This window comes from Euprymna scolopes, chromosome 21 (assembly GCF_053919585.1).
Source record: "Euprymna scolopes isolate OS-2025 chromosome 21, ASM5391958v1, whole genome shotgun sequence".
NCBI classification, from domain to species: Eukaryota; Metazoa; Mollusca; class Cephalopoda; order Sepiida; family Sepiolidae; genus Euprymna; species Euprymna scolopes.
This window is the reverse complement of record NC_136502.1, coordinates 27,850,416-27,922,504: the sequence shown is the minus strand read 5'-3', so window position 1 is coordinate 27,922,504 and position 72,089 is coordinate 27,850,416. Positions and strand designations below refer to the sequence as shown.

The following is a 72,089-nucleotide window of genomic DNA, read 5'->3' as shown; positions in this document are numbered from 1 at the left end:
GCTTAATACAAATTTCTTACAGAATAATGGCATATGAAAAAAATTAGAGTTTTTTTCTTAAGAGCATGAGAAAATCATTGATTTTTACATTTCGGCTTTAATGCAAGACAGAAATAACTTTCTAATTGATAGTACTATAATTTTAACAGTTCATTTCAAATAATAAAGTCAGACGATAGCAAACACAAGTCAGCCATATTTATTAAGCATCGTCATTCGAAAAGAAGAATCCAAAATGTCTAACCTGTGTTTAGTTACAATCACGTTTACCTGGATCAAAAATTTAAAGATTGAAATTTCCTTCTTTTTTTTTTATTTAATTATAATTCATTCCAAACAAAGCACATTGATATCTGAGACATAATTGTTGGGTTATTCGGGTGTATTTACGTCGAGAAGACACCAGAACAGCAGGTTTGTTGAAGCACATTTCATTTAATTACTTGTAAAACTAGCAGGACCCGTAAACCGGCGTTGCCTGATGGAAGCCTCTCCTCCTCGCAAAAACGTAAAGTATGGTTGTTAATAACCTGCAGATACTGTTTGAATCTGAAAAAGCAAATAAGGGGATGTGTACATTCGTATGCAATAATAAAATTGGTAAATATGGTCCATTAGAATAAGAATAGAAAGTCTAATAAATAAGAATCATGTGATCTTGGCCCGGAATGAATCTCCCCAAACTTTCAATCTTTTAAATTAACTGATAATTTGCTAAGAATTTTAAAGCCATGACTTTTTATTTGACAGTTTAAAGGCCTTGCCTATTTCGTTTATTTATTCATTCATTTATTTATTTTGTAAACAATGTAATTTTAATCGTTTGTTATTAGTTACACCGTGACTTCTCAGAGGATTTTAAATTGCCGAATAGAAAGTCCTGGCTTTTAAAATTCTTAGCAAATTGTCATAATAAAAATAAAGTTTTTTTTTTTTTTTTCGAATTTCCGATTCGATGTTTAAGTATTATGGACGCGGATAGTGACAGAAGTGTAGATAATCGATGTAGGAAAATCGGACTGTATTTATGCAAGTTTTTACTTGTGAATGTCTGAGGCGTTATAGCAATATGTAAATGTCTGTTTCTGAATGAGTAATAATCGGTAAATGTTGGTCGTTTTAACGTTAGTGTATCCTGTGGCGGGTGACGCCATTTTTGTTAAATTTTAGAAGTGTTCGTTTATGTAGGAATTCGTTTTATTATGAAATATGATAATGTCCGGTTTCAGACAATCGTAAAAGCCGGAACATTGTCGGGAAGAAGTTAGTAATTTTAATGCGGGAATTGGAAAGAATATGGTATTCTATGTATGTAATCTTGCAGTTACGAAGGGTGTAATCGCACTCTAATAGAAAAATGCAGAATCGTACCCGGTGATTTTGGTAGCAGTGATAAGACTAAATATATAGACAGAAAAGTAGGGACTTTTTCCTCTTATAATGTTGCGATTGTGATGGTGGTTCTCCGCGGATAGAATGTAGTATTTTACTATCACGATTGAATGTATATGTAACGACGTGCAAAAGTTACATAAAATGGTGGGTAAAAGTTTAGATATAATAAATTTGTATGTGACATTTGTTATTGCAAATTGACGTCCAGAGGGAAATTTCTGCAAGCGAAATATTATGTACAGGATAAGCACAGGAATTGGGGTGATGTGACAGAAGCTGGAGAGTGTTAGACAATGTAGAAACTATTAGATTAGAGACTCATTTTTTGTATTCTGTTTTTCGCTATTCAACAAGAAACGTAGAAGAAACATACATTAAAAAAGTAGAAATTTATGAGTGTAAATTATCTACCTATTTCGACTTTGGAATGATAACACACACACACACACACACACACACACACATATATATATATATCACACACACACACACACACATATATATATATATATATATATATATATATATATATATATATATATATTAGTGATGTGACGATTCGAATATTTTTCCCAATTCACATACAATTACCAATTCTGTTCTAAATTACTGATTCCGATACAATTACTAATTCCAGTTCTTTAAAATTTTTAAATATAGAATTTCTTTTTGTTTTTTGTTTTTTGTTTTTAGGTAGGGAGGGGGTTAATTATTACTTTCTGTATTCTGCGTTATGAATTTTTCTAATCCTTCTTTTGTGTCATTCATAGAGTCCTCTATACTAACTAGTTCTTTCCCCTCGTCTTTCCTTTTCAGGTACAGTACCATTCTTTGGGTGTATTTATATATGTTGTTTTTTTATATAAAAACTGTGTTTTTAAGAATGAAAAATATTGATATTTTGTTTTAATTCTATTTGTGATGTTATTGAATCGGTGCTGAAGAAGAGAAGAGACATTTTAGAATTAATAAAAATATTATTTTGTCTTAGATACGATCGGACAACAAAAGCATTCATTAAACTAATATAAATAATATGTTATAAATTTATTTATTTCAATTTACTCTGCCTGTCTGTCTGTCCTCTCTTTCTCTCTTTCTCTCTCTCTCTTTCTCTCTCTCTCTCTCTCTCTCTCTCTCTCTATATATATATATATATATATATATATATATATGTATATCTGTATAGATATATATATATGTGTGTGAGTATTATCTCAACACACACACACACATATATATATATATATATATATATATATATATATATATTACTGCACTATTGTACTAAAGCGGAGTTAATCAACTTTTGTTTCTTTTAGTTTTTTTCTATCTATTTTACAAAATGCATGTTAAAGTATTCCTTGGTTTCAGGATTGAGTTATGTTTGCAAACATTTAGATTTATTGTTCTAATTAGCCGTGATTTGCAATTTACTCACTTGTATTAGGTTTATGTATATTACTCTCATCCACTCTCATTGCATGTTGTTAGCGGCAGAAGAAGAGAAAGATATATATATATATATAGTTTTGAAAATAATAAGCGGAAGTTTCTCGAGAGCTCTTTCGGCTATCATCTCATCAGGAGAAAATCGATAGCGTACAAAATAATGTTGTGTCGAGAACTTATTAAATGTGCCAAAAGTACGGGGACACTAAAATAAATTTATTAACGTTTAAAAACGATTAAAATATTGGCACAACCGGGGAGGAAGGAAAAAAAAAACGGGAGAAAAGATTCAAAGTTCCCCAAAGAGAAACAATGCGTTGGGTGTTTCCTTTTGCCTGCACAAAGAAGGTTGACGCACCGCAATAGACAGACTCCAAAATCTTTAAATGGTTTTTGGAGTCCGCTCTATGTAGCACCTCGAACCAATCTATTTTATATCTATCGGCACAGCACGAGTTGTCAACCAAATGCTGGCCAATAGCAGAGTCCAATGCTGCAGAAGGAGGGAGACCACCAGACCCCATCCTCCCTTGTCTGATCTTCGACGGAACATGTTGGTTTATACGAGTCAAAAGGTGCAAGGATGTTCGCCCAACATAACCAGCATCATGCTGGTTATGTTGGGCGAACCCAGGTCGTCGCACTCATGAAGTGTACAATACTGACGACCTAACCATATGACCTAACCATATGGGCCAGGGCGCAATCTATTGGCTATGCCTCAATGCAATTGCTCGATTCTATCTAATTCTGGGTTCTAACTTTATCGTGAAAGGTGTATGTGAACGGATATATATATATATATATATATATATATATATATATATATATATATATATATATATATATATACTAGCGGGGGTATCCTGCCTGGGTGTTTAGAGGTGGGGAGGAGGGGTAATCAAAACAAAATGGAAAATAAAGAATAAGCGAATGTAATAATCCTGTATAGATATTTAAAAAAAAAAAAACAGCAGCGAACGAGATGCAAAATAAAGAATAAGCGAATGATGTTAAAACTTCTTTAAAAAGATCGGAAAAACAAAAACAAAAAAAAACAGCGAACGCTTCTACTATACCGACTGGACTATGACCGCTTGAGCGAATTTAGGTCGTTTTTTTATATTTAAACTAATTCAAGACTAATTCAAGAAAAAACCTTTTTGCGCATGCGTGTTTGGCTAAATTGTCATGAAGGAACGATTTTTGCTACGCCTCCCTGTAATAAAGTGCCTAGTTGTGGCTGAAGGAATTAATGGTTTTTGGCCAATTTTTTTATATTTGTCGTCCGAAGGGTTGAGCTTAAAAATCATACTGATCTTGTGAAAATCCGTCGCATCTGTCGAAAGTTTTAGGCAGATATACATACGTACATACATATATACATACATATACATACATACATACATACATACATACATGCATGCATACATACATACATACATACATACATTTAAACAGTCAGGTGAGCTTTATATATATATATATATATATATATATATATATATATATATATATATATATATATATATATATATATATATATATACAGAGAGAGACGGGGGTAAAGAGAGAGAAAGAGAGAGAGAAAGAATACTTATTCTGGATTTTATCTTTTTATATAAAATATATTTATGTATTACTGGTTTTGCAAACTTACATTGTCCTGATTAAATATATAATCTGAGCTGAATGGGTGACTCAGTGATTCACATTATTTTTCTAGAAATATAATTACAGAATATTATAGAATTATAAAATTATCATAGGTGTGTGTTTTTAACAAAAATCATCTGGTAATGGACGACTATTGCAAATCTTTCTTGACAATAGTAGTGATGCCCCTGTAACGCTCGAGGCCAATTCCTTGATCATACGCTCGGTAAATTTAAGTATAAGTCCTAGTGCTAAAAAGTATTATCAGATAGGGAAAGTGTTTTAATATGATTGGCCACCCTCTTTCTCATTGGTTCTTCGTCTCCGTTCTGCCGGACATTGCTTGGCTATTAACTTTATAACATGCGATTCATGCAAAGCTGAGCTGACTTTATTATCTTCTGATTGTTTAAGAGAATAAAATAATTTGACAAAACACCGGAATGTCATGAGTTGAAGTCCCAATGTCAAATAGAAATTATACGTTTAAAAAAAAGCATAAAATAACTGAAAGTAAACATGCATTAAACTACAGCCTTAGAAACAACAATGGACACAATCGGTCTGGAATAATTACGGCTTTTCTTTTTGGAAAATTTCCATTTTTTTTTTTTTAGTCAAACGTTTTCCCCTTCTACTATCACATTTTGAATATTCGATTTGCAAAACGAGTTCTATATTTCCTCTTTTACTTTTTTTATCTATATATAAAAGACGAACATTGTTTTTCTGTCGGTTTTTCGATTATTAGACATATCGAGTTCAAATTTAATAGGAATTATATTCTACCTATCTCCACATTCTATCAGCAGGGTGCAGAGGTTTGGTGAGGTCCTTGTGATGCTCGGGATCAACTACTCGATTGTATCGAACTGGGGAACCGTTTGTTAGGAGTCTCGAACCCAACCCTTTATTATTATTACGGGGGTACCGTGTTCGGACTCCAGCTAGGCTCTGGGACATAGTTGCTGATTCTCTGTTTTGAATGTTACTTTTTCACTGCCTTCGTTCAGGATTGAACTCAGCACCTTTGGGTAACTGTAAACTTTGATACAACGTCTAGGACCACTCGGCGATATATCACTAGGACAATTCTTAGTTGTTTTTTGTTAATGTTCGATACAAAACACCTGATGAAGGTCGGAGGGCAAAACGGCCGAAACGTTGTTACAATAACAACCAAGATGAGGAAGTCAGTCCGACAATCTCAATCAATGAAAACACCTCATCTCAAAAATACAGACAATTACTACTCGATTGTATGTTCCAAAGATTTAAGTGTGAATCCGAGTACTGGGAAATATTACTCGAATATGATTGACTGTCACACCACAATTTGTATTATAAGAGTCACCGTTCTCTGCAGATTTTCCTATGCAGGTTTTTAAAAGAGAGCCACATTTATTTATTATTTTTTTTTTTTTCGCTTAACGGGATTCTCAATAGGGCTGTAAGATTTTAGCTCCTATTTTTAATGTGATTAAATCATTCATCGTTAAATAGATTATCAATCTTTCAGAAATTAAAAGAAAAACCATTAAAACCTTTCTAATATCATTTTAGTTGCGTTATCTTTATATTCACATAGTTTACGCCATAAAGGTATGTTTCTGATTGCATTAGAATATTTAAGAATCCATCTTCTTGCACATTTAAAAGGGCCCTTAGAAAAAGTATAAGATCTCTATTGATATTTATACAGCTGGCTGAAATTGAATAAAGAACCGTGTATAAATATCAATGTTATATATATATATATATATATATATATATATATATATATATATATATATATATATATATATATATAACATTGATATTTATACACGGTTCTATATATATAACATTGATATTCTTCTTCTATTATTAACACAGTATTCTGCAGTATGGCCCGTCTCATCGTGTTTTGATAAATCTACTTCCGGTGTTTATATATATATATATATATATATATATATATATATATATATATATATATATATATATATATATATATATATATACATAGATATATATACTTCATTTACTCACATAAAATTAATATACGAAAGTATAAATTTATGCGTAAACTTTAAGTATTTACTTCAAAAGTGCTCAATACGTAGGTAGAGCTAGTTAGTAAGTTATCAAATATATATGGCGATTAAGCTACACTGAATATTCCGCATTTCATCCACTCTAGGACTCTTCATGCTTATATATATATTATGGGGATGAATACGATTGTTCTTGCTCTGTCTGTTTTTTAGTATTTTTTATTAAGGGAAACAAATTACTAAAAAAAATAAATCCCTCGATTCCAATTCTAATGAGTGAGGGCGAAACATGCCAATTGACTCGTTTTGATTTTTTTTTATTCCCTACTTTTATTTTTTAGTCGTTATCCATTTTCCTTTTCTCCTAGGTCTTTTTTTATAATATAAAATGAATTCCAAAGGAATACGTCTTCCCTTCATGATATCCTTAATAAAGTTTTGTACCCCCAAGAAAATCATGAAATATATATATGTGTGTGTGTGTGTGTGTGTGTGTGTGTGTGTGTGTGTGTGTGTGTGTGTGTGTGTGTGTGTGTGTGTGTGTGTGTATATAAAACATGCAATATGAATGAAATGAAATCGTGTGGAGACAGGATATACAAAAGACAGAATGCAAAAACCTTTGTGTGCTTTTTATTTTTCTTATGTCTCCCTTACATAATCTCATTCTATCAACTCGAACAACGACGACTTTCCTAAGATCACACTAATCAATGAACAATCAATTGGTTAGATTGGTTAGGTTGCATGCAGTTTTGCAAAACAATTGCCGATACGCAAAAACGTAAAACAAAAGTTGAAAATAATTTGTTGGCTTATGGAATATCGCCAGTTACTTTTGTCACAGACATCTACAAAGAGAAGAACAATTAGATTATTCACAGATCTCTCTCCCTCTCTTTCTCTCTCTCTCTCTCTCTCTCCCTATATATATATATATATATATGAAAATGATTTTTCTGTCTGTCTACGGAACGTAATCTTCCAAGATCTCCTGCCAAGATGGTCTACAAGCTTGAAATTTGATATATAGAGGATTTGGACCTGTGGAACAAATTCGATTTGGTGTTTAGCCGATAGAAATAGCTACTAAGGGGTCGAAACTAAAAAAAATAAAATTTATTAAGCCGACTAAACCAGTTACTTCTGTGCATGCACAAATATACATTTATGCGTTAAAGTTACTTCATTTTTTACGTTTTATTGTCCATCTGTCGATAGCTCACACGCTAACTACTCCAGCTGGAACGCTAAATGTTTTGGTTTCGATTTTGGCTGATGGCATCAAAGTCATTTCTTTTTCACTTTTAAAATCATTACTATATGTTGGGTACAATACAATAATCAAGAGAGAATTAGCTCTATAATAATAAATACGAAATCTGCATGAATTAAAATATCATATTTAAACGTATTTTACAATCCGGCAATGCTTGGCAACGCCAGTCGGCCTGCGAGTGTATATATAATTAAATAATGATTATTCTTCATACCTACAGACACTAATGTTTCATGCTTATGCGATCATCAGTGTAGGGGTGACAATTCCTGCCGGTCATGAGATTTGAACCCAGCCATGAAGCCACATTTTCCTCCATTTGCTAAACCTTTACCTTAGGGCCACGAAACAATTGCCATGGTAATGAATGAAATTAAGAACTATTAAACGTCAAATTCGGGCGAATACATTTTAACAATCTCAAGTTTTCACACGAGCAGAAGTCGTGAACACTGCATAAACGCTAGTTGACTGCATTAGTTATAATTCAGAAGACAATACTCATCCTTAAGTATTTTTAAAAGGGTTTGATAATTATAATTAAATAATCATTATTTTTTATACCTACACACACTAGTCTTTCATACTTACGCAATCATCAGTGTACAGCATAAAACATATTCCAGCTTCATTCATTATGCATCACTTCTTTATTCAGTCATTTTTCCTCATTGTTGTTGTTGTTGTCGTCGTTGTTTTCGTTGTTGTTGTTGTTCTTCTTCTTCTTCTTCAATCAATTCAACTGAATTCTTCTAATTCAATCGAGATGTTATTTCAAATAATGAACTAGGAAATAAAACTCATAGTTTTTGATTGAAATCTGAATGGGTAAATAAACACATCGAAAAAAAAAGTTTACAAAAAAAGATATATATTCCACCCTATCTAGCACCGCCCCGTCCGATCCAGCTGCTACGTCATCAAAACTCTGTAATTAGAGATGAGCTCGCAAAAGCCTGTAATTGAAATTCCATCTTTCCTATTGAACGAGAAAGAGTGCTAATAGACCTATTGATCTGGAATCGTGCTCGACCAGAATACTGTAACGGTCAGGCTCGCAATAATAATGGGCAGGGATTGCATCGCAAATGATATTTTCCTTGACTTTCTTCAACTAATAAGCTTAGAAGAAAGGATATTAAGTGATGTTTACAATGCACAATGGACAACGTTATAATTACACAAAGTGTGCGTTTTAAACACGAGTTTCCATCTGCCTATAAAAAAATGCTAATTTGAATGCGAGGATTGTGTTTGGTTTTATTTTATCTAGTATATAAAGCAAAGTCGTAATTATGTGTGTGCATGTGTCTGTGTGTGTATGTGTGTTTGTGCGCGCATGTGTGTGTGCGAGCGCATGTGTGTGGCCGGTTACAAATCAGAAACTACACAAGATACGTTCCTCTGATTCATGGCTAGGTATGTATTTATTCCTCCCTCACTGCAAGATGTGACACAAGGGTTAGAGAGTGGGCTTGAAGAGCCAGAGTCCCAGAGGAGAAACATTCTGGTCTGCAAAAAATGTTCGGGAAGCCTCGTCAGCATTCCCCGGTGGATGTACTTTGCAATTAGCAATAAACTAATGCCTCCTCCAAGTGAGAAGAATAAATCTGGGAGAATGGACATTCTAAAACTGCACAGGAACAGCAACAAACTGCAATCACCAGGGTTAAAAGCTATTTCAGTGTAGATTCTGTTGATTTTGGAAAAGTTCTCCCGGTATGGTTATTTTCTGTTGTATCAATGTTGTTTGTGAGCGATAGTTGGGGCAAATGTCAGATCATATTATTTTACTTACATATTCTGGCTCTACCCAAGAAGTCTCATTCAGGTCCTTTGGGTGCATTTTATTATACTCCATTATTTTAGTTGTGTTTTTCACACATCCCCTGTTATTTATCTGCGATTGGTTTGTGATTATGTGGTTTGGTTTCCGCACTCTAGGAATTTTTCTGAACAATTTTTTTGGAACTTTATCAATAATCAGCAGGTGTTTCATTGCTTTGACTTTTCCCCCCATTGGAATATTTTTAAATAATATAATGCTTAAATTTTTCCAAATGTTTACGAAATAATTGTAACACATAAGGAAATACACCATATGATATTCTTGTTTTTTATTTATTATTTTTTTATTACATTTTCACCCCAAACAAGGCACATTGCCACTTTGATGTAGGGGGTTACTATCAGGAACATAAGCTAGAGGGATACTATCTAGGGAGTTGGGCAGCAAGATATCGGTTCACATTACACTTGAACTTCTGCATGTCAGTACAGTTGGAGAAGCAGGAACCCGGAAGGTAATTCCAAAGTCTAGCGGTTCTGGGAAAGAAACTACTGGAGTAGAAGGCTCTCTTACATCTAGGGATCTCTGCTGTGAAGGGGTGGGATTTAGTTGCTTGTCAGGTTTGTCTGGGGTATTTATGTTGAGGGGGTACAAGTGCTTGTAGTTCGTCAGAGCATTCACCATTAAAGTACTTGTAGAACAGGCAGAGGGTTGTAACATTTCATCGATGGGACAGAGGCTGAAGCTTAGATGACAGTTCAGGACCTATCAGGTTGGCGACTCTTTTTAGAACCTTGTTTAGGAGTGAGAGACGAGAGACTAGTAGCAGATGCACCTGCCCAAATATGACAACAATTTTGTTATCTTGATCTTTGCAACAATATATATATATATATATATATATATATATATATATATATATATATATATATATACACGTATGTGTGCCTTAGTGTTACAATGAATAATCACTAAATCTAGTGAGTGAATAATAATAATAATGCCATTCAACTACATACTTAGGATATGTAACGCCGGATACAAGTTTACAGACACAGAAAAAAGAATAAACCTACCTCATGTATATGGATGATCAGAAGCTGTTTGCTAAAAGCAAAAAAAAAACTGATAAAAAGAACTTAGTCAGGATATTTAAATAGAATTTGTAATGGAAAAATGTGCGCTACTAGAGATGAAAGGGAAAAACTGAAGACATCATATGGCATGACACAATCTACTCACGAGGAGATGAGGGCATTTGGCAAACATGATACCTACAAATATTTGGGAGTTCAAGAAGTAGACATCATCAAATCTGCAAAAATAAAGAGAAGATTGGAAAACAATACTTGAGACGAACAGGGAAACTCTTAAAAACAAAACTATATAGTATAAATTTAGTTAAAGGAATAAACACGTGGAGTAGTATCGTTAATTAGATATTCTGGACCATTCATAGGTTGAACTAAAAACAAACTCAGGCATCGTGCCCAAAAGACGAGAAAGCTAATGAAAATGCACAACACACTATATCTGAAAAATATTACTAACCGATTGAACAGAAACAAAGGGGGAAGATGTTTGGTAAGCAGAGAAGACTTTATGGAAGGCACAAAAAAAAAAAAAAAGACCTGGAAAAATGTAAATTCAGAATACAGAAAAACTGATTATGGCAGCAAGAGACAATATCAAGACAAACAATACAGGAAATTGCAAGGCCAGAAACAAAGGACAAGAAAGAAAAGTGGGAAGAAAAACAGCTATATATCGACGATTCGTAAGAACAACAAGAGAAGAGAATCATTAAAACTGGCTAAGAAAAGTATAGGACAATGCGATTAAAACATTCATATCTCATCTACCTCTGCATTCCAGGTTTAAAAAGTATGTGTCCTCTATAGTATTACACCTGACCGATTGGTTAATTGTAGGTATACCATCCAAAAAATTCCAAAAAAAAACGAACATCCAGCCATGGTTCTCCCCCAGAATGTGTTGTTGCCATCGCGCACAGAAATCACTTTTTCCATAGCTACCAACGTAATTGATGTACTGAGACTAAAGCTGCTTTCAGGACTGCCAGCAACCACTGTAAAAGAGTAATAAAAAATGCAAGAGAGCTATATGCTCAGTCCGTTAAATCCAAAGTAGCTGAGCAGTGGCTTGGTTCCCACCAGTTTTGGCAAATAGCAAATAGGATCCTGAACAGAAGCGTACGTTCTATCCCAACCATCATCAATGGACCTGAGGTCATCTCGTCACCATATGATAAAGCCAAACTATTTGTCAAGAACTTTGCAGCTAATTCTACCCTATGCGACCAAGGCCATCAACTCCCCATATTTCCTTCTATAACAGACAACATACAAATATCTGTGTATGATGTTGCCATGCTAATCAAGAACATCAATTCCAGTAAAGCAACTGGTCCTGACAATATTCAAATTATAGTGTTGAAAAAGCTTCAACCAGAACTTGCCCCCATACTTACAAACTATATATATATATATATATATATATATATATATATATATATATATATATATATATAAATATATATATATAAATATATATATATAAATATATATATAGATAAATATATATAGATAAATAAATATATATATCTAAATATATAGATAAATATATATATATATATATATATATATATATATATATATATATATATATATATATATATATATATATATATATATATATATATATATATATAAATTCCCGTTCACATACACCTTTCAGGATAAAGCTAGAACCCAGAACTAGATAGAATCGAGCAATTGCATCGACAACGGACAACGCCAGACCCAACAAATAAGGTTGTTCCGTAATCGTGTCTGGGGAGTCGGCTAATTTCAGTTAATGTTTGTAGATGTGATATCTACCGCCTGCATACCAGCAGTAACTATCTTAGTTGTATATGACGCGTTGCTTGTCACATCGTAGAATGTAGAACTGGATGAAAATATAAGAATTTAAAAAATCAAGGCATAGTCAATAGATTGCGCCATGGCCCATATCGTTAGGTCGTCAGTATTGCACACTTCATGAGTGCGACGACCTGGGTTCGCGCCTATGTCAGAGCACGTCACTGATGAGATGCAATACATCGAAACCCACTTTGGGTCTGGCGTTGTCCGTTGTCGATGCAATTGCTCGATTCTATCTAGTTCTGGGTTCTAGCTTTATCCTGAAAGGTGTATATGAACGGGAATTTATATATCTATCTATAATCTCCTCTTAATGTCTAATATATAAATATATATATATATATATATAAATATAAATATATATATATATATATATATATATATATATGAGCAAGCAGTTAATAAAATGTTAAAAAAACACTTTGAAATGAGTTAAAAACATATTTAATCTGAAAAGGAAACACTAGATAAATGGATAGTCCTTAATCCGCGGAGTTTCGAAGAAATACTCTCCTTCTCATCAGAGGGTAGGAAATAGCAAAATGTGGGATCGGATTTTGCATGCAGAAGTATTTGATGAAACAACAAGTAAGTCAAAGATCTTACTTGAAAACAAAATAAGTTAAGCAGGGGGTATATGGTAAAGAAAAAGGTGATTACACATGAATGGATAGTCTGGTGGAAGATAAAAAATCCAGTGACGGTAAAATCCAAGTGTAAAACTTCAAGAAAGTTAAAAGAATTTCCATGCTCCATAATAATCCAAAGGCAGAAATCCATGGAATAATTCACAAACATGTGTACAAAGAAAAAAAATAATATTAATAAAAGAAAAATAAGATGTGCTTTTCACTCTACTTCCGAGACATAACTATAAATAAAAAAAGATCTAGGAAGAAAAACGAGAGAGAAAAAAAATGATAAAGTTAAATATAAAATAAAGGAAAACGAAAGTCAAAACGACCCAGACAGGAAATGTTAAAGGCGCGAAAATATATATAGGCCAAAATAATATAGGTCAACTCAAATGTACAGGTTATCACTTAAAAAAATGTCAGCAAGAGTTATTAAACGACACTAAAAGGAAAATAAAAATAAAAAGGAAAATAAAAATAAATAAATAAATAAATATATAATAAATAAATAGAAAATAAAGAATAAATAAATAAATAAAAAATAAAATATAATAAAAAATAAAATATAAAATATAATATATAATATAAAATAAAATAAGAAAAGAATAAAGATAAAAAATAAAAATTATTTAAGGGGAGAAGATAGCCGGTATCTGCAATTTCAGAAAAAAAAAGTAAGTAAATTCATATAGTAAAATTTAAGTAAATATACATACAAGATATGAAAGTGTGGGTAGATTGATATATTAGATAGATAGGAAAGTTTAAAGAATAAAACAGAAAATGCAGATAAAAAAACCGGCCATGCAAAGAAGAGATAAAGAATTAAAATAAAGGATTATTAAATTATAAAGTATTAAGAAGTATGTCGAAAAACGAAAAAGTTAAAGAAAAAATATTTTATATCTATATAAAAGGTAAAAGTAATAACTATGTAATTTCAAAATTGCCATAATTAAATTTGGACTTATGTTTACAGAAAGAGATCAGTTCATTTTTAGAATTTATTATATTGTTACTTTGAGGGGAAGTAATTATAGTTATAGCTTCGGTTGTACAGAGGCGACATGACTTAGAGCCTGGAGTATAAGACTTAACTTTTTTTTATAATAGTCCATTTGATTGAGAAGGGAGTATTGTTAGAGTTAAGTTTTTTAATTAAAGTGGTTAGAGAAGTTCCTTGGTTATTATTAGAATTATGGTTGTTAAGAGAAGAAATGTGGTTTGATATTCTTTTCTTAATTAATCTTAAAGTAGCGCCGATATATGTATGTACTTTATTAAAAGCTCGAGGTTTGGTATTAATATTAATTTGCTGATTTGTATTAGTTAAATACTTTGAATTTTGTTCATAGTGTTCAACAAATGGTGGGACAATGTCTGTATGAGGACTATTTTGGAGGGGATAATGAGTGTTGTTAGTGTTAGGATAGCTGTTAGGAGAAATATTGTTATTCTCATTAATATTATGATTATTATTATTATTATTATTATTATTATTATTATTATTATTATTATTACTAGTTGTATGATTGTAAATGGAAGGGCTGCTCGAATGGTGTATTGGATTAGTAACTATATCAGATGGAGGATGGGAAGAAGAATAACTTGAAGACGAAATATTAGTGTCTGTTATTGGAGGATTGCGTGGGAGCTCAGTAATAGTGCAAGAATATATAACACCTTTATGGATACAATCATTATTGAGTGGGCAAAGATGTTTGTTATTACAATTACAGTTAGTTTTGGGTTTAATTGGGAAAGGGATTTTTTGGGCTGATTTAATTTTTTTGTTATTAGATGTTAAGATTCTTTGTGCTAAATTAGGCATTGTTGAATAAGAAATCCGGATTGAATTTTTATTGAAAATAAAACTATATCTGTGTGGGTATTTGAAAAAGTTTTGTACAATGTTGAAGAATTCCTTAGGTATATTAGTTTTGACATTTAGGCTAAATGGAGGATTAAACCAAATATTTTTCTTTCTCCTGTGCGACTAGGTGGGTTAGAGGCATTATGATTAGTATTTTGGTTTGGATTATAAATGTAGACTGGTTCATTGTTATTGATAGCGGCAGATCTTGTTATTTGAACTGGTTTCTTACGAGTCATATTGTGTGTGATTACAGATTTAAGGCGGCCTGAAGGAGGAGCATAATTGCTGTATTTAATATTTTCCTTGTATCCTGAGTTCCATAAAGCATTATTGAAGAAAGTAGCATTTTGATTAAAAGTTTTTTTATCAACAGAAAGAGCAGAAATTCTTCTAGAGACAGATGGTACTATAGATTTTATAATTGAGTTGGGGTGGTTAGAAGATTTATGGACGTATAAAAGCGTAAGATTAGGTTTATGATAAGGGCTATGAGTTTCGGTGTTAACATTAAGTGTAACATCTAGAAAATTTGAAGTTTTTTTGTTTGGTTCGATAATTATAGAAAGACCAAAGTTATTGAAGAAGTTATGTAATTTTTTAATAGTTTTGTTGTACTCTCTTGGCCTGGCTGTTGTAGTAAAAAGGGTATCGTCTCTATAAAGACCCCCTTGGATATGTTTAAAGTGGTATTTAAGTTCTTTCAGTAAGAAGAGTCCCACTAAATCTATAACTTCTGCAGAGTCAGAAGCACCCATCAAGATGTCAAAATTATCAGGGGTATCCTTTCTAGTCCAAAGCTTATTGTTAAATTGTATAAGGGACTTTCTCGCTAGGAGAATCAATTTTATTTCTAAATTAGTTAAGTCAGAATTTCTTTTAGCAAAGATAAGAGCCTTATTTAAAAGGATCGGAGAAATTGATTGATAATAATTTTGGATGTCAAATGTTATGAAGTTAATATATATATATATATATATGTTGTGCTCCTTATTGTCAACTACAGGGTGGTCAAAAAGTCAGGTAACATGTTAAAGGTAGAAAAAACAATATGATCCATTATAATCTCTATTCGTTTAATATTATTTGTTTAAATATTTGAGTGTAATATATAAACTTTAATTTTAAATCTAGATTTAAAATATATATATATATATACGTGTATTGCTAATATCGTTTTTCTTTAAAATGTTACCTGACTTTTTGACCACCCTGTAGATAAAATATATTCAAAAATATCTTTTATCATCTTGTAAATCAATGAACAATCCAAAATGTTTTTCAAAATTCAGACATTTGAATTCAGCTCAGAACTTTGGAAAGTCTACAGAGTTGGACAACGAGGTTTTTAAGATAAATACTGAAGCTAATCTCTAAACATTGTAACTACTCAAACAGCAGAAGTTTTTCATTCAAAATTAAACCTTAAAGTTGAATGAAACATATTTTAAAAAATCAAAAGAATGTAGTTATTTAAATTCGCCCTGTTTTTATGCTTGACTGACAAATTTTGAATAATTCGATTTAAAGATCGGGAAAACTTATTAAACATCAAATTAAAATAAGTTGTAAACATTTTAATGGATATGTACTAAATGAACTATGAAAAACCAATTATAATCCATTGAATAGTAACTTTTTTAAATCCCCTTCCTTCTGCCGTACCCCTTATAATATATCATAAAAAAATAAAATAAAAGGTGAAAAGGGTTTGATACACTGTTTGATCAGTACAATTATAATCGAAAGTTAAATTATCCCCAAAACAATATAGTACTAATTAGTTGTGAACGTATTAAATTAGAAAAAGTAAGAAATGACTTTCTAATTGCTTGGTAAACTCTCTTGAAACAATACCAGCAAATATTATACACTAGATAGTTTGAATTTAGTGGTATATAGCAATGAAGTATGAAGTACCACAAATTAAAAAGCTAAGTACACTAGGTGTATATATAATTATAGTGTTAAAAACTATAACTTTATGACAGTGATAATAATTATTGTAGCTAACATGTATTTAAAAAATAATGCCAATCTATGTCCCTAATGATTAGTTAGAAAGAAACAATGCTTACGATGCCTTTGAAGACCTATTATCGATATGTACGGATGTTTGTATATATGTTATGCAAATGTGTTTATTAATTAAAATTTTAAGGTATATAGTTATCATATAGTTATCATATATTCAGTGAGACCATGTTCTTGAATTGTATAGCATGAAATGATGAATTATACATAATTTTCAAATCAACATACTGTAAAAAATGAACTATGAACGTAAGGAATATAGTATTTACAAATGTATATGAATATCTGCATGTGAAGAAACTGTGCACTTGCACGCATATGTAAATATCTTTACAAAGAGTAACTAATACTGATGAAGTATGATCCGTATCATCAGCTATAGTAAACTTATAAAGGGATGTATATGGTCCGCTTATATAATGATGCAGTTTGTACTTATAAACATGGAATTTGATAGATACAAGATTCTAATTGCAAAGAAAAATATCTATAATTACAGTTATAAATATGATCTTGAAAAAAATAAAATTAAACACAGTAAAAATGGTTATTTAAAAAACAAAAAAAATTTAAACAATATATGTGTGTGTGTGTGTGTGTGTGTGTGTGTGTGTGTGTGTGTGTGTGTGTGTGTGTGTGTAGATTACAGAGTTAGGAGAATAGAGTAAAATCAATTCTATAAGAAGAGACTTATCAAGATAAGATAAAGTTTAAGAAATTTCATTGGAGCTTATATAGGAAACTATAAGATTGAAAAATGAAAACCAAAAAGCTATATATTGGTGAATATAGAATGGTTGATTTATTTAATAAAGGTATACAAAACAATTAAATGTTTGTATACCTTTATTAAATAAATGAACCATTCTATATTCACCAATATATAGTTTTTGTGTCTTCATTTTCCAATTTTATTTTTTCATATATATATATATATATATATATATATATGCGTGCGTATGTATTGGATTTACACATGTACATGGCTGTTTATAGGCACGTCATTTCTGTTGTGAATGTGTATTGCTATGCATTTATAAGTAACGTTCATATATACTATGTATTAATATATTATTAATAATATATATATATATATATATGCATGCATTAATATAATATAAGGAAATCAAGAAACTAAAAACAACAAATTCATTTCTAGTAACGCAGGTGTATAGAAAACTTTATAGACTGGAAAATGTATATGTACGTGCATATGTAAGTGTGTATGTGAACGTTTGCAAATATGTGTATATATATGCACATGTATGGGTAGGTACGTGTATATATATATATATATATATATATATATATATATATATATATGCACATGTATGGGTAGGTACGTGTGGATATATGTATATATATGCACATGTATGTGTAGGTACGTGTGTATATATATGCACATGTATGGGTAGGTACGTGTGTATATATATGCACATGTATGGGTAGGTACGTGTGGAGATGTGTATATATATGCACATGTATGGGTAGGTAAGTGTGGATATATTTAGGTATGTCCTATAAGAATGAAGTAATTGATTAAAATGTATGAATAAATTAACAGTGGATATTTGTTTGTTTGCTTGTTTGTTTGTTTTTGTTTTACGGCATATAAACCCTTTTAAGGTTATTTAATGCCGAATCCAGTAATTTTGAAGAACAATTTTCTTAATAGAGTATATTTGTTTTGTTTTTTTTAAGTCGGTTTCTATTTAACCCATAGTTGGGACCCTAATAGGTACTACTACTCCGGGTCAGAGTGGACCTAGGAGCAATGGCAATTAAAGGGTGGCTCCACACTCCCCAAAACCCGCAAGTTGGGGCCTCACCATCGGATATAGTTTAAGGTCATATTGGGGATTTAATGGATATTTCATATAGAATATTAATACAAACAAATTCAAAACATCTAAACAAAAAAATATAAAGAAAAAAATTCGAACATATTCTTAAAAATAGGAGTGTTTACATATCTTACGAAGTTTGCAAGATGTATATTTACATAGTGCATACATGCGTGTATATGTGTTATTGCACATATTCATATATTTATGTATATACATGTGTATGTTGATAAGAAGCCTCACTCATCTATATATTTACCTATATGAATGTCATGTATATATAAATCTGCTTGCATGTGTGTGTACATATATATATATATATATATATATATATATATAGATAGATAGATAGATAGAGAGAGAGAGAGAGAGAGAGAAATAAAAAGGAACAAACCGTATTATGTGTTCATCAACGTTTCATCTTTATTTCGAGACTTCCTCTGAAATAAAGACGAAACGTTGATGAACACATAATACGGTTTGTTCCTTTTTATTTCTCTTTTTTGATCGAAATACTATTTCCATTATTTTCATCATATATATATATATATATATATATATATATATATATATATATATATATATATATATATATGAGCAAACAGTTAATAAAATATGTTAAAAAACACTTTGAAATGAGTTAAAAACATATTTAATCTGAAAAGGAAACACTAGATAAATGGATAGTCCTTAATCCGCGGAGATTCGAAGAAATACTCTCCTTCTCATCAGAGGGTAGGAAATAGCAAAATGCGGGATCGGATTTTGCATGCACAAGTATTTGATGAAACAACAAGTAAGTCAAAGATCTTACTTGAAAACAAAATAAGTTAAGCAGAGGGAATATGATAAAGAAAAAGGTGATTACACATGAATGGATAGTCTGGTGGAAGATAAAAAATCCAGTGACGGTAAAATCCAAATGTAAAACTTCAAGAAAGTTAAAAGAATTTCCATTTGTACCAGTAAAATCCAAGGAAATCCCGTAATTGGAAGAAGAATATATATATATATATATATATTATGGAAAAATTTGCTTATTTAATTATATTTCACATGGTCGTAATGTATGGTATATAAGTCATTTCCAACTGTTCTTTCAGGTTGATGTTCCCAGGACTTGCTGCTACACTGGATGTTTAATTTTTTACAAATGGTCCAGTGGAGTTACTTACATACTCCATCATGTCTTGCTTTGTAGTAGCCATCCCCCAAAAGAACCTTGCAACTTGATACTAGATGACTTACTTATACCAATCCTTTAATTTATGAAGCTCGATGTAACTACAGAGCATATACAAATAAATGACAAAAGGTCTATATTCCAAATTTCAAAATATTGTCCATCTTACCGCTTATCAGTTTACTGTTGGACAAGTATCTAGGGTTCATGTTTTCAAGTTATATTATTTTATTTTCCCCTGGCGCGCAAACAAACGTTGGTGACCCGAACATGAGATGAACACGCATTTCCTTTTCTGTCTATACCATCAGTCCCGCAACAAACGATGGTGACACCTGTGCGGACATGAACACGTGTTACACCTAAAACATTCATTTTTCAACAGTAAATAAACGACAGGTTTATTTTATCTAGCAATTGAGTTTTTGTTTCCTTCTTTCCATTCGTTTCATTATTTTCTTTTGTAGCGAGTTAGGATATTTATATCCTGGCCCGCAACAAGCCATTGATATCTACAGAACGAAATTATGGTCAAATTTGAGAAGAAAGTATTGGCAATTGTCTATTTTATTAAGAATTTTCACAAGATGCTTTATAGACATCACTTCATCCTACTTACAAATCATCAAACCCAGTTACTATTTCAAGAAAGGTGTTCCTGTTTACGTTGATAATTGTTATTAATCATCGGTAACCATGATCTTGGATTATGATTTTTTTAATAAAGTATAACTGCAAATTGGTTATGAAGATGCTCTGATTAGGTTTATGAATGTGCACATCAAATTACCAGAGGGCTCGATTGTTGCAGCAGTATCAGTGGAAGCAAAAATTACAATAGCTGTAATAGCACTTGCAGCCACTTTACAAATGATCCAGGAAGCCACAGGAATGAATGCCATGTTACAAAATGCTATTTACTAACATCTCACCAAATGAGCAACTGTGACGTGCAGAGAACTTTTTCAGGGCAAGCCCTCAAGGGGAAAAAAGGCAAAAATATAGTAATGAACACCGTCTCGGTGGGGCACATGCCTATAATATATTCCTCTGAAAAGGGCACTTTTAAAACAGAAGTAAAAGGGGCAGGTGTTTGCACGCCCCCCCCCCATACACGTCTCTGATAAGTAACACTATGTCCAAACAAACAACTTCAATGTCGATATTCATTTTCCATAATATGTGGTTTAATTTTTTTTATAGATGTTTCATCAGCTATGTAAAATAAGGCCATTAAACAATTTCATTTTGGACATCAGGGTGTTAAAAGTATAAATTTATTGAATTGTAGTTTTGTATATTAGCCATACATGTACAAATGGCAAGAAGACCTTGTCTTGTCTTGTCTTGTCTTGTCTTGTCTTGCCTTGTCTTCTCAGAAATCTACATTATCTATAAGACCTATTTCAGATTTCCATATTCACATTGACTTTGCAGGACCCATCGATAGACAATTTTTTTTTTTTTTTTTTTTTTTCTACAAGTAGATGCATATAGCAAATGGCCGGGTGTATTGAGATGAGCTGTCCATCTACCAATCTGTCAACGCAACCTTATATCTAAGGGAGATAACCAGCATAGACATAGCAAAAATAAGCATATTTTGCAAGATATAATTTGCGACGCTGAAATAATCAGTAGAACAATGAAAGAATGTTAAATGAAAAATAATAATAATAATTACACGATTACTGTAGCCGATTTCCGGAAATTGCTGAAGCAGTTTACGAAAAGGAAACAAGTTAGCGAAGTTAATCAACGAACTTAAAATATAACAATGTTAACGATGTTAATTAATCAACAACAAAAATGAAATAAACTTGTTTGAAATGATGGTAATTAATCAAAAACAAAAATTAAATAAACTTGTTAATTAATTGTTTAACGAAAATAACGAAACTTTTTTGAAAGAGATTTTGAAGTATTCAAACCATCATTTTATGCTTTTTAAACGAAAATAAAAAATTAAAAAATAAGAAATTTATTTTAGGTAATCAGTCATTTCTGTATGTGAATAAAGTTTTTTTGTTGTTGTTGTTGTTGTTTTTTTTGGTTTTTTTTACTATTATGTACAAATGTATTAAAAAATTAAAAAGAGGAAATTTAGATTTAAGGTTCCGTTTATATAAGCGCCAATCTGTCTGTCCACACACGTAAACCATCGTTTTGGTGTTATATATGATTGTTTGTTTTTTTAAATAAACATTTTTTATATAAACATCAGTTCAAGCGGGTTTACCATCAGATGAAAAGATACTGGGTTTATGATAACGATGACATTGGTGTATAATAGTTTACACATCCGTTGGTAAATGAACAACGACGTTGAACCTGGTCAGTACTAAGTGGGTGACCATTTGGGACTTCCAGGTACTGTATGTGCTCCCCACTTATCTCGACATTCTTTCCAGTCGTCCTGGACTTCTCCTTGCCACTGAACTCAAACAGTACCGATTCAGGAGAGGTGTGGTTGAGGATTGCACAACCCTTGCCTCACAATTACATGTGCAGCTGCCCCTACAAGGGGTATCCTTTGTCTTTCGAGACTGAACAGAGGCATCGGGTAAATGAAAATATAATACTGGAAGCAGTCCTTGCTAGCTACAGGGCCACACCAAATCCAAGTAGACTTAAAAGTAACTCACCTTCCAAAGTTTTGATGAATCATAAAATTAGGTTGTATGTGAACATTATACATCCAATACCACATCAGCAAGTTTTGCCAAGGGACTATCAGAACAGCACTGTGACATGAAAAAAACTGTAATGTTTATTGTTAATGTCATCTATTGATGTTGGGATGCAATTTTTCATCCAAGTTTTACATGCTAACCAATGACCTCGAATCCATAACACGATTCAGATTTTCCATTAAATAGTCTATTGAATACATTTGATTTACCTCATTAAAATCATGAAGTAACAAGACATTGAACCTAGATCTCGAGAAATCAGTCCACCAAGTACAGCCAAATAATTACAAGTTAACTCGTGACAAAAGTTGTATCATAACTTAAATAAAAAAGGGAAATAGAGGAAGGAGAGTAGAAAGTGGTTCTTGGGTTTAATTTCGGCAGTCTCGTAACTCTCATCTTCCATTATTTTATTTTTAGTCCTCACATTCCAGGAGCAATGTTTCTGACAAAGAGGGAAGAATTGCTGTTTTCTGAGTCAAAATCTATTCCATTTAACACTTATCATTGGCAATTAAAAAAAAATTTTTTTTTTTAGCTCTTTACATCAAGTAACTTCATGCCTTTTCTGGAGCGATTTCCATTTAAAAAAAAAATTAGATAAAAACGAGAAATAAATAATGTAATGATTGTGTACAGTCCTCAGGTGGACTTCAGTTCATCAAAAGTGTATGCAGATGAGTTCATGCATCTGGAGGAATATAGTATCAGGAGTAGTTTTTGCAAATTCTAGGTTTTAGAGAATGTAGTGTTTCTGCAGCCAACAACTGATGTAGGAAGTCTTTTTCAATGTTTCAGTAATTTTGAACATGAAAAAATGTTCTTAAAGTCATTATAGTTGTACTCTTTGTTGACTTTGTAGACCTGTTCACATGTGTTAGACACATGAAGATCTAAAAGGTGGTTAGAGTTGTTAATGAAAAGATGGTTAATAATTTAGAAACGAAGAGCAGCAGCAACTGATTAAAACCAGGATTCATGAAAATTAACTAAACTATTCTAAATACTGTCTACGTTATTGATCATTATATCAGCAATAAAAATACAGATATAATGGTAAGATATGACTGTCTGGCAGGTTATTTCACTGATTATAATAATTACTAGTGATGAGACGATTTCAACATTTTTCCCGATTCTGATACCATTGTAGATTTCATACTAAATTCCCGATTCTCCAAAATTTCTAAATATGTAAATATAAAGTTACTAGCTGTACCTGCCCAGCCACACATTGCCATGGCTGAGCCTCGTTGACGCAAGTATTAGATTGATTTGTATTGCACAGACATATGGACACGCACACACATGCACACAAACATACGCACACACACACACACGCGCAAGCACATGGACACACAAAAACACACACATGCAAACACACACACACACACACAAAAACACACACACACACACACACACTATGCAAATTGTAAGGAATAGACAGTTTAAAGGTTTCAATATCACACATAAGAAGATTTTGAAGCATATAAACTGTCAATTTATGGTTGTGATTATTAAATGTTAGAATGAAACAACATAGTACACTGTGTAAGGTTTCAGCAAAATTTGGGTTTGGGCTATATTATTTGCTTAATCCGTTTTATTTTGTTTTATTTAGTGAAAGAAAGAATTTTAGTCAATCGTACTTTAAAAAAAAAGAAAGACTTATCTAGCTTAAAAATGATGAAATAATGGCTTATCAGCATGTGCCAAAATGTCGGAAAACAGTATTTAATAACAACATGTACGATCTATGAAAACACAAAAAAATTAACATGGAAGCGTAACTGTATAATAACAATTAACGTCTATGGTATATTTAATGTAAAAAAATAAAAGAATTCTCAGCTTATGAACATGTATCAATGTGTCACAGTTGATTATTATGTTTGTATTTGGTTTATTTTATTTAAAATCATTGCTTCTTGTAGAGAGTGATACCATATTTGAAATTTTCTGGAGCATTCATTTTTGTAATAAGATTTAGATTTTGGAATATACAAATTGTCAGCTCTCAGCCAATGAGATTTGGCAGAATGTGAGAAGGAAAAATTTATCATTTTTGAATTGGGAAATGGGAAGATCATGATATGTCTATGGTATATGATCCAGTTAATAAGGGTGAACTCCCATATCTGTCGAAAGGGCAAAAATCCTCCCGGTGATGAGTAGGGGCGATAAGAGGACTTGTTATTTAGAGGGAAAAATAGGAACTACTTTCTCTAAAGATGGTTGCGATTGTTATGTTGTTGCTCCTAGGATGTAATGTAGGATTTTAATATAACGACTAAATGTGTCATAAAAGGCGTTCTAAAGTTACATAAGAAAGTGACTAACAGTCTAGCCATAATAAATTTGCATGTGGCATCTGTTGTTGCAAACCTATGATACTTTGGTCCAAAGGGGAATTTCTGCAATCAAAATATTATATAGATTATCTTTTCCTGATTACTGTAAAAGCACTTGTTAAATGTTCATAAATTTTCTCAAGTGTAAAAACAGCACTTATGGTGGAAGATCTATAGATTATTGTTTTATTGGTAGTTTTAAATCGATAAATATTTATTATTTTATTATTACTACAAGCCGTGGAAGATTTTGTGTTAAACAAAATAAAATAAAAGAATAATTAAAGGAATCATTTTTGGCATTGGAAAATAAGCACAATTTTTTCTGATTCTGATACCAATTCTGATACCCCAAAAAGTTCCGATTTTTCTGATTCCGATTCCAATTCCAATTAATTGTCCCAAGACTTAAAACTACATTTCCTAAACCTTCAGGATATTTAACATAATTATGCCCATATCAAAAGAGTTCACACTGATTTCTACACCAGTGTTTGTGCAGTTACTAATACCAAATCAGTTGCTTGATATTGGAACTCCAATGAATCCAAGCTCAGGAAAACAAGGTGTTCAGAATGAGTTCAGTTATTTCTCTGGACTCTTTTTAATGTTGGCAGAGTAACACCGAAGGTGAACTAGTTGATGATTATTATGATCGTTATTAAATTTATGAAAACAAAATGTCAGAAAGAATGTTATCATAACGAAATAAATATTTGCAGATAAAATTATTTATGTGAAAATGTTTTAATAGAAAAGGATGTTAGAACACAAACAATAATTTAAAAATAGGTTTAACCTCTAGTCTGACATAGAAATCAAACATAGTATTACATATAGTTCACTTAATGTGACGTGGATTTAGGGTAGAGCTTGAAAGACATGTATCATTGTTAGTTAAGAGTCAGAGTGAGACCAAGTGTATATAAGTTCATTTATCATCCTTTTTAAAAGACGAAATCTCCCGATCGTCGAAGATAAGATTCAAGCAAGCACAGACTGTCCTATGAGTTATATATATATATATATATATATATATATATATATATATATATATATATATATATATATATACACACACATATATATACAGTCCTGGTCAAAATCATAAGACCACTTAAGAAAGTAAGCATTTACGCATATTATCGAATTTAAGATAAGACCACTGATAATTTATCTAACAAAAGGCAATTATAAATTACTAAAAAGGGTCTCAGTATTTAGTATAGCCTCCATTATTACAAATTACTTCAAAAATTCTCTTCGGCATGCTTGCGACTAAGTTTTTTATCAGTTGCGAAGTAATTTTCTCCCATGTACTGAAAACTGAATCAGAAAGTTCCTTTATCGAATCATACTGCGTTCAATCCTTGAATATTTCTTTTGCCATCCATCCCCAAAGATTTTCAATGGGATTGAGGCCCAGAGAACATGCTGGATGATCTAACAATTTTATATTATTTGAAGAACAGTATTCTCGTGCTTGTCGAGAAGTGTGTATTGCAGCGTTGTCTTGCTGGAAAATCCAATTTCTTCCACACAGACATGGACCTTCAGGACTGATAGAAGCATTTTCAAACATTGAAATGTACTTCAATGATGTTTGCCGGCCTTTCACTGCTTGCAACTTTAGGGTCCCAGCTGAGGAGAAAGCACCCCAGATCATTAAAGACCCCCCTCCACTATGCCGAGTTGAAAAAGTCTCTTTGGGCAAATTTTTATCATGCCAATAATGTTGAAATCCATCTGGACCATCTAGATTAAACTTTTTTCTCATCGGAGAAAATTACATTTTCCCACTTCTCTTTATCCCAAGTCTGGTATTTGGCGGCATATTTAAGTCGGTTAGTTTTGTGCTGTTCAAGAAGACGTGGTTTCTGCAGTCGCTTTAAATGATTGAAATCCTTCATTTTCAGGTGCCTTCTGATGGTTTTAGGACTACATTCTGCTGCTGTTTGGCTTTTCAATCGACGAGCTCATACTGGAGTTTTTTTTTAAACTTCTTCTGATACGGCGATCCAGTGATGGGGTTATTTTTTTTGGTCGACCTGGACTCTTTTTGTGCCCATATTGATCTGGATTTCTTAAAAAATTTGTGATGACCATTTTGCTACGATTCACTTCGTTTGCAATGGATCCATGGAAGAGTCCACCCCTAAGCTCAAAGATCCTTCCTCTCTCTCACTCTGATAATGGTTTCCCTTTTGCCATTTATAATTTAGTAAGATGTTTTTTATCCATTAACAAGTTGCTTTTAGTAACATAGAAAGCTTTTCACATTCATTTTTTCAAAACTAGCCGATTTTATTAAAGTGGTCTTATCATTTTGACCAGGTAAAAATATTTGATTTTAAAAAATAATTATTAGATCAGGGTTAAGGTTTCGAACGAAGCAGATTTAATTTTTTTCCATCATATTTTCCCTTTTAGCAATGGTCTCAACCATTTGTTTCATTAAAAATTCGATATTATGCGTAAACGCTTACTTTCTTAAGTGGTCTTATGATTTTGACCAGGACTGTATATATTGCTTTAGCAAAAACCAAGACTTCAAAGAATGGGTTGATAGCAACAAATAGTGTATTTCATCGTTACACTATTTGTTGGTATCAACCTATTCTTTGAAGTCTTGGTTTTTGTTAAAGCAATATATGAATGCTCAATTATGAAATATGATAATTTTGTAGCTTACAGTTTAAGTAATCTCTTTTTGTCTTAAAATTTATTGGTATATGACCGATTACTGAATTATATAAACCCAGTAAAATTCGGAATACTACAAATTAGACTATATATATATATATATGGAGAAAATATGCTTATTCAATTATAATTCACTTTTTATTTATACCAATCCTTTAATTTATGAAGCTTGATGTAATTACAGAGCATATACAAATAAATGGGAAAAGTCTATATTCCAAATTTCAATATGTCGATCTTACCGCTTATTTCTTTAAACATGTTAAAATGTTCAATACTTGACAGCACCTGTATGGTAGCACAGAATCATCCATGTAATTATTATATCAATGTTTGAATTTATTCCGTTCTTACTCATCAGAACAATAGGAACTCATCAACTTTAAAAGAAAATAAAGGAATCTGGGCATGATTACAAAATCCGGAAATCAGAAGAGAAATTGCAATTGTGCTTTCTTTCAGTGTTAAGTAAGAATCAGTTTTAAGTGACAGTCTACTGGAGGTTGATGGTCAATACTAAGAATACAATTACAAATTACTTAATGACTGTCAGAATGTTAGCAAGCTACCCCCTTAAGTTAAACAAAGGGTTTTTGTTCAAGATTCTGTAAAATTCTGTATAAATTCTTGGGTTTGAGATAAAGATTCCCGAGTAAATTCTCATATTTTTTCTCTTGCAATAATTCTGCAAACAAAAAATAAATTGGAATATCAATTCTGCAAACAAAAATAAATTGGAACATCAATAGTGAATAAAGAATTTCAAAATGTTGCAAAAGTTAGAAAATAATCAAATTTATTTGCTTTAAAACAAAAAAAAATAACAAAAATAAACAAACATTTTACTTTAATAAAAGTGTCTTCATGCCAAGAATTTTATTATGGAAGCTTTCTTTTTTTCTTTAATATATTCATTAATGATGTGCCTATAATCACTTAATTTATAAAATATTTTTAAGAGACAGAACCCCCAAAAGTGTTCCTATAAATTTATTCTTTTACCATTATTATTATTTCTTTTTAATTCACCCATTCTTAAATTTTTTATAACATTACTAATTCTTTGATTAAGTAATTAAAAAAAAAAAAGAAATCCGGTACTTCTTTATTAAAGCGAAATTTGAAAAGCAAAACATTCAATTTCCAGTAAAATGAATGGTATCAACTCGATTGTTATGTCGCCATAATGAATATATCCAAAACTTATGAAAAATAATAAGGTAGAAAATGAATTGTTAATGAAAACAGCTTTCAAAGAAAGTTAGCAAAAACTGAGTTTTGCTAAATTGACCTAAGATTTTCAAAGGTTTCAGAAAATAATTACCTTCCTTGTTCTGTTTCAAACTCTCTGGTTTATTTTATTACCAATGTTAATTACTGCGACAATGAGAATTAAGTATTTATCATTTTTACTTGAAATTCAATATTTCCATTTTTGAATTTCGCTCTGTAGAGAATGAGGATGATTAATGAGATGGATCAGAAAAGATGGGAATACCAGTTGTCATGCAGTGTTATAAATTGAGCACTAGTTTCAGGCTCAGTAGACTTTTTAAGTCCACTTTACATAGCTCTATGAACAGGATATATTTCTACAGGATTATTTTTACAGGATTATTTTCTTAATGAAATTTGAATAGTAATGGTGTCAGGACAACACAATGATGAGCATTACTTGCAACGAGTGCATCAGTTCGTAAATTTACAGTAAGAAAACAATAAGCTTCGTGTTGGCAAAGAAGATGTGTCGAACTGGCCCCACGCTAAAAACCCGGACAGACCATATCATCAAAGACGGTTACATCGACAGGGACTGGGCATTATTCATCAGCACATGGGCCCGGTACAAACAAATGTGCATTTAACCAACCGCATGGAAATATGCGATGAGCTAAGAATGGCTTACTCAAACGAGGTAAACAAACTTTTGTTCGAACTAGCAGGGCCCAAAGGTCTCAATATAACCACAGAAGAACAGCTCCTATGCCATATACGACTTGTTGCAGTGAAAGGTCTACATCAAGAGGTTCATAGACATAGATTCCACAATACGAGACAGCAAGTAGGGGAGGGTCCTGCACAGATTTTAACAAAGCTTTAGTCTCAAGCAAAGTTTTGCAATTTTCCTGTCCAGTGTCCTAATGAGAGCTGCTGACAGACAATAAACTATTCAGAGGACATGGTGGCTGCCCAATTCATAGCTGGACTTGCAAATACAGAATAACATTGCAAGCTGTTGGCCGAAGCCAATATTTTGATAACATTGGAACAGAAATTTCGCAGACTGGTTATGTTGACTCCTCACTTGCAAAGCAGCAAAAATGAGCATTCGATATTTGGTTCAATGAGGTTCGAGAAGAAACCATCTTGCAAGGGCGAGGAACACATAACCTCTTGAAATAAACCATGTGTAGGAGGACATCACACCTCTACAAGCTAAAAGGACGGAAAACTGTCCGGCAAGGGAACTCAGATACCATAATTGTGGAATTACTGGGCACTTACAAAAAGTGTTTTAAAAACCAGAGAGGTTGACAATGGAGTCAACGAGTGATTCAACACGACACCAGTCAAAAATATTTAGCAGCAAAAGAGGAGGAAGACCAACATTTTGTGAATGGAAACAGAAATAAGAAGCAAATACCACATCTTACACGGAGCAGAGGTAGATTCAAAAGACCCCCTCCCCCAAACCGCCACCCTCCATAAAAGGTAAAGCATTTTTGTTACCGGAGTCTCATACCGAATTTGGGTGCGCCTTAGACAAAGGAAATTGCCGTCAAATACACCATATCCAGGCTGTTGCGGATACTGGTGCTCAAACATGTTCAAGTGGCCCTGAAATACTGAAAGTATTGGGACGCACTGGTGATGTGCAACTACTCCAACTACTCATAGGATGCGTGGAATCATGGACAACCTACTATATATTTATGGAATAATTTTTATGCATATTAAAGTTGGCTTTAAAGAAACAAAACAAGTTGTTTATGTATCAGAAAACACGTTGGGATTTTACTTATCCGAGCAGGCACTAAAAGACAGAGTTAATCTCTTGTGACTACCTACACCTAATATCGACAGCTGACATGTCAACCTCGAATAACGGGATAGCACCATGTGAATCTCCTCAAAGAGAAATGGTTTCAAACAAACCTACAAGAATCCTGTTCACCCCTATTGGAAATAATAGGGAACATTTGGAACAATGGTTACAGGAGCACTTTAAATCAAGTGCATTCAATACCTGCCCCAATTAACCATTACAAGTGATGTCTGGGAGACCACTGGATATAACGTTTGCACTGGGAGTGAAACCATCAGCTGTGCACACACCCATTCCTATCCCCCATCACTGGAAAAAGAAGTTAAAGGAAGATTTAGGGATGTTGCATTGGCCACCATCGAGCCAGAACCAGCAGGTACACCTACGGTCTGGTGTTTAAGGATGGTGGTTGCATCAAAGAAGGACGGATAACCAAGAAGGACGGTAGACCTACAAACATTGAATGCTGCAATGATGAGGGAAACCCATCATAATCTGTCCCCATTTAACTAAGTGACTGTTGTTCTCCTGCAAATCAAGAAAACAATTTTAGATGCATGGAATGGATATTTACTGCTCTCCCCAACGACCCACGATACAACCACATTCATAACAGAGTGAGACTGTTATCTGTACCTTAGAGCACCCCAAGATTTCCACACCACTGGAGATGGGTACATTTGCCGGTTTGACGACATTACAGTAGACATGCCATGAAGGACTCATTGCATTGATACCCTTCTCTGGGATCAAACTATTGAATCTGCTTTCTGGCACACAGTGGACTATATCACCCATTGCGACAGAAATAAAATCATCTTCAATCCCAATAAGTTTCAAATTGCAGGTGATGAAGTGAATTTGCCTGCTTTTTAATAACTGCTGATGGCGTTAAGCGAGCTATAAAAATGATCAAAGCTATTCTTAACTTCCCGATGCCAACGAACATCACCAGCATCAGATCGTGATTCAACTGGTTGATCAGTTATCATACGCATTTTCACAGGCCAATATCCTGTCCCAGTTTTGAGAATTGTTGCACACGAAAGACCACAAATTCTATTGGGATGTTGCCCTAAATGAGCTTTTTGAAGAGTCAGAAAAAACATTGTTTGGAAAATCGAGGAGGGAGTCAAAACAGTCGAGATGAACAGGGCAACTTATCTCTCAACGGACTACAGCAAGGCTGGCATTGGGTATTTTCTGTTTCAGAAACACTGCCGATACCAAACGGAATTAGAACCTAACTATGATAAGGACCACTGGAAAATGATTTTGGCAAGATCAAGTTTTATGAAGGATGCAGAATCTTGCTAATCCTCCATAGAGGGAAAAGCTCTGGCATTAATATACAGATTGGAATCTTGTAGGATGTTCGTTTTGGGGTGGCCAGATTTATTGGTTACAGTGAACCACCAGCCACTGGTAAAAATATTCTCAGATCAGATCCTGGAAAACAAAGAACCTTGGCTTTTTTTCTTTCAAAGAATGATTGTTAATGTACAGGTTCCAGATTAAGAATATTCTTGGAAAACTTAATGCCGCACTGGACTGCACCTCTCGATAACTAGCACCATCAAGACATAGCAGATTAAAAACAACCGATACTATTCAGCAGATCGAGGGGGCTATGCAAGCATTAATCACAACCATGTACGTGCATGACCCTAAATTTCAAACTATAACCTGGGATAGAATCGTGGCAATTGCGGCCACTGATGGGAATGCCAAACATTAACCATATATATATACAAGACAGGTTCCTGAAGTCATGACATGAACTGCTACAGTCTTACAATTCCGACCCATGACAGACCAATTATATTGTTTGGAAGGGGTACTCGTAAAAGAGGATAAAATTCTGATATCAAAACAGTGAGTGAATGGAATATTGGCTAATGCTAGACAACGATGTTTTTGACCTGGTCTAGACGCTAGTATCTGACAAACAAGGCCACAATGTCGAAAATGCAATTCAATCACCTAGTCCCAACTGAGAGAACTACTAATGCCACCCTCAAACTCAGACCTACTGGACATGTGTGGGAAGAGTTACATGGTATATGTGGACTGATAAACTGGCTGGATGAAAGTTTTCTCGCTACCATAAGAACGGCTGCAGCAGTATACGATGCATTGAGGCATTGATTCTGCACATATGGTGCACCAGAGGAGATATTATCTGATAGAGGGCCATCATCCAACTCATTAGAGTATAAATCATTCCTGGAGACTGGGGCATAAAGTCACGTATATCATCTGCACATTATCTCTAAAATAATGGCTGAGCTGAACTGGCCATAAAAACAGCTAAAAGAATGCTCATGGACTGCATTGATAGCTACAGCCACCTACGTCACAATCAAGCCGCACAGGCAATGATGACATATAGAAACACGCCCCACGAGGATCTCAGATTATCATCAGTCAAAATGTTATATGGTCAAACAATAAGGGATCGCTTCCTTTGCGAGAAGCACCAGATTCATGATCGTTGGACAGAAACCAAAGAACTAAGAGAAAGGATGATGGCAAAAAGGCATGTGCTAAACAAAGAACAGTACAACATGCACAGCCTTCCACTCCAACAGCAATGGCGAATCTGTTCAGATGCAGAATCAGGAGGGACCATATCCACAAAGATGGACAAAAATGAGGAGAGTTGTTGAGACCATGGGTAATAGACAATACTAAATACGGCTAGATGGAAGCAGCAAGATCATATTATGCAATTGTTGTTTCCTCCAGAAGATCCAACCTATCATGAATATGCCAGATTATTGCTTGTACAACCACATCCTCAACCATTTTCCCAAAGGCCAAGAATGGAGGACAGCGTATTCTCGTGTGACATACACAAGATGATGGACATGGAAAAGACGGATGATGATGCAATAATGTCAGACGATACATCTGACGCAGATATGGAGGTGGATAACCAAGACTCGATTAGGCACAAACCAACAAGTCTGATGCCATGACAGCATGAGAGTAACACGACCAAGACCATTATCCTCACAAATGCGAGGAACAACTCGCAACTACACAGAACTTTCCCAACAAGTGACCACAAAACACTGGTGTTGACATCATAAGGCGGGGTGGGGGGAGCATGTAGAGAATGAGAACGACCGATGAGACGGGTTGGAAAAGAGTGGAACATTGGTTGTCATGCGTTGTTATAAATTGAGTGCTAGTCTCGAACTCAGAAGACTTTTAAAGTCCACTCACACGCTTTAATAAAGAAGAAGCACCAAAAATCTTTATTAGAAAAACAAAATCTGATAACTGTTTAGTAAAATTAGTTTTTGAGAACTGTCATGCTAATAATAATTACAAATCCCATTAATTATTTTAATGACCAACTCAGCTGAAATAAGAGAAAGAAAAGACCAAGATGTAGTATTTATTCTACTCTCAGTATGAGGAGGAGAACTTCTAGAAGGGAATTATTTTTAATTTAGTTTCCAATCAAGTGTGTATCTTGGAAGCAATAATATAATTCTTTGCATTAAAAATCGACCTTGTATCTCACTTTTCTCTAATAACGAGAGAAGACCATAAAATTTAAAATAAATGGGAGATAATTCATACAAGAACCCTCGTTGATTACTTCCCTTGAATTGAACTATTTACTAAAAAATAAACTCTTTTTCTCAGTTTGTCAGCAATTGTGATTTTCCAATCTAAAGTATTCGCGTGAACTACAAAATTATTTAAAGGTCTGTTGAAGCTTCTATAAATATTAAATGGCTCTGCGCCAGACTGGGGTGGTCTGAATTTTAGATCCTTGGGGTCAAATCAAGGTTTGATATTTGTGGGTTGAGGAACAAACAGTTGATTTTATTTTTAATGATTATCATCGCTAGATAAATGAATAGAGGTTGTTAAAAAATGACAACGAGTGTGAAAAGATGATAAAAGGTAGTGACTCAACAGAAAATAGATAGAGGTCAGCGGAAGGACAGATGACAGTATAAAAGAAGACTAACTCTCACTGATAAGCTAGCTTATCTCTACAGCTCATTCTCTATATATCTGTTTTTTCTTCTGCTCCATAAACTGTACATAAAGTTAAAATAAAAAAAAAAACTATACCTATTTCTATATTAAAATTGTGTGACCACTTATGAAAATTATGTTTGTGTGTTAGACATTTTTTGTGATTTACACTTTTTTTATTTGCTATCAATTAATTCTTGATGAAAATAAAAAAATGTAGTAGCATATAATAAAAATGAAATTTATCAAATCCTATTTCAAACAATAATTTCATTTTGAAATTAAATTCGCCAGAATGCATTTCTATTTCTTTATAAACAAGTCTACCATTTAACTATTTTATTAATAATTGTAGAAAAAAAATAAGTTTGTGACTCTTCAAAATTTGAAAGGAATTGTCGAATAGAAAAAACATTTCTTTTTTATTTTATAGTAATCAATTATTAATGAAAATAAAAAAATGTAGTAGCATATAATGAAAATGAAATTTCTCAAATCCTATTTTGAACAATAATTTCATTTTGAAATTAAATTCACCAGTATGCATTTCTATTTCTTTATAAACAAGTCTGCCATTTAAATATTTTATTAATAATTGTAAAAAGAAAAAAACAATAAGTTTGTGACCCTTCAAAATTTGAAAGGAATTGTCGAATAGAAAAACATTTCTGTCTTTAAAATTCTTAGTAAATTCTTATGTATTTAAAAGCTGAAAGCTTTGGAAAATATTTGAATGCAATAATTTTATAATATAAAGATTAAAACAACATTACTTTAACAAAATTAGTTATGGTTTTATAACAATATGGTTCAATTAGTAATTTAATGACCAAACGGTACCATAATAATCAAATTTAACTTTTTAAATCCTATTTAAAAAATAATTTGGTAAAAATAAAATATGCAAAACAAATATGTCGAGTAAAGAGACTCCCAGATAACACCGGATAGGTACAGGTAGTGTATAATAAAAAAAAAAGAGTTTTCACTGGTTTTAATTGGTGAATTTAAGTGACAAAGATACGTCAGATGAGGAAAGATCCAAATAGAAAGAAACAACCAAAGGTCCGGAGAGACGGAAGCAAAGACCCAACATAGGACGAATATGGAAGAAGCCCCCCCCCCCGATTTATGGCTCTTCCAAATATCAGCAGTTTCAATATTAAGATATGTTTCCAATTAGTCGATCATCTACTTTTTTTTTTTCTTTTTCATGTATAATTGTTTTCGACATTTACAATATGTATGTTTTTTTATTTTTTTATAATTATATTGAATATGATTTATATCAATACACATGATAAACTGAAAATATTTACATGAAACATTTTCTTTTTTAGATAGCATTAACGAAGATAAAGCATGACATAAGTTAAAATACTATAAGAAAACATTTTGTATGAAAATATTTGTGAAAAGAAGAAAATGGCTATATGGACGTTTGTGGAATTGGGGGAAGAGGTCTGTTATTAGGAATGTATTTGTTGCCAATTGGTCTATTTCGAGATTTTTGACATATTTCAGAATTCTTGCTCCTCCTGGAAAGGGTTTCAATCAAAGGTGCAGAAGGATCTATGCATGGTTTGGAAGGAATTAGATCTGAAAAAAACAAAGAGAAAAAAAAGTTTTTTTTAGAACCAATATTATTAGGTTGATAAGAAAATAATGTTGGCTTTCTGACCTTTAACTTTAAATGCTGATAAATCAGCTTAAACTGTACATCATTATTTTATTAGATCATTTAGAATGAAATGTTCGATTTAACACTAACACTTTATTTCACAATGTCATAAACAACAACAAAAAAAGGTTTAATCAAAATATTCACCCACGGCATCTATACATTCTTGTCATCTTATTCGTAGCTTATTTATGTCAGCAATAAAGAACTGTGGAGGCAGAGGTGATAAAATCACTGGAGGAATATTTTTTACTGTTCTTCAGATGCAAAGGTTTTTCCTTGTAAAATGTTCTTCAATGCTTGAGAAAAATGGTAATCAGTTGATTCTAAGACTAATGAATAAGGTGGATGAGAATGTATTTCTAAGTTCCATTGCTGTACTTTGAGTAACGGTCTTTGTGCAACATGAGGTTAAACGTAGTCTTGCAAGAAGATTGGTTGATCTCTATTCACTAAATTTGGTTATTTATGTGTAAGTTTTCTCATGATTTCATCTAATTGAAATCTGGATACATTTGCTGATATTGCTGTACTACGTCTCTAGAGGTTCTAATAAATAACACCAGCCGATTATTGGAATTTTTTGAGATGAGTAATTTGTACATTTTTATTTATTGATTTGCGGACTATTATCCTCATCTTTATAGTTGTTATTTCACGACGTTTTGACCAATTATTCCTCTGGCCTTTATCAGGTGGTTAACGATGACAGGATAGGAATGCTGAATCTCTTAATTGTATCTTCAGTAATTACTGCTTTCCATAGTTGTTGTCGTCTCCCTACTTATTGGTGCAGTGGATAAAGAGTCTCTACAGTTCCAGGTGAGCACTGTCTGAAGATAGCGGTTTCAATCTTACCCAAAGCCAGCCAGAGGATTAATTGACCAAAACGTGGTGAGACGACAACAACTATGGAAGGCAGTAATTACTGAAGATACAATTAAGAGATTCAGTATTTCTAACCCGTCATGGTTAACCACCTGACGAAGGCCAGAGGAATATTTGGTCAAAACGTTGTGAAACAACTATAAAGTTGAGGATAATAATTTGCAAATAAATAAATAAACACCAGCCAAATATCACCAAACCAAGAGCATTAACTTCATTTGATGAAACTCCGGCTGTGAGTTGTGCTTTTTGATTTCATAAATTATCTAACCTAATCATGAACATAATCTAATTAGTGACTTTATTTCATAATCCTGATACTTTTTGGATACAAATTCCTTCCATTTTGTTAAGTGTTTTGCCAGTCTTATCACCATTCGCAATGGGTGTGCTACATCGTTATAGATCTGACCATTTAAGTACTTTAGGGGAGGGGTATATTACAAGGTCTTTACAAGGAAAATTTTCCCAACATGCTTTGTATACATTACTTTCAGAACCTCTTCTGAATGCTGTATAGTCTATCTCTCTGTAACAATTTATCTGTTTACCGCTTATGTATGTATAATCATGTTTGTTGCCCTTTTACGAAGATGAATGCTGCTAATAAATATATACACTCTAGCTTGTTCTAGCCATTTGATAATCAAACACAGAGACGATTTCATAACATAAATCATTTCTCTCCGATAGGTTCATAAGAGTAGTGGTTGATGGGCAGAAATCAGAAGCCCACAGTATTAATGCTGGAGTCCCTCACAGGTCCATGCTGGGCCCAACTCTCTTCCTGATCTACATCAATGATCTCCCAAAACACATACTTAAATCATTCGTATGCTAATGACATGACCATCTATGGCAACACATCAAAGGCCATGAATGACAAGGTTCTCTCTAATTCCCTCTCTTCTGATCTTGAGCCCGTGGTATAGTGGGGGAAGAGGTGGCTAGTTACTTTTAATGCATCTAAAACCCAGCTTCTATCTTTACATCATCAATGCTCTGATCCCCATCTGGCATCAATTGAAATGGATGGCTCTTGTCTTGGGCAGGCTTCATGTTTTGACAGGCTTTTGAATTTGACCTTTACTCCTGATTTGAAATGGAACACGTACATCAGGTCTGTTGCCAAGGACGCTGGGAAAATGGTGGAATCCTTCTAACGTTCTAACGCTCCAGAAGATATCTCACTACTGATGCAATTCGCTATCTCTATAAAAGCCAAGTACGTCCAAGGATGGAGTACTGCTGCCACATCTGGGCAGGAGCTGCTAAAAATAGCCTATCCTGCCTTGACAGAGTGCAGAATAGACTCCGTAGCTTAGTGGGGGATGCCCTTTTCTCTTCCCTGCAGCCTCTCTCCCACAGAAGAGACGTTGCGGGCCTGTCGTTGTTTTATCATTATTTCCATGGCGAGTGCTCGTCTGAGCACCAATCTCTCGTCCCACCTCACCAATCTTTCACGAGAAACACCCATCTAGCTGAAACTACTGCTAATAATTTTCCCCACTCTTTATCTGTGCCTAAATCCAAACGTAGATTCCATGAGCAGAGCTTATTTCTCAGAAATGCACGACTGTGGAACTCTCTCCCGTTTGCCTGTTTCCCACCTGACTACAACTTGGATATCTTCAAGTCCAACATAAACAAATTCCTGACAAACTGCCCTCTTAAGTAAGACACTCTATCAAATCTCCAATACTAATGATTACTACAATACTATCTCATTGATTACTGTGCACGCAATAACCCTTATCCCTGAGTGGCCTCCTGGCCTTGATAAGTGGTGACCTCCATGTAAAAATTTTTTTTAAAAACTGCTTTTATTTAATTATTATTTGTCGGATTTATCGAGCAAGGGTGGTGAAAAGTGGAGGTTGGGGGTTGACAAACTAAGGACGTAACGATTATGCATCTCTCTCTCTCTCTCTGTTTGTTCATCGAACCTTTTGTTTTTATTGACAAATTCTTTCTTTGTTCGATTAAAGGTAAAAATATGTGTCAAAGTCTGACATGGTATTTTCTTTGTTTCATCAGAGGTCAGTATATGTCAAAGTTTGACATTGTATTTTCTTTGTTTTCTGCTAACCTGGAATTTGTGTATGTGCACAATCTCCAAGTTCCTTTATCCAACATGAAGATGTTGCCAAATTAGTTCATTCTTCTTTTCTTGATAATCTTGATGGTGTCATTTTGAAGCTGAAGAGTTTCTTTAATTATGATTATCCTACAGAGATGCAGACAAGTTTTGCCAACATTTGGTATTAGTCATTCATTTTCAAATAGAGAGAGTCTGATTAAAAACAAATTAATAAGCGATAATAAAATATTATAATCAACACACAAAAAACAAGTTTGTGCATTATAGCTGCATGAAATTTCTGAAGTCTTGAACTCAAAAAACTCTAAAAAGACATTTTTCGTCCACATCTTTGCTTGTGAAGATGTTCTCTTGCAAATAATGGTAAGATAGTTGAAGAAGTTGTAGTCAGTGGATGAAAAGCCAGTTAAATACAATGGGCATAATAGTTTTTTTTTTTAAAGGATGTGCGAGATGTGTGATTGTGCCTAATCTGCTCAGTGGGGAAGCAAATAAATACCCTGCTGCTTATGTATTTATGCTATCATGCTACTTTTTAAAATAGTATTTTATTAATATAAAAAAAGAAATAGATTTGGCGCTATTTGCGTTTTGAATTTCTAACGGTTATGTTTGTTGGAAAAGCAAAAAAAAAAAAACAAATAAAAACATTTGTCACTATTCACCAATAACATCCAGTGTAAATACACCTGAAGATGGTCGGAGGTTACATCGGCCGAAACATTGTAAAAAAAACAACCAAGATGAAAATAATAGCCTAAATAATACAAAAAATAGTATTTTCAAGTTAGATTCAAGTTTTACTAAATGTTTTTTTTTATTAAATTGTTAAATGAAAGTACAGAATAGTTGCAAAACAGCCTCCCCTCCCCACGGTAACATAAGTGCATAAATGCCTCACTTCCTTTCCATAATTATTTTGATAACCTGAATTTACAAAACATGACATTAAAAATAAATTTAATTGTATAGGAATATAGAGGTAATGCGCCATTTGTACAACATTGGCATTCAAATAAGCATTCATTTTGAAACTAAATGGCAAATTTAATTAATACTATTGTGGTGCCCACCTTACAGATAACAATGAATTCTTCCTTGACTATAAAGATCAAGAGAATATGCCTCTCAGCATAGGATATGAACGAGTAACAAATTAAAAGGCGGAAAAAAACTAATAAAACTCAGAGTTAAATAAATAAATATTTATTTTAACATAAAACAAAACATACAAATAATATTTACAAGTAAATACACTTTCTTATTACTACTGCTACTAACTTTGGAAGCGATTATAAGGTCTAAAGCGTTGATGATAAATGAAAGATAAGTACTAACTTCAAATCAAATGTTTAGTGCGCGCTTGTTTAGAATTTAGTCTTTATCTAAGGGAGATAACTGAGGAAATATTGCAGATAATTTAGGACGATTGAGGACGCTGAAATGATCAGCTGAACAAGAAAACAAATTCCTTTTTTATATACGAAGACACTTCATCTATTATATAAATTTCACATGTCTGTTTAAATGTATGTATGTATGTATGTATGTATGTATGTATGTATGTATGTCTGCCTAAAACTGTCGACAGAGGCGACGAATTTTCACAAGATCAGTATTGTTTTAAGGCTCAACCGTTTGGACGACAAATATCGAAAAATTGGCTAGAAGCATTAATTCCTCCACCCTCAACTGGGCATTTTCTACAGTGAGGGGTCGCTTTTTTTCGCCGATATTTTCGGAAGTCATCCCCTTTTTCCGATTGACTAGCCTTAATTTAAACATTTATCACTTCCGGTTTAGTGATAGAAGTTCTATGTAATTCAAAGATGTCAGGGTTTTTTTTTTTTTTTCATGTTCTTGGCAGTACAGGTTCGAGCCTGCCTGCCTACTACTACTTTTTTTTTTTTTTTTTTGCTCAACACACACCTACAAACACCCAGGCAATGCCGGGCACCCAGGCTAGTTATTTTATAGAAATCTAATATCTACTGACAAATTCATTTTTGTCAGGACACTGAAAGGAAAGATTTTCATATAAATTATATAGCTTATCTTTCAAATTGCTAATGATGAAGTTGTTTTTCAATTAGCCTATGAAAAATGTTTACCTACTTAAAAAAATAAACTTCATTTGAACGGCTTTTTTTTTTCTGTATTTAATAAAGAAATTTGAAAATAAAAAAATTCTTAAAGTTTGTTTTTGTAACATGCAAAATGATTTATTAAAATGAAATATTTTGCAATTAGAAAAAATACAGATTATTTACTTATAGCCTCTTTTGCAAAAAGAAAAGTGATGCATTTATTCGGCCCTCGGTTAGCGATGGAGAAATACTTAAAATAAAATATTTTTTAATTAAAAAATAAATTACAGTTTATTAAGAAATTGTTGCATCTGTTCAATCCTCAGTTAGTGACGGAGAAATCCTTCTAGACTGAGGTAATTTTTCCCCAATCAAGAGTGCAACACTTTTCTTTTTGCAAGGGAGACAATAAGTAAATAAACAATATTTTTTCTAATTACAAAATATTTAATTTTAATTATTTTTCATATTACAAACATGAAATTTAAGAATTTTCTTTATTTGTAAACTTTTTTATTAAATACAGAAAAAAAAAACATTCATCATAAATGAGGATTTCTATAAAATAATGAAATTTCTTAGCATACAAAAAAGGGATTGAGTTTTACAAAGGGAGAGGGAAAAAAAAACAATAACGGCAATGTTTGGTGCATTTTAGTTCAGGAAGCCAGTATCTTCAGACAACCTGATCTGGTAGTTTTTGACCCTTAGACAGGGTCCAAAAAAAGAGTCTCACATCTGATAAATCTTGCACTATCGGCCAAACTCCAACCTCTGTCCCATCACCACAATGTTGCATCCCTGTCCTTGTTTTACAAGTACTTTAATGGAATGTGTTCTGATGAACACATAACACTTATGCTTCCTTCATGTATATACTTCCAATTAAGCTGACATGCAGCAAAATCCCATCTCTTTACTGTTGAGATGCTTAGATGCCATAAAGCCTTCTGCTCTAATAGTTGTTTCCCTTGGACTGCTAGACTTTGGAATTCCTTCCCTCTTTCCTGCTTCCTTGACTGAACTAACCTGCAGAAGTTTAAATGTAATGTGAACAGACATCTTGCTACTCAACTTCCCACAATCCCGTTATACATGATCCTAAATAGTAGAGCCTTATGTTCCAAGTGGCAATATGTCTTGTTTGTGGTTAGAAAGAGTAAAAAACTAAAACTGCAACAGAATGATATTGCTTAAAGGTGTGGTTACAGGAAGTTGTATAGGTGACATGCCTGAAAAGGTGTAGTCACAGTAAGGTGTGTAGGAAACACGAGTGTATGAGGATGCATGAGTGTTTCAGATGTTACTTAGCTGGTCAGGTTTTTGATTTGAGACACAAGACAGGCTACAGATCAACCAAGGTTTAATTCCCCATCAATTCCTGTTTCCACGCTCGAAACATCTTTGACTTTCACTCAATGTATTCATTGCAACTCAAACAATAAAGATATACCATTAATTTATAGGCTGTCTCAAACATGCAAAAATGTCCTCACACTTCCAATGACAATAAGACCTTTATTATGAACAAAGCGAAATAGAGTAGCTTTAAATACAGAAGACAAATGAATCATGTTTGCAAGTGTTCAAATTGATGATCAGACAACACTAATCAGTGTGAGTACATTTTTGAGATACCCTATATTTATATGTACATGTCTTTCTTTGAAGTACTGGTGCTACCAGATCAGGCTGTCTGAAGATATTGGCTTCATGGAATGAAATGTACCAAACATTGATGCTTTTTGTTTTTCTACTTCCTTTTGCAAAGTTTAATTATGTTCTGCAAAACCAAAAGAAAAAACAACAAACCACCTTTTCCCCCTTTTCCTTCTTCCCATTTCCCTTTTTCTCTTTCTATTTTCCCTACTTTCTGACTGGTTTCCTGACTTAAAATGTACCAAACATTAATACTGTAAGTTTTTCCCTCTCCCATTGTAAAACTCATTCATGTTCTGCAGGGTGGGGGAACAAAAACGATAAAATCCAGTAAAAACAACTAAACCAAACCAAACATTAAAAACTACGAGGGGCATGCAATAAGTAATGCCCCTGACCCATTTCCCATAGCAGTAGAGCAACGAAACTTGGCACAGTTATTATTCTTTCTCTACATAGGAACCATCCAGAGTTATGCATTTCTCCCATCGTTTGATGCAGCTCTGGTGACCGTTTTTGTAGAACACCTCAGGTTGGTTCTCCAACTACGACTTGACTTCAGAAATCAAGGCTGCATTGAAGTGAATAGTATCAGTAAGTAAAGAATTGCCTTTTAGAAAGGTTTTATTAACTGTAAAATACACGTACGCTCTTGAAAGGATCGAGCGGGAAAATGAAACAGAGGGCGCTTTTATTATGAACTAGCAGGGCTACCCGGCGTTGCTCGGGACCGTATAAACAATGAAAAAACAAAAGCAAATATTGAACATATGTTTTATTCTTAGGGGAGAGGAATCTTTCATCTCAAGTTTTAGCGTTACAAACAAACATTTGTCTTTTATATATATAGATAATGACAGGTTTTTTGGGGGCCCCCCTCGAAGATAACTGATCAGTTGACCAACTTTTAGTGGTCCGTTTGACGTGAAATTTCGATATTTGTCATCCGGGTGATGGGGCTTCGATATGATACCAAATTTGTCAAGTTTGGTTCCGTCTTTCAAAAGTTTTAGCGTTACAAACAAACATACATACATACACACAGACGTTTGGCTTTTATATATATAGAAGACTAGCAGGGCTACCCAGCGTTGCTCGGGACCGTATAAACAATGAAAAAACAAAAGCAGATATTGAACATATGTTTTATTCTTAGGGGAGAGGAATCTTTTATCTCAAGTTTTAGCGTTACAAACAAACATTTGTCTTTTATATATATAGATAATGACAGGTTTTTTGGGGGCCCCCCTCGAAGATAACTGATCAGTTGACCAACTTCTAGTGGTCCGTTTGACGTGAAATTTCGATATTTGTCATCCGGGTGATGGGGCTTCGATATGATACCAAATTTGTCAAGTTTGGTTCCGTCTTTCAAAAGTTTTAGCGTTACAAACAAACATACATACATACATACACACAGACGTTTGGCTTTTATATATATAGATGTCAATCCCAAGGGGGATAACTCTTAACAACAAATTAAATCATAACATTTTCCCCGTCCTAAAGTATTCAAGTAAGGGGTAATTAATTATAGACAAATTTTTTTTTTTTTTTTTTTTTTTTTTACAATCACATAAGAATCATTTTATTTACAAATAACATATGAACCCAAACTGCAGTTTTTTCAGTATTTAGTCACAAAATCCTTATATTTACTAGGGAATTGTCGAACTCGGGACGACCTCCGCACAGATTGGCAGGAATGCTGATTTTCAGTATTATTTTTTAGTGAAATCTGATTTTCTTCAAGATCAGACGATTGATTTTTGTCTTCCTCATGACCAATGTTTTCATTAGTAGAAGGTTCAAATAAAGTCTCTGAAGTAGTAGGATTATTATTAGAGTTTTCTTCATTTGATGAGTTTGGAGCTAAGTCTCGAACGTTAACAGTGGTTTCAGTACCAGAAGGTAGTTGAACATAAGCGTAGTGGGGGTTGACATCTATTAGGGTGGCAGGCGTTACAGGAGGGTCATGTTTACTTGTTTTAGTGTGGTTTCTAATATATATTGGGCCTGGTTTAACCCAAGAAGGAATTGAAATTCCGGAAGCAGATTTACGACTATATTTAAATAGTCTATCATGGGGAGTCATATTAGTGGCAGTACAAAGTAATGATCTAATTGAATGAAGTGCGTCCGGTAGTATGTCTTCCCAATAAGGTAGTTTCATTTGATTAGAATGTAATGTTGTTTGAATGGCCTTCCATAAGGTACCGTTGAGTTTTTCAATCTGTCCATTACCTTCAGGATGATACCTACTTGTTTTAGAAGTAGCAATTCCTTTTTTGTGTAAAAAATCCTTTATTTCTCTTGCTAAGAAATCAGAAGCACGGTCAGTATGTATCATGTCAGGCAAACCAAAAATTGAAAAGAGTTTGTTTAGACAGTGGATAATGGTTTTGCTTGTCATATCTCTGCAAGGAAAAGCGAAAGGAAAACGGGAATACTCATCAATTAGAGTAAGTAGATATTTGTTGCCATGTATAGAAGTAGGTAGAGGGCCTTTAAAATCAAGATTTAATCGTTGAAAAGGTAATATGGCTTGAATGAGAGTCCCTCCATTGGTATTGGCGAATTTGGGTTTCAGTAATTGACAGGATGAGCAAGAGTCAGTAATATTCTTAATTTGATCCAAAGTAAAAGGGAGGTTCCTCGTTCTTATAAAATGGCTTAGTCTTGAAACACCAGGATGACATAATTGTTTATGTAAATCACGAAGATCTTGTAGATTGTAAGTAAGAGCAGAGATGCGAGAGAATGTGTCAGCAGCAATATTTTCAGGTCCAGGTCGATAAACTATAGTGAAATTGTATTGGGATAATTCTATACGCCAACGACATATTTTGTCATTCTTAATTTTTGATTTTCTTTTATTGTCGAATATGAAGCTGATGCTCTTCTGATCTGTGATGACTTTAAAGTGCCTGCCGAGTAGAAAATGTCGCCACTTACGGAGAGCTTCTACAATAGCGGCTGCCTCTTTTTCTACTGCATGGTGCTTAATTTCGTTAGTATTGAGAGTTCTTGAAAAAAATGCAATAGGACGACCTTCTTGATTTAGTGTTGCAGCAATGCAATAGTTACTAGCGTCCGTTTCTACTTCAAATTCTTTATTTGGATCTACCGTTATTAAAGTAGCGTCTTTTAGATCATTTTTCAATGTTTGAAAAGATTTTAATACAGATGGAGGTAGTGGAAATTCTTTGTTTTGATTTAGTAATAAAATTTTATCAGAAAATTTTTTAATGAATTTGCAGTAATAGGAAAACATTCCAACTATTCTTTTTTGAGATTTAAGATTCAGCGGAGGTGGCATTTCGAGTAATGGTTTTAGTCTTTGATAATCGGGAGCTATTTGATTATTTTCTATGGTGTAGCCGAGTAGAGTAATAGAACTAGAAGAAATTATGCTTTTATTTTCATTTAAAGTGATGTTATATTGTTTAGCAATTTTGTAGAATTTTTGAAGATTGTAATCGTGTTCTTCTTGATTTTTTCCGCATATAGTTACGTTATCAACATACACAAAGGTATCGGTTAGATTTTCTTTTTCTATAATATAGTCTATGCTCCTCTGGAAAGCACTTACTCCATTGGTGACGCCAAAAGGAAGACGAGTAAATTGAAAAAGTTTGCCACTTACTTCAAACGCAGTGAATTTACGATCAGCATGATTTATAGGTATTTGGTGATAAGCAGATTTTAGGTCGAGAGTAGAGAAGATGTTATATTGAGCGATGTCGTCTACCATCTTATTGATATTAGGCATTGGGTAAGCGTCTAGTTCCGTGAATCTATTAATGGTATCGCTGTAGTCGACTACCATTCTTTTCTTATGATTCTCATTCGAAGTTACAAGAACTTGCACTCGCCACGGAGATATCGAAGGTTCAATTATGCCTTCTTTCAACATTCTAGCAGTCTCTTCTTTTATGAATTTGTTGGCGGCAAAAGTGTAACGTCGGGATTTTGTCGCAATAGGAGTAGTATGAGGAGAAAGATTAGAAAAGAGAGGAGGGGGTGGAACGTTTATGGTAGGAAAAAAATTATTCGTGTTTATAGCTCCAATTATAAGTTTGTCTCTAGGACCGTCGAATTTAAGTGTTACTTTTTTATATTTTTTTAAAATATCTTTTCCGATTATTAAATCAATGAAAAGGTTTTCAATGATTTCAATTGTTATTCCAGAATGGGTTTTATCTTTCAGTATTAAATCCACGACAGCTTCGCCAGTTATTTTAGCATGTTGATCGGAAGCAGCCAGAGCTATAGTTTTGTTTTTAGGTATTGTGAAGAGTTTAAGTTTTTTAGCAGTATTTTCATTAATGAATGTTTTTACACTGCCGGAGTCCACCATAGCGTTCACGAAGTGCCCGTTAATTTGGCATTGAGTGAATGTGACATCTTTGGAGTTAGTTCCTAGTCAGGATAGAGAAGGTGAGGGGTAGTCAGAGTCGTCATAAAGAACAGCAGTATGAGTGTTAGAAATAGAAGATTTACACACTTTAGCCCAATGACCATTTTTTTTGCATTTTTTACATTCGGCGTTTCGTGCAGGACATAAATATCGAGGATGACATGATTTTCCACAGAAAAAACAAACCCCTTTTGGATGCATATTTTCTTTAGTCACAGCTATACGATTGTAGCCCGAAGGATTATTTGTAGCTGCTACAGTAAAGTTATTTGCGTAGTTTATCGAATGCTTTTCTGCTTGTTCAAGAGATCTGGCCGTGGCATATGTGTCTTGTAAAGTCAGGATGGGTTTTTCTAACAGTCGTTGTCGGATGGACGAAGAAGAAATTCCACCGATGAAAGCTTCCCGAATGTATTGATTTTTGTTTTCTTCAGCAGAAACCGCTTCGAAGTTACATGTTTTGGCAAGCATTTCCAATTGTAGTATGAAGGCATCTATATTTTGTGTTGTTTGTTGCTTCGTCGTCATCAATCGATATCTATTATAAACAATATTTTCAGGTTTTAAATAAGCGGCGTCCAATGTTCTTAATGCACTATCGTAGTCGGTTTTATCGCTTATTAAATCGAAAACAGAGGCTGAAATACAATTGATCAAGGCAAAGAAATTATCTGAAGTGTTTTCGATTAATCCGTTATTATGTGAGCGGATATAATTCTGGAGGGTTAATTTCCAATGCCTATAGGATTTTTCGGAATTAGGGCATGTAGGTTCCACCTCGAATCTGTCGGGACGTAAGATTCGATCCATTATTTTTTTTTTTTTTTTTTTTTTTTACAGTTAATAAAATTGAAGTGAATAGTATCAGTAAGTAAAGAATTGCCTTTTAGAAAGGTTTTATTAACTGTAAAATACACGTACGCTCTTGAAAGGATCGAGCGGGAAAATGAAACAGAGGGCGCTTTTATTATGAATGTCAATCCCAAGGGGGATAACTCTTAACAACAAATTAAATCATAACATCTGGGAAACGCTTTCCTTTCAAAAACAACTTCATGGCTGGGAAGAGGTTAAAGTCAAAGGGTGCAAGGTCAGGAGAGTAAGGAGGATGGGGAAGGATTTCATAACCACACGCCTGTGCTTCTGATCTGGCGATATGCGAGTTGTGGACCGGAGCGTTGTCCTGCAGGAGGAGGGTACCTTTGCTGATTTTGCCCCGCCTCTTGATTTTGATAGCTTCCCTTAATTTCCTCAAAAGTGACGCATAATAGGCTCCTGTAATTGTGGTACCCTTTGCCAGGAAATCTGTCATCACTACTCCATCCTGGTCCCAGAAGACTATGAGCATGACCTTGCCAGTGGAGGGCTTCACCCTTGCCTTCTTTGGAGGTGGTGAGTCCAAGTGCTTCTACTGCATTGACTGTGCTTTGGTCTCTGGATCATAGTGATGGACCCAGGTTTCATCCTGTGTAATCAGCCTTTTGAAAAACTTTGACTCATCTTCTTGGCACATCTCCAAATTCATCCTCGAGCACTCGATGCGTTCTCACTTCTGGAATGGTATGAGCAACCTGGGAATCCATTTGGCAGACACCTTATGCATATGCAAATGGTCATGAATGATAGCGTCCACAGATCCTATACTAATCTTGACATCTTGGGCTATTTGGCGAATAGTAATGCGCCGATCTTCCAAAATGGCAGCCTCGACTTGACGGACAGATGCCTCATCAATGGCAGAAGGTGTGGGGGGGGCAACTAGGTCTGAGAGCTGTTTCCACAGACTTCCGGCAATGTTTGAATTCACGATGCCAGCATTTTACAAGGTCATATGATGGGGCATTATCATCATAAGTTTCTTCCATTTCATGAAAAGTCTCCTGTGGTGTGCATCCTTTCAAATACAAAAACCGGATCACTGCTTGACATTCAACAGGCTCCATTTCAAACCTGACTCAGTTCAAACACCTGTAAAACAGAAACCACAATTAGTTCAGAGCTGTAATTTTCCACATAACCCGTAGAGATATAAATCATTGCACATGCAAAATTTCAGCTAGATCAGACAACTGGAAGTGGGTTAGGTGCACATCCCTCGTAGCAATTAAAGATACAAAGAGCTTGAAGAATAAAAACCTTGTACAAAATAACTGGATGCAACATGAATACTATTTCCAAAATAACTGGATTTGACATTAAATAACCCGAAAAGGGTTGATATGCCGTAAAACAAAACAACTAAACTTTCTTTGAAGTACTGCAACAATATACAATATGGTATCATGCTAACACCGTTTTATCCAGCTGTCAGTATAAATATGCAAGCCCAATATTCTATATGAGACCATATCAGTGTCAATAACAGTTTACTTCCCTTGAAAAGACATTTCTAATTATTTTATTGCTCTCAAACAATGTCAGTTTTTTTTGCTAACAAATAGATAAAATAGAAGTTCAAGTGAATTCAATTCATGTTCATAAAATTCTTACACTTTGTTTCCTTTGTCTTTAGATTTTTCAACGAAACTTACCTCTTCTCTGTTCATCAAATTCCATATCTTTTTCATTCCAATTATGTCCGCTGTTCCGTGGATGAGACACTGCTGCAGATTTCCAGGTAATGTAGCCATGGGAAATAGAAACACTCCGTGTTTGCAACTATTTAGAAGAAGAAAAATATTCACAAGATAAAAGAAGTTCATTTTAAAGCATGCAGATCATATAAATAATGATTACTAACATTAGCATCTATTCATTATCAAGGATAAAAGCATCAAAATATCACATATTTAATTTTTTTTTAAATCTAGAATTGGTTTAGTTTGGTTGTTCTTTTTTTATGGTATATCAACCCTTTTCAGGTTATTTCATGCCGAATCCTATAGTTTTGGAAAAGACGTTTTATGCTACAAGTTTTTTTTTTTATATCTTCAAATATTTTTGATGAAGTTTGGTTTAATTGTTTTGTAGTAGAAAAATGTTTTTGTTTTTTACTTTATAGGGCATGATTTAATTTTGCAAAAGGAAAGGAAAATAAACAATAGCATTTATCTTTAGTGCATTTTAGGTCAGAGAGCCGGTATCTTTAGACAGCCTGATCTACTAACACTAGGGAATCTAAAATTATTGAACAATTTTATACATGACAAAAGATTTTTAATACATTATTTGCATTTAACTTAATATTTACATTTCATTTATTATTTATATTATTATTAGATTTATTATTTACATCTAATTTATTATTTGCATTTATTATTTATGTTTATTATTAATTTATTATTTACATTTATTATTTACAATTAAAATAAATTATGTTCCTGAATTTTTTAGATGAAAATTAATACTTTGCATTACTTGGATTATACAGACTTCCGGTCTCATCTTGAGTGTTGCTTGCACAATATTTCCATTGATATAACTTCCGACCTTCTTCACGTGTATCTTAACAAATTTGAGAATTTGCATGGAATTTTGAACAGAACCCTTCATTTAATCCCTAAAGGCACATGCTTTCATTCTGTCAGCCATCGCTGGCTAGGAGTCCTATGTAATCTGCAAGTGTATTTTAGCATCGTCTGTACTGAGGATTGAACCTTCAATTTCCAGAAATATGTAGCTTACAACTGACTTTTACCAAATACTTTATTCATGCTCTTTTAAAAGAAGATTAAAATTAAGAAACACGGTTTTTGTTGAGCTAGTTCTAACATTTGTTTTTAATTAAGTTTTGGCCTCTGAATCCAAAAATACCTCAACGTTTTCAGCATAATACACTTTCTTCATCTCAAAAACATTAAAAAATGCAGCATCTAAAAAGTTTCCATACAATCGAACAAATTAAATCATTGCTTTGCCTATTATTATACCAAACTTGAGTAAACCAAAATTTGTTTATCTGAGGTGTTTTTTCTTTATATTTTAATCACTCAAAATAAAAATTTAAATATTCCTTAGTTTTACAGTTGAATGAATTGTTTTGATTTGCCATAATTTTCAAATGATTCAATAAGCGACCCATATCTTGGTTCATTTATATCTATCACTTTCATCCTCTCTCACAGTCTATCGTTTGAACCTCTAATGTTATTCTACTCCCCAACTTTCTCCCCTTTTTCCCTTATTTCTCTTAACAGTTGAAACTAAAAAGATAAGAAATAATAAAAAGACTGAAGCAGTCTATTATTTAAAAAAGGGAATATTACCACAGGCAGTAATAGTATTTATTTTAAAGGGAAAGAGAGAAAGCCCGGGGTGGGGGTACGAGAAAGGGTGGGAGTATGCAGAAATTTAGGATTTTGTCCTTTTATTTTTTTTATATTTAACCAGGGCTCAGTGGATAACCCAACAGGTCATGCTTTTTATTTATTTTTTCATACAAAGGATATTATTATTACTGTAAGTCAGATCGTGTGCAAGTAGTTAAGGTAATGGAAAGTAGAAAATGGACTTTGGGTTTATTTTTGTCAGTCTTTTCTTATTAATAGTCCTTGCATTCTATAAATGTTTCTGACAAAGGAGGAAGAATTACTGTTTTCTGGGTCGGAATCTATCCATATAACACTTTTGGCTAGTTTTTGACCTTGAAGTGCTATTTTTCATTCCTTACATCAAGTAGCTTTATACTTTGTCTGAAGCTATTTCCATTACAAAAAGAAACAAAACAAAATACACATTCCGAAAAATGTTAAATTTGTAAATAATTTCACTTTATGCTTCAACAATAGTCACCTTTAGTCATATTTAATTATAAAATAACTAAAATAACTGTTTTCCTTCCATTGATAAAGTTCAAAATCCGCTTCGAAACCTAGTAGGTAATGCCCTTTTCCTTTCCCTGCAACCTCTTTCCCACAGAAAAGACATTGCGAGCCTGTCTCTGCTCTATCATTATTTTCATGGCAAGTGCTCGACTGAACTCCATTCTATGGTTCCCCCTTGCTAAATTTTCATAAACACACAACTAGCTACAACCACTATACATGATTTCCCACACTCTCTATCTGTACCTAAATCTAAACGCAGATTCCATGAACAAAGCTTCTTTCCCAGAACTGCCCGCTGTGGAACACTGTTCCGCTGGCCTGCTTCCCAGTTGAATACAACATGGTAGCCTTCAAATCCAATATAAACAAGTTTTTGTTGAACTGTCCCTCATAAATAATCAAATTCTACTGAACTTACACCATTAATAATTACTACACCACCACCTGACATTCATTAACCCTTATCCTCGAGTGGCATTTGGGCTTTGATAAGTGGTGACTCCCAAGTAAAAAAAAAAAAAAATCCAATCAGTTAATCAGTCCTATTACTTACTAGGAAGGAGACCCGACGTTAACCGGGATTAAATGATGGTCAACGAATATTTCACACTCCCATATTTTTATTGTCATCAAAATCGGGGTGAAATCGCCCATTTTTTAATCAAATCGATTGATTGCCTGCTCTAGATGGGGACCCATCGCAATGCACTGGGAGGAAGCTTTACATGCCTCCGCTCAGTGACTTAGTCCACAATGCATTGTAGTCTATATTGCACTGTAGAGAACCTACTGTTGCTTTTATAAAATTATTTTTATATAATGACTTGAATTAAAGTTTAAAATGCAAAACTCAAAATGGCTTGAATTTAAGTTTAAAATGAAAAAGTCACGTATCATGTTTTATCATGTTTCAATTATGCTTTAAACAGAAACACTCATTTTGAGCATGCCCCTGTCATATCAAAGAATCTATTGTTGATTTTGTATACCGGGCCTTTATACTTGTGTGGTAATAAAACTTTTCAAATGCACTTGTGATGTTAGACTGTATAATGTGTTAATTTTGCTTAAAATCGTCTGTTCCTTTTTTCGTCGACTATTTTCAAATATTGATTATCAATACTTATCGAAGACATTCTGATACAAAACCTATCTAAGAACACTGTCAGATACATAGAGTACGTCCATGTGAAATTTCATAAAAATCGGCCCAGCCATTTTCGAGTCTATAGGGAATAAACACACAGATACACAGACAAAGTTCCTTTTATATGATAATAACTAGATATATAACTAGATAGACAGATAAACAAAGTTGCCTGTAGAGAAAAAAAAACTTGACGTGTTAAAAGAAAACTGGTTACGGTAAATCAAGTGAAAGATTGAACTCACCAGAAATCAATGTTATTGATCTATCAGTTCACGCACTTGTTCTTATAAGATCACCAAAGTTAAGCCACATTGAATCTGGTCATTTGATGGATGAATACCAGTTTCTGTATACATATACAAGTTGGTGATCCATATTCATAAACAGCCATTCTACTCCCCATCTATCACCAAAGTCACACAATCATCTCTGAAGCTTGAAATTTGTCAACGTTTCACTAACATAGCATGGCACAGGATGGCTCAAGTTAGCTTGCAATAGTATCTGTAATTTGGTTGGCAACATCCTTTTCATCTTTTCTGCACCTTCTCTCTCACAGATATAATGTTGTTAGTCTCAGTCTTTTCTATAAATACTATTATAGCATGTGTTCTTCAGAATTGTTTGATCTATTCTCTGCTTCCTTTGTTCCAGCTTGTTTAACTTATTGGTCTAGTGGTTTCCATTAATTCCCTGTTTTTATACCGCATTGTAATACAGCTTCCTATTCCAGTAGCTTCTTTCCAAGAACCACTGGCTTGTGGAACTCTCTTCCTGCTGGCCGTTTCCTTCCTACCTATAGCCTAATAGGCAATCTCCTATATGTAATCTATAGCCAATAGGCATCTCCTGTCTTTGCGATAATCATCTTTCATTCTTATTAGCTCTTTATATCAAGTGGCTTCACGCCTTGCCTGTAGCAATTTTCCATTTTTTTTTTAATTTGCATAGCTTTAAGATATTTCTTTTTACTGTGGTTGTTTACACTTGGCTATGGCACATGAAAATTGTCTTGTTAAAATTTTAAATGTTTGTTGTTTTGAAATAGAATATTATAATTATTTGTTAAGCTTTTTAATAAACACCGCAAACATAAATTTTCCTTAAAACTAACCTTTTAAAAAATTTTCTAAATAAAATAAAAATTCCAAGTTTCTAAATAGCGCACGATTATGAAAAGTCCAAGGGAAGTAACCTAGTAAGAAATAATGGTGCTTCTATAGTATTAAGATGAAAATTAAATTTCAAGTAAAACAAATGATGACTAAGTAATTGTCATGCTACAAATAATAAAGTATTCAAATATTACGAAAAACGATAAAGTAGAATAATAATTATTTATGAAAAAAGAATTTTGTAAAACGATTTTTACTACATAAATCAAAAGAAAATATTTACCTCCCCTGTCAGAAATGTCAGCAGTTTGAAATTTCTATCAGTAATTCACGTTATGATGTACCTATTTACTATGCCTCCCCACGGGGCAGAGTTAGACACCAGGGTCGTTTTTTAACGTGGAGAAAAGGTACAAAAATAAAAAATTGTCTCAGTCGTGAAGGATTTCTCCTCCACTACACTTTGATCTTGACCAAAAGGCCAAGAACGACTTATGATGTAGTAAAATCAATATGTCGAACAAATCATAATCTTTATTCAAAACTGTTTTTCATGAATAATTATTTTTGTACCTCATCGTTTTTCATAATATTTGGATATTTTACTATTTGATACCTGACAATTACATAGGTACCATTTGTTTTACTTGAAATTCAATATTTTTTGTCTTTATATTTGTAGAAGCACCAGGATAATCACATTGACAACTTATGCACACAGTTTAAGGACATCACAGGAAAACTTTTTTGTTAAGCAACAATTTTTAAAATTGACTAATAATAACTCCTTTCCCTGTTGTTCTCTAATCTTTCCTATGAAATAAAGTTGTAAGATGCAAATAATGTAAGAAATCCAACTGTATCATTATGGAAATCTGTAAACATGATTATTGAAATAATTTAGGAAAATAATATACAAAAAACAAGATAATATACAAGGTAACCGTTTTTTTTTTCTATTTCAAACTTATGCATATTTAGTAATGACTATTTTTTGTTTCTTTCCTGGTAACACTGTTCATTTAAAAAATTTCTAGTAAAATCCCAATCAAACCAAATTTATACTTTAGAATTTTGGAGATGTGGATTAATAACACTGGTCAACAGCAAATTTGGTGTCTCAGTTTTGTAAGCTGATTTTGGACAATTTTGATGTGCTGAATCCAAAAATAACACTCTTTTTGCTGGGTCAGGTCGACATTTTAAGCTATCGTTAATTTTCTATTTTTTAACTTTTAAATACCCGAGAAAGGTACAACAGAAGTATTAACCATTTACCGTTTAAAGTTCTATTACCTGAACAAATTAAATTTTTTTAGCACTAGCAATACAAAGAAGAAAGCATTTGAATAAACAATTTTTGATTAAATTTTAATTAGGGAGTCTAAGTTTTGCGATTATTATGCGATATTTAAAGATAAGATAAGACTTTATTTGGCCCATACGGGAATTCAATGGTAAAACTTGTTATTAAAACACACCAACATATGAAAGCAGACGAGAAGGTAAGTCTTACGTATTGGTTCTGTGTGTTTCAGAGTCAAATTATTTCATTACTGTGCGATTAAAACTGTTCGCAGGACATAGATATAATTATGCCAAATTTTTTTGATACAGACTTTAAATTTCATGGAGACAACGTACACAAATTTAATTTTTAATTTTTTTCAGGTATACAATGGCGACTCAAAGAATGTGTGTAAATAAGCCAGATGTTTTTTGCTATGTTTGTGGTGAATACACACTTGCACCAAATCGCAATACTGTCACCACCTTTATCAAGCGCATTTACTATGCATATTTTGGCATGAGGCTCGGCGATCAAGACAAAAGTTGGGCACCTCACATGGTTTGCAAAAGATGCACAGAGCATCTCCGTCAATGGAGCAAAGGCACGCGAAAGTCCATGAACTTTGGCATCCCCATGATTTGGCGAGAGCCTTCAAATCATGCAACCAATTGCTACTTTTGTGCTATCAATGTCATGGGTATTAACAGAAAAAATCGCACAACACTGGAGTATCCCAATCTGCCGTCAGCTATGCGCCCTACTCCTCATAGTGAAGAAATTCCCATACCTGTATTTGAAGATAGAAGTATTGAAGAAAGCAGCAGTAACCAGGATGAAACTCAAAGCATTACCACTACCGATGATCATCATGATGCATCCTTTCCCGATGACAATGATGAGCAGCCAAAATTGTTTTCCCAAAACGAATTAAATGATCTTGTTCGCGATTTAAATTTGCCAAAAGACTCTGCCGAACTTCTTGCATCTCGTTTAAAGGGCAAGAACATGCTAAATGGTAAAGTTAAGGTAAGTTTCTTCTGTACCAGGCACCAGGAATTTTTAAGATATTTTGCTCAAGAAAAAGAATTAGTCTATTGCAATGACATAGTAGAGCTACTAAAACATCTCGGCGTACCTGAATACAAATCAGAGGACTGGTGACTTTTTATCGACAGCAGCAAAAGGTCTTTGAAATGTGTGTTGTTACACAATGGAAATCAATTTTCATCTGTGCCATTGGCACATTCGACAACATTAAAAGAACAGCATGAAGCAATTAAGTACGTCCTAGAAAAAATTTCTTATGACCAATATAAATGGCTGATTTGCGTTGACTTAAAAATGGTCAACTTCTTGCTTGGTCAACAGTCTGGATTTACCAAATACCCATGCTTTTTATGCCTCTGGGATAGTAGGGATCTTACTCAACATTACGTGAAAAAAGAATGGCCAGTACGTGAAGAGCTTGCAATTTGTAGAACAAAAAATCTGATAAACAAGCCTCTAGTTGACAGGGGACGTATTTTATTTCCTCCACTGCACATAAAGCTCGGTTTGATGAAGCAATTCACAAAAGCCCGGGATAAAAATGGACGGTGTTTTCAGTTTCTGTGTAAAACCTTCCCCAATTTGTCAACTGAAAAATTAAAAGCTGGTATTTTTGATGGTCCTCAAATTAGGCAGCTGATCAAAAACTCTCCCGCGTTTGAGGAGACCATGAATCCTGTTGAGCAACAAGCGTGGAATTGCTTTGTTCAGGTCGTGATGAATTTCCTAGGCAACACAAAAGCAGAGAACTATAAAGATCTAGTAGCAAATATGTTAGTGGCCTTTAGGAACCTTGGCTGCAATATGAGCATAAAAATGCACTACCTGTACTCGCACATGGACTGCTTTCCTGAAAATCTTGGCTCTTTAAGCGATGAGCATGGAGAGCGCTTTCACAAGGACTTGAGAGAAATTGAATCACGCTACCAGAGAAGGTGGGACATGGTGATGATGGCGGACTACTGTTCTCCTAGTCTCCTAGACCTTTTTCTCACAACTTGCCCTGAACTATGTTCAGTTTCCGTTCTGTCTCCTCTTGGATCTTCCGACCACTCAGTTGTATCAATTAAGATAAAAATGAAATGTAATAAGTCCTCAGACATACCTCTCCATCGTACAGTATATTGATACACTATGGCTGACTGGGATAGTTTCCGTACATTTATATCGGATCTTCCTCTGCGTTCCATGTTTAAAAAGGATGTGTCGTCTATAGTATCAGACCTGACAGAATGGTTAATTGTAGGTATAGACAATTTCATACCCTCGAAAAAGTTCCAGCAAAAACCTAACAGCCAGCCATGGTTTTCTCCAGAATGTGCTGCTGCTATTGCGCACAGAAATTACTTTTTCCACTGCTTCCAACATAATAGATGTATGGAAACTAAAGCCGCTTTCAGGACTGCCAGCAACCATTGTAAGAAAGTAATGAAGAACGCAAGAGAGTTGTATGCTCAGTCCGTCAAGTCCAAAGTAGCTGAGCAGCGGCTTAGTTCCCACCAGTTTTGGCAAATTGCAAACAGAATCCTGAACAGAAGCGTGTGCTCTATCCCAACTATCATCAATCGACCTGAGTTAATCTCGTCAGCATCAGACAAAGCCAAACTCTTTGTCAAGGACTTTGTAGCCAATTCTACCCTTTGTGACCAAGGCCGCCAACCCCCAATATTTCCTCCTGTATCAGAAAACACACTATGTGATATACAAATATCTGTATGTGATGTTGCCAAGCTAATCAAGAACCTTGATTCCAGTAAAGCAACCGTCCCTGACGGTATTCCAATTATAGTACTCAAAAAACTTCAACCAGAACTAGCGCCCATACTTACAAAACTGTTTAAACGTTGTCTTAAGGAAAATTGCTTCCCATCACCCTGGAAAATCTCATTAGTATGCCCTGTATTTAAGAATTCAGGTGATCATTCATCCCCCTCTCAGTACAGGCCAATAAGTCTCCTGTGTGTCATGAGTAAGTTGATGGAATCTGTGTTAAATAGAGAAGTAATCAACCATCTCAGCAAAAATAACCTTCAATATGGTTTCCGTTCTGCTAGATCTACAGCAGATGTGCTTACAGTTATATCTCAAAGGATTAGCGAGTCTCTCGACAGAGGCAACCTTTCTAGGGTAATTGCTCTTGACATATCAAAGGCCTTTGATAGGGTATGGCATAAAGGTTTACTTCACAAGATCTACAGCTATGGTATAGCTGGAAATGTCTTCTCAATTATTAAATCATTTCTCTCTGATAGGTTCATAAGAGTAGTAGTTGATGGGCAAAAATCAGAAGCTCACAGTATAAATGCTGAAGTCCCTCAGGGGTTCATCCTAGGCCCAACTCTTTTCCTGATCTACATCTTCCAAATCACATCCTTACATCATTCGTAGACATTTTTGCTGACGACACTACCATCTATGGTAGCACATCTAAGACAGTAAACGACCAAGTTCTCTCCGATTCTCTCTCCTCTGATCTTGATCACGTTGTACAATGGGGAAAGGAGTGGCTGGTTACTTTTAATGCATCTAAAACCAAACTTCTATCTTTACATCATCAACGTTCTGATCCCCATCTGGCATCAATTAAAATGAATGGCTCTCGTCTTGGGGAGGCCTCAAGTTTTGACAGGCTTCTGGGCTTGACTTTTACTCCTGATCTTAAATGGAACACGTACATCAAATCTGTTTCCAAGGCCGCTGGAAAAATGGTGGGATCCTTCTATCGATCCAGTAGATATCTCACTGCTGATGCAATTCTCTATCTATATAAGAGCCAGATACATCCAAGGATGGAATACTGTTGCCACATATGGGCAGGAGCTGCTAGAAAAGACTTGTCCTGCCTTGATAGGGTTCAAAATAGACTTCGTGGCCTGGTGGGAGATGTCCTTTTCTCTTCACTGCAACCTCTATCTCACTGAAGAGATGTTGCGAGCTTGTCTCTGCTTTATCGTTATTTTCATGGAAAATGTTCAACTGAGCTTCAATTTATGGTCTCCCCTTGCCAAACTTTCACAAGAAACACTAGACTAGCTTAAAACATTATCAATAATTTTCCCCACTCTTTATCTGTGCCTAAACCTAAACATAGATTCCATGATCAAAGCTTCTTTCTTAGAACTGCACGCCTGTGGAATTGTCTTCCGTTTTCCTGCTTTCCAGCTGTCTATAATACTATAATATGGTTGTTTTCAAGTCCAATGTGAACAAGTTTCTGATGAGCCGTTCCACTTAAGTTAACAAATTTACCGAACTTCCATTACTATTGATTACTATATTGTCCTTTTGACTACTCTACACTCTTTAACCCTAATCCTTGAGTGACCGATCGGCCTTGATAAGTGGTGAAGCCTATGTAAAAAAAAAAAAAAAAAAAAAATGTATGTCTGCCTAAAACTTTCAACAGAAGCAACGGATTTTCACGAGATTGGTATCGTTTTAAAGCTCGACCCTTCGGACAACAAATACAGAATAATTGACTAAAAACATTAATTTCTTCACCCTCAACTGGGCACTTTCCTACAGGGAGGAGTCGCTTTTTTCACTGATATTTCTGAAAGTCATCCCTTCTTTTCAATTGACTAGTCTTAATTTAAACCTTAACCATTTCTGGTTTGGCGATGGGCGCAACAGCAAAGACGTCACTTTTTTTCACATTCTTTTTACCCCTTTGAGCCTGCCTGCCTACTACCACTTTTTTTTCTTTTGCTCAATACACACCTCCAAACACCCAGGCAACGCCGGGCACCCAGGCTAGTCTAAGCTAAGGCTAGTAGCCTGAATAATCCAAATAATAAAAAATAATGGAATTTATGCATTCATTCTTTTATGGACTGTTATCCTCATCTTCACAAAAATTCACTTCTTCACTTCTTTATAAAGATGTTATCCTAATCTTTATCTTTATAAAGATGAGGATAACATCTTTATAAAGATGAGGATAACAGTCCACAAAAGAATAATTACATGAATTATGAAGCCTGATCTGAAAGGATTTCAAAAACAAAAAAATATATAAAATTTATGTCTTTATAAAATCGTTAACCAAATTTCTTTTGCAAAATACAGTAGAACCCCAGGATATGGTGGACCCAGAATACGTTTTTTTTTCAGGTTACGATGTGGAATACAATGTTTTTCCGGCCTCTGATTATGGTATTTGCCCCACCTTACAGTGTTATTTATACCGTTATTTGATTATATATATGTGTATGATATACTGTACTGTATTTTGTTACTAATTTTTAATATGTACTGTATAAAATTTTGCTAAGACCATGCCATACAGCGATTTTACCTCACGATCCCAACCCCAGAACGGATTAATGCCGTATCTCGGGGTTCTACTGTATTATTTTTCAGTCCAACGTTTCACAATGTGATACATTAAATATGAAAATTATCTTGTTGACTTTCTACAAAATTTAGCTCTTGAACTTCTTTTTAGTAATTGATCCATAATGGTATAGATCCCATTAAAATGAAATATTTGCTTTTTGTTTGTTTGTTTGTTTTTTAATTTTTATTTTTTACATGGTAATCATCACTTATCAAGGCCCGGAGGCCACTCGGGGATAAGGGTTATTGTGTGTACAGTAATCTATGGGATAATATCGTAGTAATCGTTAGTAATGGAAATTTGATAAAGTGTCTTACTTAAGGGGGCGGTTTAACAGGAATTTGTTTGTGTTGGACTTGAAGACATCCAAGTTGTAGTCAGGTGGAAAACAGGCAAATGGAAGAGAGTTCCACAGGCATGCACTTCTGAGAAATAAGGTTTGTTCATGGAATCTATGCTTTGATTTAGGCACAGATAAAGAGTGGGGAAAATTATTAACAGTGGTTTCAGCTAGACAGGTGTTTATCATGAAAGATTGGCGAGGGGAGACTGGTGATTCGAGCTCAGACAAGCACATGCCATGGAAGTAACGATAAAACAAAGATAGGCTCGCAATGTCTCTTCTGTGGGAGAGAGGTTGCAGGGAAGAGAAAAGAGCATCCCCCACTAAACTACGAAGTCTATTTTGTACGCTGTCAAGGCAGGATAGGCTATTTTTAGCAGCTCCTGCCCAGATGTGGCAGCAGTACTCCATCCTTGGACATAGTTGACTTTTATATAGATAGAGAATTGCCTCAGCAGTGAGATATCTATTGGAGCGGTAGAAGGAGGCCACCATTTTTCCAGCAACTTTGGCAACAGATTTGATGTATGTGTTCCATTTCAAATCAGGAGTAAAGGTCAGTCTCAGAAGCTTGTCAAAACATGGAGCCTCCCCAAGATGAGAGCCAACCATTTCAATTGATGCCAGATGGGGATCAGAGCATAAAATGTAAATGAGATTTTCGTATGTGCATGTTTGCCAGCAAAAATTTCATATAAAAAAATGTAACGTTAAACCTATAAATTGTTTACTACCTCATCATTAATAAGTCTGAGCAATATTTCGATCCATATATGCCTACCACATGTCAACATGTTTAGAAAGTCATACACAGACTGTTTAAGCATGATTTTATAGATATGTCTACATGTGTTAAGTGCATATGAATAAAAAGAGAGATTCTTGGGATCAAATGGAGTGATCGATTACCAACCAAGAAGTCAGAGTCACTAACTAACATCAATAATCTGTATATGACATCTAGGCTGGCTTGGAGATACTCTAAGTTTGGCCCCAGATAGAATTGCTAACTAAGTGCTCCAATGAACCATTGATGGGGAAAAAAGAAGAATTTCCTCCTACAACAGACAGCACACTATCCAACATACAAATATCTGTGCACAAGGTCGTCAAACTAATCAAGAACCTTGATTCCAGTAAAGCAACTGGCCTAGACGGCATTCCAATTATAGTGTTGAAAAAGCTTCGACCAGAACTTGCTCCCATACTTACAAAACTGTTTCAGCATTACCTTAAGGAGAAGTGCTTTCCAACACCCTGGAAAACCTCGTCAGTATGCCCTGTATTTAAGAACTCAGGTGATAAGTCATCTCCCTCTCAGTACAGACTAATAAGTCTCTTGTGTGTCATGAGTAAGTTACTGGAATCCATCTATATATATATATAAAAGCGAAAATGTATGTATGTATGTATGTATGTACACTTTTCCTCGATCTCCACAAAAGGCTTCTTTCAGAGAAGCGCTCGCTCGGTTCACAACTTCTTAAAACTTTTATATTATCTATAAATTGTAATATTTCACACTTAAGCACGGAGCTCGCCTGTCTATTTAATTTTATTGACTTTCAAACGTTAATTATTCCACATTTCCCACATCGGTACGCGTTACATTTGGTTTTCGGTATAAACAAAAAGCGAAACTCAACTCTAATCACTGGCCGAAAGCCAGTGGTCTCTAGAGAGCTAAGTAACGTTTGGTCAATGTCGACTTCGTCATATCAGATGGTAGCTTTCATTTCGAGACGAGACGCTCCCTCTAATAAACAGGGAGCGGGATTTTAAAAACAAACAAACCGATTTATTGACCTCATTAAAAACTGTCCCGCACAAAATGCTAACTGCTGAATACCTATCGCCGTCACGTCAATCAAAAACGCGCACCTGTTTTTTTTTTACACTTTACTATTTTCCAACTGCGCGTTCTCAAGGCTTTGTTTTTTTTCACGGGCACCTGTTTTTCTTCGGGTTTTTTTCACACACACCTACAAACACCCGGGCAACGCCGGGTACCCCTTGCTAGTATTAAATAAAGAAGTAGTCAACCACCTCAGCAGAAATAACCTCCTTAGTGACATGCAATATGGTTTCCATTCTGCTAGATCTACAGCTGATGTGCTAACAGTTATATCCCATAGGATTAGTGAATCTCTCGACAAAGGCTTCCTTTCTAGGGCAATTGCTCTTGACATATCAAAGGCCTTCGATAAGGTTTGGCATAAGGGCCTACTTCACAAGATTTCCAACAACGGTATAACTGGAAATGTTTTCTCAATAATTAAATCATTTCTCTCTGATAGGTTCATAAGAGTAGTGGTTGATGGGCAGCAATCAGAGGCCCACAGTATTAATGCTGGAGTCCCCCAGGAGTCCATCCTGGGCGCAACTCTCTTCCTGATCTACATCAATGATCTCCCAAAACACATACTTAAATCATTCGTTGACATCTATGTTGATGACACGACCATCTACGGCAACACATCAAAGGCCGTAAATGACAAAGCTCTCTCTGATTCCCTCTCCTCTGATCTTGAGCGCGTGGTTCAGTGAAGGAAGAGATGGCTGGTTACTTTTAATGCATCTAAAACCAAGCTCCTAATTTTACATCATCAATGCTCTGTTCCTCATCTAGCATCAATTGAAATGGATGGCTCTCGTCTTGGGGAAGCTTCATGTTTTGACAAGCTCCTGGGTTTGACCTTTACTCCTGATCTGAAATGGAACACGTATATCAAGTCTATTGCCTGGGCCGCTGGGAAATTGGTGGGATCCTTCTAATGCTCCAGAAGATACTACTGATGCAATTCTCTATCTCTATAAAAGCCAAGTACGTCCAAAGATGGAGTACTTCTGCCACATCTGGGCTGGAGCTTCAAAAAACAGCCTATCCTGCCTTGACAAAGTACAAAATAGACTTTGTGGCTTAGTGGGGAATGCTCTCTTCTCTTCCCTACAACCTCTCTCCCACAGAAGAGACGTTGCGAGCCTATCTTTGTTTTATCGTTATTTCCATGGCAAGTGCTCGAGCTCCAATCTCTGGTCCCCCTCACCAATCCTTCATGATAAACACCCGTCTAGCTAAAACCACCATCAGTAATTTCCCCCACTCTTTATCTGTGCCTAAATCAAAACGTAGATTCCATGAACATAGCTTTTTTCTGAGAAGTGCATGCCTGTGGAATTCTCTTCCGTTTGCCTGTTTCCCACCTGACTACAACTTGGACATCTTCAAGTCCAACATAGACAAATTCCTGATTATTAATCGTCCCTTAAGTAAGACACTTTATCAAATCTCCAATACCAACTATTACTACGATATTATCCCATTGATTATTGTACACAAAATAACCCTTATCCCTAAGTGGCTTCCAGGCCTTGATAAGTGGTGATCACCATGTTAAAAAAAAAAAAGAGGAAGACTACAAATGAACAGGAAGCAGACTATTGAGAGAGATTTGATTGCGACGGAAAAAACTGAAGGGACGCTGTGGATCTGGCTTCAAATCGAAAATGATGGCATACTCATGTATCACAAGACGTGGAAGTTCCCAACGTGAGAAAACAGCATAGATATTGCTTCACACTCAAAATTGCTAAAGTATGGAACAAACTGTTTGCAGCAGTTGTTGTTGGCTGCAGAAACACAGCATCCTTCAAAGCCCTCATGCTTCAGATTGACGCCCTTCTCCCACTTCATCCGCATGCGCACATGTTCATGCACCTTTAATGTGCACCTGAGCAATGTATACAATGATTTCATTATATAATGGCATAACATGAGTTATTTAATTTCAAATTCCTTTTAAATAGTATTATGAATTTTTGTTACATACCTGCAGACACACACAAAATCTCCATTATAATAGGAATACAATAAAATATTACTTACTAGTGGTGATTCTGCTGAAGAATTTGCCTTGTGTATAGTTTTGACCGTTTTCTGTCTTATGCATAATGTATTATTCACAGAATGTCGGCTTGAAGCTGTTAGTTGACCATTTCTACCTAAAGTGTGATCAGCTGCCATGGCCAGTGGGACATGATGCCACGAGTTTCCGTGATAAGAAGGGCCAACTGAATGTTTCTGCTCATGGACAGCCTTGCTGGAGGGATGAACTCGTTTCTTATAAACCATATTTTTCTGACGATTACATTGAAGAATACACACTGATACAGAAACAGTAATAATGACTGCTATCATTACTGCTACAGACACAATGATAATTGCCGAAGTCAGGTTGATCTTGTTATCTTTTTTGATGTTAACAGCATTTAGCATTTCTGATGTCTTGTTGCTTACGGTCAGTGTCAAATATACAGTAGTTCTGGCTGATAGAACTGGGCTACCACTGTCCTTCACTAGAAACTCCAGCTCATATGAGCCAGCATCTTGTTGGCTTAGGACATGAGTTGAACATAACAAACCAGTGTACTGGTTGATGCTGAATATCTGTTTGCTATTGCCTCTGATTATTTCATATTTTAGAAATGCATTCTCTTGACTGTCACTGTCTGATGCCTTTATCTGGCTGATGTTCTTTGTGTGATGCGGGTAATATGTTACATCCATATTATAAGGATTAACACTGGGAAATGTGAAATATGGAGCATTATCATTTTTATCTCTCACCTTCACTGTGAAAAACATACTAGTTGTTGCTGATAGAACTGGGCTACCACTATCCTTGACAACAAACACTAGCTCATAGGAACCAGCATCTTGTTGCGCAAGCACCCGATTGAAAGTTAACAAACCAGTGTACTGGTTGATGGTGAACATCTGCTTGTCATTGCCTCTGATTATTTCATATTTTAGAAATGCATTCTCTTGACTATCTCCATCAGCTGCCTTTACACAAGTGATGTTCTTTGAATGATGCCGGTAATATACAACATCCATGTTATAAGGATTGACACTGGGAAATGTAAAATACGGAGCATTATCATTTTTATCAGTCACTTCAACAATGACATTGACTGTATTATTGAGAGATGGGATTCCATTATCTTTCACAAATACTTGAAACTTGTAAATGTTTTGAAACTCATGATCCAGTGACATAATGGCTGAAATCATGCCATCATCTTTAATTTTGAAAGGTAAAAACTGTTTGTTATTTGTGAGCAGAGAATAGGTGAGTTTCCCTCCAACTCCCAGGTCTGGGTCTGTTGCATTGATGAAGCCAACAGAAAATCTCGACTTCTCATTCTCTTCAATCAAGAACTTAAATGTCTCCATAGAGAACTGTGGCCTTACATCATTCACATCGGTGACTTTGATGGAGAACTTACTCTTACTTTGCAGTGGAGGAGATCCTTTATCTTGACAGCTGATCTCAATGTCATAATCAGTTTCTGTTTCTCTATCAAGCTTGGTTGTTAAGATGACTTGATATTTCTTGGTGCTCAAATTATGAAGCTGGAATCGATCATGATCAAGACTGCAGCTGACTTCTCCATTTTCGCCATTATCATGGTCGAAGATCTTTACATAAGCAATAAAGCCGCCAACTTTAAGGTTTTCAGGAATTTTAACCGTATTCCCAATTTTTTCAGAAACAAAGTTTATATTTATTGTGGGTGCACTGTTTTCTTGGCCGGTCACACTAACCTGAAACTTTGCAAGGGAACTCAGGGGTGGGCTGCCTTTATCTGTAGCTTCGATAAACAAACTATGTGTCATCTCTTGTTCCAAAGAAAACTTCTTTACAAAAAAAATCTTCCCCGTTTTTTCGTTTAGCTCAAAATAAGTTTTTAATTTTTCAGGAGTCTCAGAGCTAAAATGGTATGATACTTGACCATTTTCCCCTGCGTCCAAATCAGAAGCGGATACAGTGGCGATGGGTAAATGTTTACTTGGTTCATTTTTTATGGTAACTTTGTAAGTGTCTTTGCTGAAAATAGGTGTATTATCATTAAGGTCGCTGACAGAAATGTACACGTCTAAGATACCCTGCTTGGGTGGTGAGGCTCCATCCTTGGCAGTCACTTGGAGGAGATAGGAATCTTTGGCTTCTCTGTCAAGCATTTTTTCCAATGTTATGCTTAGGTAAGATTTTCCGGCCACGTTTCTAAGTTCTGTTAGTTTGAATGGTTCTTTTCGATTCTTTATCAATTGATACGTAATGTTAGAATTTTTTGTGCCAATGTCATCATCCCTGGCACTGGAGATTGCTTTTCTGATTCCGATACCATCGCCCTCAGAAAATTCAATGTGTATTTTCTTTTCAGGAAATGTGGGTTGATGATCATTGACATCTTGTATGATCACCTTGACTTCTAATATCTTAATAGTGGACGTCCCTTTCTGGATTGCTACATCTAACATCCGAAAACATTCACTGTTACGTTTGCATATGATTTCAGCATCCAAAACTTCTACCGTATATAATTTTCCTGTCTCTTTGTGAATTTTAAATAACTGTGGCCCATTCTGTTTGTCTTGCTTTAACTGAATGAATGTAACTAAAGAACGTTCCTCGCTTGGAATACTGGTGACTGTAAGAGAATCCTTAGAAATGTCCCCAATAAGCGTCTCTGGATTTCTCCTTTCCTCCACAGTATAAACAAGATCGGTACACCAGCATCCGTGTAGCACTAACACTAGTACATAAAGTTCTAACAGCATGATAACGTGTCAGGTTTCTTGCTACAGAGAGGAAATCCAAAATCTTTGTCCTAAAAACGAAAAAAGGAAATAAAACATGAAATAATTTGTTTGTAAGTATTTTTATATAAGCAAAGAAAATGAAAAATAAAATAATTTAATAGTATTAATACAAGTATTTAGTACTAGTTTTATTATTTTTTTTAATTCTTTATTTATTTTATTATTCAATATCACTATTTTTTATTTGACTAATGAGTCACCACTTATCAAGGCTAAAACCCACTCGAAGATAAGGTTAATGAGAGTATTCAACAAACACGAACTTGAAATGATGCATTTATGCTAGTTGCCTGCTTTTTATCAATTCATTAAATAGTGCTCAACTTCAATCTCTTAACTATAATATTTTTAAAAATAAATGTTAATAATTTTTCATACCTAGAAACACTAGTGTTTCATGCTTAAAATATGTAAAATTATGTCAGCTGGATTTAAAAGTTGGACCTAAATAGCATTTAAACAGACAAATCAAACTTTGATTCTGACTAGACAAGTTTCATTTGTTATTCTTGTGCCATGTTATTGGTAATAAACTAATTTACTTCTGTACAATTTATTTTTTAAGAAATACCTACTCTAATTTGGCAGTTTGGAAACATTCATAAATAAAAATCTAAAAGGAAAAATCAGTTAAGGGGAATAACTTTTATTGCTTTAGTATGAGTTAGTGTTCTTTATTTTTATTAGTTTATATACTAAAAAAAAAAAGCATGGTTATAAAACAGAAATATTTACAAAAACAAATTTGTACGTGATTACTGCCAACACCGGACACACACACACACACACACACACACACACACACACACACACACACACACACACACACACACACATATATATGTGTATGTGTGTGTGTATGTGTGTGGGGGGTATGTGTGTGTTTATGTGTGTGTGTGTGCGTGTGCGTGTGTGTGTGTGTGTCACAGATCAGAAAACCATTGGTACCGTCAGTTTAAAATCCAAAACCAATAGCTGGTTGCCACTGTCAGGCTCTCTTCAACCTCTGTTTAACCAGAATCAGAGGTTGACATTGGCGACCAGATATTGGTCCCTTTTGTTTTGGATTTAAAATCAACAGTACCAACGTTTTTCTAATCTTCTGTAACATAAATATAAATAAATATCATGCTTTTATTTTTATTTTTTTTTATAATCAAGCACTCTGCTAGTGTTTTTCCCCACGAACCATATATATATATATATATATATATATATATATATATATATATATATATATATATATATATATATATATATATATATATATATAAATATATATATATATATATATATATTTCAGAATAGTGTATCATATTAAGAACCTTTTACAGTTGTTTCAAAGTTAATTTATTCCCAGAATTTATAGTTTTACAATTAAATTAAATTATTATCATATCTATTTCTTTTATAAGAAAATCTGAAACAATTATAAAATAAATTAAAACTTCTCACTAAAAAAAAAAAATCTACAAAATGTTTTTAAACAAACATGAACAATAAATTATTCGTTACATGTTAAGTCCATTAAAAGATTTTTAAAAAACTTTAAAAATAATTTTACTAGTAAAATCCATACAAGCCATCGGTGCTTACTTAGAATTAGACTTGATTAAAAAATTTTAAAAATGCAGATCAAATTTTATGATTCTTAGTGATTAAAAAGTTTTAATTATTTTGAATACAAATGAAATCTCTGTAGTCAAAGTGAATTGTTGCCCTTGAATTTTGGTAAATTTTAAAACAATATAGCTGCTTTCTTCCTCCTCCCTGCTTCCTCATAAAATTTGATTTTCTTAATTAAAAAGAAAACTACTTGATCAATTTATGTGATTTTTTTGGAATATTACATCTTCATAGAGTGACGAATATGTACATCATAAAGATTTTTTTTTCTGTACTTTTGTTTTTGAACTAAGTGTAATTCTAAATAAGCACCTAGCTATCTTCCTTCCAAGATTAAAAGTTATCAAACTCTGGAATCTATAAGGAACGTCAAACTGAATGTTAGCAACGTAAACACATGACACAAGTGTTTAGTACTAAGCAATAGTCTTCTGGAGGTTGAAGGTTCAATCCTAACTACAGACGATTCTAACTAAGATTAAAATAAAAATTACTTAGTACTTCTAACCAACTATGGCTGACAGAATAGGAATAACCTACTCATATCTATAGATTTCTGAGTTTGATACGATGCAACTGAAGGTCGGAGGTTACATCGGACAAAACATTGAGTATAATATCCAAGATGATTATAATAGTCAGAATAATCCAAAAAATTATTACACTTCTCTCCATAAAATTTCCTAGAAGTTCTTTTATCTTAGCAATTACTTATTTTGTTCAAATTTTGCATGTTTAATATTTAGCATTTCTGTAACATAAATGATATTGGTGAAAAATTAAATCTATACATAGATGCCATGTGTGTGTGTGTGTGTGTGTGTGTGTGTGTGTGTGTGTGTGTGTGCGCGCGTGTGTGTGTGTGTGTTCATTTTTTCAACAAGTCTTTTAGTTTTAGTTTTAAAATCAAATAAAAATTAAATATTTAAAAGTGCACATTAAAAGGTAGAAATAGATAACTCAGCAGCTTTGTGTACATTCACAGCATTTCATGAGAGATATGCTAATGTGCCCTTCAGTTAATATCTCAAGGGGGAAAATCCAACGCCGCCAAAAAAAAAAAAAATGATAATAATCATTAGAAAGATGTTTGAAAATTGTCTCACCTTTTATATTTTCATTCCAATGGTCTTTGCAATGCGTGTATTCTTTCGAAGGAATCTTTCCTGTACTACTGCTGCTCCCTTTTGTGAGCCAATAGAATACATAATTTATTCTTTGTCCTTTTGGGTATGCATCCACACATAAACATACACACTTGTTGTGTATCTATGGGTATCTCTGTGAATATATAACCCCCTTTTGGCAAAATGTCATGCATATCATCTATGGTCATGTATGACAATCTTCTACAAGCTTTCTGCATATGCACACAATTACATAAGGATGGATTGCTTTAGTATAAATTTTCATGTGGGGGTGTTTTCCAATCCTAAAATGTATGGTGTTTGTATAATGGCTGCTTCAGTAACTGACAGAGTGATCTGCCCTTTACTCAGCCTCCGCCTCCTCCTCCTCTCTCTCCCTTCGTATTTCAAAACAGAAACAGCCATGTCGCCAGTGTTTATTTATTTACAAACATTCAAAATACAATGTCAGCTTTATACGAACGCACACATATTATTTGCATAGTGTAGATATTCACATAATGATATGCAATTAAATTAATATCTATGATGAAAATGAATAATAAAGGACTTATTATCCTAGCTCCCATGATGCTATAGCAATAGCAATGCAAGCATGCTTTCGCTCCATATCGCCTTCATTCTTCTTTACCTATACTAATACTACGTACGTCAATGTTTATAACACTGACAGTTTTAATAGTTACGAAACAAACGATATCAAAAAATAAACGTCTTTGTTATTATAATGAATTCTTTTTTGACAGTTGTGTGTAAAACCAACCAATGTCTTTAATTTTTAATAATAAAACTGTCCATGTAAAAAAAAAAAAAAATGGTTATTTAAATTTAAGTCAAAATAAACC

At 34.0% G+C, this 72,089-nt stretch overlaps 1 protein-coding gene across 1 annotated transcript; it reads right to left on the bottom strand.

Annotated features, from left to right (window-relative positions):
* Positions 1 to 36,198: 36,198 nt before the first annotated feature.
* LOC145242062 (protocadherin beta-15-like) lies at positions 36,199 to 71,589 on the bottom strand. The gene is made up of 4 exons (XM_080104958.1): positions 71,203 to 71,589; positions 65,690 to 68,478; positions 50,284 to 50,410; positions 36,199 to 36,515 (listed from the first exon to the last, which is right to left on the bottom strand). The coding sequence occupies exons 2-4, from the start codon at positions 68,426 to 68,428 to the stop codon at positions 36,346 to 36,348; spliced, it is 3,036 nt and encodes a 1,011-aa protein (XP_079961084.1). The 5' UTR covers positions 68,429 to 68,478; positions 71,203 to 71,589; the 3' UTR covers positions 36,199 to 36,345.
* Positions 71,590 to 72,089: the final 500 nt, after the last annotated feature.

Excerpts from the sequence above, each read along its gene's own strand:
- LOC145242062 (XM_080104958.1), bottom strand. The coding sequence starts at position 68,428 with ATGCTGTTAGAACTTTATGTACTAGTGTTAGTGCTACACGGATGCTGG. Across the intron at positions 50,411-65,689 it reads CTTCAGCAGAATCACCACTA|TTGCAAACACGGAGTGTTTC; the intron begins GTAAGTAATATT and ends TCTTCTAAATAG. Across the intron at positions 36,516-50,283 it reads ATTTGATGAACAGAGAAGAG|ATCTAATTCCTTCCAAACCA; the intron begins GTAAGTTTCGTT and ends TGTTTTTTTCAG.